Here is a 72,089-nt window from a genome sequence, read left to right as displayed (position 1 = left end):
ATATATAGTTATAGACACACATAGATACAAATAGTCTCAAGGTCTGGATTGGAGGGGCCAGTCTCTTGTAGATACAAATTGCTTGCGACTCTCAATATACGAAACGCATTTAGTAATTAAAATACACACAGTTCTACATAACCTAAAAAGAAAAACAAACAAACAATCATTCGTTTTTATTTCACCGACTATAGAAATAGTTATCTTCAGCGTTTCTTCAACCAATATTTGATTCTTCCATTGTTAATCGATTTGCCAATATTTTAATTGCGTTGGTGTGTGTCTAATATAGAATTATAGATGGATATTGGGTAAAGTTATTGGAGAAGAAAGGAACAGTGAGACAGGATCTGCGGACATTCACCGTTTTGAGGGGAAGCCGACCATTGATGCACACACCACTGCAATTGCCTCCCCCTTCTTTCTGAAGGTATTTTGTTCTTTTTGGTTTTATCAGATCATATCTCCCAAAATAAAATTGTATTAGTAATAACACAAGCAAATATATATATACATATATATATATATATATATATATATGGTTTTATCAGATTAAGCATGCATGTACATAGAATAACAGTAGACAATCACAACCCCAAAAGCTTAATTACTACAATTAAATTTGAGTTTCTCTAGGGTCCTCGTACTTAATTGATTAGCAATTTTTAATTTTTTTTGTCGAATTCCCAAGTGTGTTTTCGATTTTGTTTCCTTTTTTTTTTTGGTAAACAAAAAGGTGTTTTCACCTCTTTGCCGGGAACCCAAACATTGTAAATAGTCTCTCCCACCGTGAGTTGAACCCAAGTGGCGGAAGTTACAGCCGCAATCCCTTTACCACTAGGCCAACTCAACGTTGGTCTTTGTTTCCCTTTTTATATTATGATTATGAGATCTATGATGAGGACAGCCATTTGTGAAAATGTATAGGCTAAAACAGATCTCAAAACTAGCAAAAATGTGGGATAATAGCTCCATTTTAGCACAAAATCATAAACACTTAAAAATCTATGGTATTAGTATCGTATTAGGCAATTAAAATGCAAATATTTCTCATCAGTATCTTTTATCATTTCTTTTCTTGTATTTTATACAATTCAAATATTAAAATCGATTGTACCCTTGGTTTAGATTTCTAAATCATTTTAAGAATCAATCTGTTGAGATAAGTCATTACTGAATACTAAATAATAAAAATAAACAATTTGATATTTTGTATGCCTTTTATTTTTGTTTCTTTTGTAAAACTGTTCATTATAGTGATATATATATATATATGTCCTCTTAAACTAAATGTTGGGGGTAAAACAAGATTTTATCTTAAACTTTGATGTAATATATTCGTTTATCTATAAATAAGTATCAATGTGATTAGACGTCAAAAAAAAAAAAGTATCAATGTGATTAAAATGGCCTTCTGTTTTTTTTTTTTTTTTTTGCTCGGAGGAAAGGTGTTTAAGATAAGAAATTTTGTTTGGGATGAGAGCCAATCTCCAGAAAGCAGTGGCACTATCTTTGTGTGATGTATCTGCACCTCAGATGCTTTATTATCATTTTTTTTTCATTTTTTCCAAATACGTACTTTATGTTTCTTTTTATATATAAACAATTCTGTTTCACTCATATTAGATATAATTAATTCCAATTATTTCATACAGCCAATGTATTAAGATGGAGTATCTTTTTTATGTCATACTGGCTAAAACTTAGTGTCTTGGGTGCTTGATTTTCTTTCGCGTGATAATAATATATACTCTTCAACCTAGCTAGCCCTAATCTCAATGGGTATTCATTTAATCTTCACTTACATTTTAACCTAGTTTTTCTTACTAATACATTTTAACCTAGTTGTATGGTGTTAATCCATTGTTTTAAGTATATATATAACCCATAGAAGTGAAGTACGTATACTTGCATGATTTTAATATGGTAAATTAGTAATTCAAAACCCCTATAACACAATGGACATAATATTGGCACCTGTTCTATAGACCTGACGTAACCATATCTATAATTAATTAATTATTAATCAAACTAGCTAGATTTGTAATTAGAAATAAATAATTAAAATTTTATAATTTTGCTTCGTTTTAGTCTAAAAGATTACGTCAACAAATTTTCATATCCAAACATAGTTTTTTTTTGTAAATCATAATTCCACATTAAAGTACGTGACTTTAGATTTGAATATGGCATATGAGCAAAACTTTATTACTATCATTAAATGGTATTGCATTGCCTCTGTTATGATCAATGTATAATTAGATTGGTTAAGGATCAAAAGTTCGAATTAATTTTTACAGTTTAACGGAAAAAATGAAATCAAATGGTAAACAGAAGTTCCACTTAATAATTGTAAGTTGAACAAAGAATAAGGACCTACATATAATTACTTTGCGAAGACTAATTAATATACATTCGTATTTGACTTGCTCATATATTTTTTTGGGTTGAAGTCTGTTTTAGTTCCACTCCAGGTTGAACAAATAAATTCACTCCATAATTAATACTCTCTCTCCCCATCCCATCACAATCTCCATCTTCATCTCCACCCCTGTGTCTTATTGTATAAAGATAATCCCACAAGAGTAAAAACTATTCCTTTCTCTCTTCACCATGGCTGATCCTTATTCCAATTTCTTCAATGGCTGGTTCAAGCCCAACCCGTTTCACAATTATCTTAATTCATCCAGTAACCCTTCTTCTCCTCCTCCTCCTCCTCCTCCTCCTCCTTCTTCATTCTTCTTGATCCCTCACCCCGGAGACCTTCGCCGTCCACCACCAACTCGTCCTCCTTCCCCTCCTCTCCGTGAAGCCCTCCCTCTCCTCAGCCTCAGCCCCGTCAACAAACAACAAAATTACCACCATGACCTAATTCAAGAACCACCTTCAACCTCCATGGATGTTGACTACGGTCATCAGCACCATCAAGTTGATCATAATCTCGATGAAGATGATCATGACGTCACCGTTGCTCTTAGCATAGGCCTTCCAAGCCCTAGTACTCGAGATATGGCCTCTTTGCTCATGTTGTCTTCTTCCTCCTCTTCCTCCAGGACCACTAATCATCATGAGAACATTAACGACAAGAAAGATCCTGACAACGACTACCATCACGGAAGCGCCGGAGGAGGAGAAGATGACGATGAAGATTCAGCCGGCGGAGACGGCGGATGTAGAATCAGTAGACTCAACAAGGGTCAATATTGGATACCTACACCTTCTCAGATTCTCATTGGCCCTACTCAGTTCTCTTGTCCTGTTTGCTTCAAAACTTTCAACAGATACAACAACATGCAGGTTCTTAAAATAAAAGCTCACTCTAATATATCGTTGTCTATTTATGTATGCGTATGTTTTGAAAAAATCGTTTTCTTTTCCATTTGTAAATCAATTTTATTTCTTCATTTCGACTAAAACCAAAAATTAAAACAAAATAATTCGTTTGCTTACCAGTTTTCTCGGGAAAAAAAACAGTTGACACCTTTAATCGGTAGATGTATATACATAATGTTTTATATGCATGAATAATTCATTGCATTACTTCTTTTTTTTAAAAAAAGTTTAAAAGAATTCATTGCATTACGAAGAACCGAGAAGCTTGAGACTGTGAAAACTGAGACTGAGATTTAACAATACAGTAAATGTTCTTTATGTCTTTAGTACTTTCAGAGTCTCTGTGGCTTTACTGCTTCTCTCTACAGTATTGGCAAGTGTGTCATCCTCATTTTGTATGAGAGTCTGCTAATGTCTAACGTGTAAAATAACAGTACGCATATAATTTGACATACTGTATCAATAACATACGCAAGGCTTTATTTGCTCATATAAGCTTCATAAGATTTGATTAAAAAAAAAAGCATAAGATCTTGTATTGAACATATGAACTAATCATCTTGCTTCTTAGTCTACCTTGAATTATTTTGTTTACCCTAAGCATGCAATTATACATCTTGTTATTGATTCTTTTTAGTTTATGAAATATATTTCTATAGTTTCTTACATTTCAGCATTTGTGTAACATCTTTGTTGGATAAATTCTTTTCTTATCTCTTAACATGTATATGCTTCAAGGTTGATATGCCAGTGAATCTATATATGCTGGTTAGGGTAATTGTAAAATCTTATATTTGATACATATAACGATTAACTCATTCGTCAACTGAAGTTTCAAAACTCATACTTTATGATTTTTTTTTCTTTACTATATGAGTTTATTCAAACCCTACTACATATACACGATTTTGTTTGCAGATGCATATGTGGGGGCATGGATCACAATACAGAAAAGGACCCGAATCTCTAAGGGGAACGCAGCCAACTGGAATGCTGAGGCTTCCCTGCTACTGCTGCTCACCTGGCTGTCGCAACAACATTGACCATCCAAGGGCAAAGCCTCTCAAAGACTTCAGAACACTTCAAACACATTACAAGAGGAAGCATGGAATCAAACCCTTCATGTGTAGGAAATGTGGAAAGGCTTTCGCTGTCCGAGGGGACTGGAGAACACATGAGAAGAACTGTGGCAAGCTTTGGTATTGCATTTGTGGATCTGATTTCAAGCACAAGCGATCTCTGAAAGATCACATCAAGGCTTTTGGAAATGGCCACGGAGCTTATGGTATTGATGGATTTGATGAAGAAGATGAGCCTGCCTCTGAGGTAGAACAATTAGACAATGATCAATGAGTCAAAATAGCTTATATACATTAGTATAAGTACGTACTACGTAGTAAATTAGTATATATATATAAATCCCAAGAATACTTAAATTTATGGACCAAGTTTTGCTGGAGGTAGGGCTTCTCTGAGTAAGAGCTGTATCATCTAATTGATCATAGATAAAAATAAATAAAGCGTTATATCACTTGGAATTTTTTTAAATAGTATCTCTAGTTTCCTACTTAAATTTATTACAAGGCAATGTATAAATTAACTAATGAGGTTTCTTCACGATATCTATTTGTTTATATAATTTTTGTGTTAATTTACTTTTGTTTCTAACGAAATAAATAATAAATGTTTGTTATATTTGCTACAGAATAGTAAAATACCAGAAAAGAAGATACTATATATTCGTGCGTGCATGCATTGTTAGTAATTTTCACTAAATATACTATATTCTAGAGCATAATGAATATTTCCAGAATTTAATTCGAGCAAATATATGATAGATTCTATATTTTTTTTTGCTTTTTCAAAGATAGTTGTTTTCTGGTGGAGTTATCTTTGATATTATTTTATAATAGTACTCAAATAATGCTACTTGATTGTCTAGTGACATCATGGAGAATAATGAGAGAATGGACACTAGAGAATATGACTACTCAAGTGCTGAACTTTCTTAGGATGATCATCAAGTTATACGTTATCATACTTCATTTATTTAAAAATGATGTAATGATGCAATACGTACGTATATCATATGGTTGAAATGGTTGGTAATAGAATTAAAGATTCAATTTGGTTTTCTTCCTGCAAAGAGCTTTTAATTTTCAACAAGCTCTTTTTTTTTTTTTTTTTCCTTTTTTGTTAGTGGAGAGTCATATTTGCTCGTTGAAGTAACATTACACCTCTTTATCTATACATGATTATCTCTCGATTGTGGCTTGTAGATACACACATAGATAATAATCTAATTTTCATTACGTAGAAAGGTACGCGTATTCGTGGAATCACCGTAGCCTACTCGTTAAGGTTTAAAGGTTTCTACATCCAGGTCTGGGGTTCGAATTCCAGACCATGCATTTTTTCGGAGATTACAGGAAATCCAAGTTTCAAGTCCCGGAGAGAGCGATTTATTAATGAAGACTACAAACGAAAAACTTACAAGAGATCTTCAACATGGTGCAAGTAAATCTGGTCAGGAGTGGATCTTCATAGGACGGTTCAGATGATGCAGTTAGGCGTAGATCTTCGTAAGGCAGGTAGTATTGTCGGTTGTTGAATCGTCTATGTAATATTTCTCATAAATGTAATGTCATAATAAATCAGCGTTATAAAAAAAAAAGGTAAGCAATTTTTTTTTTTTGAAAAAGTATAAAGGAATGCGTAAACAGTAAATATCTCAACAAAGAAAAACAGTGAATATCTCTTTAGTGCTGTATATGCATACGTGTGCAAGCAGTCATGTATGTACGAATGTATAAATAGGTGAAGAAGAGGCAAAAAGTAATGTGAATGAGAGTTGATAAAACAAAGGAGAAGAGAGTGGAGGGTGTGATGGGTTGGGGAGATTTGGGAGCAAAGATTGATGGTATATCAACAGTTTTTTTTTTCCTCTCTCTCACTCACTGTTATTTGATTTGATATCTCATTTTTTCTTTGGCCATATCTCTCTATCTATACCTCTGTTCTAAAACGCGCCGCTGAGGGCCGTAAAGTCGCCGGAAAAACGTTAACCGGCCATCAACCGTGGTGAGTTGAAGAAAATCGGTGGAAAATCAGATCTCTAAAAAAATCTTAAGTTATTGCTTGTTTTTCCCAATCAATCGACTAATATTCATAAGATTTATGATATTTGCAAGAAAACATCAGAAAAATAAAGAAACTTGGTCTAAAACTCAACAAAAAAGAGGAGCCGTCCAATGTAAATTTGCAGAAAACCTAAAACTGTAAAGAGGAAGACAACGAGTAAATGACCAAATTACCCTTCATTTAAGTTAAACATTAAAAAACATCCAAAAATCCCTTCTCCTTATTTCGAACTCGGGTTGTTATCAAGATAGGGGAACTCCAAACCGCTAAACTATATAATCGTGGTTGTATTTTTTTACAAATGTATTATATATAACCAAAAAAAATCGCCGATTAATCCCTGTAAAATCTCTGATTTTTACATTCGGCGCTAGGCGTAACCCAAGCGTACGAGGAACATCTAGCGAGTTTCCGAACATGAATCTATACACACACACTATCTCTCTCACGCAGATGACATAACTTTCATAAGTACTCTAATTAAAACCCACATCCTTGCTTCTTTTGTATTCATTAATATTCAAGGTTACACCTCTTTTTTTGAAACACATTTCGATTAGATAAAGAGGGAGCTAGTTGGAAGCAATGAAAGCATCACCAACAACCAGGATCCCAGATACAACCAATGCATCTTTTGCCAACCTATCTACAATTACATTCTTCTCACGAGAAATCCAAGAAAATGAAAGATAATCAAAAGTTGAGACATAAGATAGAATATCAGCGATCACACAATAGAGCTCCATAATGCAGGTTTCAAAGTTTGCTGCCTTAACGAGCTGTACAGAGTCAGATTCGAAGGACACCGCACGGAGGCCCATGTTTACACCTGAAAGGACCGCTTTACGAAGAGCAAGCCCTTCTGCTATTAATGGCGAGGCAACACAGCTGGTTGGCTTTTTGAAGGAGAGGTTGCAGGGATTCGAGAGGATGAACCATCCCAATCCCGCACCATTTCAAACTGAAGACCATGCAGAATCAGATCGAATTGTTAAAACAATATATGTGTCTAGATCTAAACGTTCGTACGAAAGTGTGTTCGAGTGTGTTCATATGCAAGTATATATGAGCATAAAGTAAAGAACGCATAGACATTTGTTAACGGGGTTTGTTTCCTACATTCCCGGGACCACGTCCAGAACTCATTTACTAGAAAAAAACACAAACAACATTGCTCTATATGGTACAAGCACACACCCGTGCCAGCCATTCTTAACTAGATTTACAATGAAGAGAAACTACTACCCATTGTCTTCTCTGACGAGTATAGTTCTCTATAACAAAACTACCAGATCTCTTAACTGGTAGGACGATGTCACACACATCCATGTGCATCTTCAATAAACCCTAGACGCGTCACCTTTTCCTGTCACCGTCTCGTTCTCTTTATACTCCAATAACATTTCTTGTTGTATCTTAGCTCATGTCTGAGCTCGTGCTCCATGAATCTTCCCATCTCAGAAAGTCTCATCTCTTGTCTTATGAATTCTGATCAATTCATAATTACACGTCCACTTCTTAATTCCCACAACATACCACTTCTCGTAATTTGTATCATTACGTTCATGATGTCCATGTATCTTGAGTTCATTGATCACTTGAGCTCTAATCCATCTTGTTCCAGCATGTTCTAATCCATCTTCTTCCAGCATGTTCTCATACTCAGTCAACAATGCTTCTTCATTCTCCTCCTTGATGATCGAGTGTTAGAATCCGAGAACACTCTTTAGCTTCATGTCAACTCTTGAGTTACTTTATTCTCCCCCTTTTTATTTGAGTGGGTCAACTCAAGCTCATCCTTGGATTATAATTAGCGCTCCCCCTGCTTCGTTGAATCCCATTCTCCCCCTGCTTGAGTTCACTCTCACATAAAAACCACAAACTCCTTGTAGAAACACTTCTGCCTCATTTCAAAATCTCTGTGACATCTGAATTTCTCCGACGCCATCTCTTCAAAAACCATACCAAGTAGAAAACCTAGGCTGAACAGCTTTATCCACCACGAAATATGCGATAACATGAAATCTTAGATGTCAATCACCTAGAATCAGCTGTCCTAACATCAAATAGACATCGCTGTCACCAATAGAACATGATCTAAGTATGTCGTACGCACATAACAGCCTCTTTCTGATGATGTAGCAGTTCTGAGCAAAACATCTTTGTCCTTTCAGATTTTGCAGCAGAAACTTTTAATACCCTCCTTGAATAAAGCGTGAAAACTTCTGGTTAATTCCTGTAACACTTATAGAAATGCTACTTTTGTGATGATATGTATCAAACACGAAACTCAAGGCCAGACTGGAGGACCTTAACTCACAAGATTATGTTTCACTACCATCATAGTTTAAGAGTTGGGTCTTTTCCACTATGAGAACAACACCAGCACAACCAAAAACTTCTGAACTGTCCTTTGATTTTTTGTATGATCTCACTTCATGTAAGAATAAATTCCACAAAATAAATCCTTGAGCCATCTCTTTGCCAACAAGTTTCCATGCTGCATGTAAACAATTCCATCTTCTAGAAAATCTCTGGCTGATCAGTGTCATGTGCGTTTCTTCAACTTAGCCACCAGAATGCAATAACATCACAAACTCAAATAGATCTTACCTTCTGAATTTTAAGAACCATGCAACTAATATTATATCAATAATTCTTGAGGTCATTGCACGCACATGCTTCCACACTAACTCCACAAGATAAACCAAGCTCTAACGGCAGCCCTGTCCAGTTCTTCTTTGTCTTAGACCTCTTAGCTTGATCATTATTATTAAAGGTGAAGGTGTCAACAAAAATAATATCCCCATGAGCAAAGATCTCTCTGGATTTTTCTCAATGTAATGTCTCGAACGTCTGCATAGGTTCCCACTGATTATTCACTGAGTCTCTGTCTTCCATTTATTTTCATGAAACCATTTAGGGGTTCCACTGCAATCACTTTATTAAACTTCTGGAGCACTACACCTCAAGTTTCAACATCAATAACCACATCATAGACTTCTTCTCATAGCTCCCTTGGACAGCATGCATTCTTCAGATTGATTTCTGTTATGCAGGATTCTGACACCCAACTTTCAAATCTCTGTTACTAGAAAGCATAAATATCTTCCTTGGAAAGCTCTCGGCGGCATACCTCTGTGCCTTCTCAGTTTTACAATACCATTGATCTTTAACCAGAATTAGCTGAAAAGAAACATGACAGATAATAACTCCTGATTTAGAACACACTACTGTAGCATCCAAATTCTGATTTTCATTTTCATCTATGACCTGTACTCACATAGGCCAAGAGTATTCACCCTTGAAACCATCTTCAAGCCTTGACTCGATCTTCTCACTTCGAGAACAACAACGTCTTCTTTTATCCCAACAGTCTCTACTACTGTTAGCCTTAAATATTTGATCAAACATCGAGGACTTGTAGACTTATGACCACGGAAATCAAGCCTCAGTGAAGCCGGAACAACATCACACATATTTGGATCTCTCCTTCTCTTTCTAGCTTTTAAATTGACCCCAAGCTCAAGCTAGATTGTCTTTTTCTCTTTAATCAATCTTTGATGACATCTCTGCATTTTCCGGTAAATATTTTCTCTGGCCTCTGAAATACCCACATGCACTCCAAAAAATTTCCACATCTTTCTATAAGATGAATCCAAAAACATTGCCAACTTCGCATAATGAGATTGTTGAGTCAACTCTGAATTAACACCAGAAGCCTTATCTTAATCTCGGAAATACTCTTATGAATGATCTGCCTTGAGAAACAAACGTCTTCATCTTCTATGCAACTAACTTTGAGGCTTTCCTACGAGTCGTTTCAATGGTCTTTGGTAGATCAGAGCATGAAGTTGTATTATAAATCATTTGAACACACTCTATAAGTTGTTCAATCAAGTTTATGAGACTGCAACCACCCGTATATCTCAACTGACCAATTTCTAACCATCGTTAAGACTCAAGCCAACACACACATTGCTTGATCTTCAAGTTACACACTTGTAACCACCCAAAAACCCTTTTTCAACTTTTGACGGCTAGCCTTTTCTTGCTTAGAAAACCTTGCCTCATTTCAACAACATGTCATCCCAACTTCTTCTTCGATGATTTCTTTTGATTCACAGAAGCAGAAAGTCATCGTAAAACTCTTCGATAAAAGAAATCTCCATAGCAACCAGAAACACCAGATATATAATATTGTCAAGAACAACTTCTATAGAACTGAGAAAAGTCATAACACGTGAACAATAATCACCCATGATCCTGAGAATACCATCTTTGACTCTAAGACTCATAATTGTTCCCTCTAGAGCACTCCAATCGCAATTAAATCAGGAGCCCATGAGCATAGTATAAGCCAAAAAGAACACGAAACCAAAATATGTCACATTCTATCAACTTTCATCTCTTACGCCATTGACACTCAACCATGACATAAACCGTATGCGCTCGCAAAATTTCCAATCACCTTTGCATTAACGTTTCTTAAATAACCAAGTAAACTTCAGTCTTGGCATAATCATATCATCAGACACATATCCAGGAACATACCCGAAACATGAGTGTGTCATATCATCAGACTCAAGCCAACACACACGTTGCTTGATCTCCAAGTTAAAACAATATATGTGTCCAGATCTAAACGTTCGTATGTGAGTGTGTTCAAGTGTGTTCATATGCAAGTATATATGAGCACAGAGTAAAGAACACAAACAATGTTGCTCTATGGTACCAGCACACACCGTGCCAACCATTCTTAATTAGATTTGCAATGAAGAGAAACTACTACTCATTGTCTTTTCTGATGAGTATAGTTTTCTATAACAAAACTACCAGATCTCTTAACTGGAAGGACGACGTCACACACATCCATGTGCATCTTCAATAAACCTTAAACGTCACCTTTTCCTGTCACTGTCTCGTTTTCTTTATACTCCAACCGAGTAAACCCTAGATCTCCAAGCCCACTAATCTTCAAGTCTTCTTATTAGTTGGGCTTACATTAAGAAACCAAAGTCCATGTGGTTCTACTTGTTCCTGAAGTCCACGTAACTCTTTTATCTTAATAAACATCCCAAGCGAAACCAGCACACGAGACGACTGCACAACATTCTTGTTGTATCTTAGCTCGTGTATGAGCTCGTGCTTCATGCATCTTCCCATCTCAGCAAGTCTCATCTCCTGCCTTATGAGTTCTGATCAATTCATAATTACATGTCCACTTCCTAATTCCCACAACATACCACTTCTCGTAAGTTGTATCATTACATTCATGATGTCCATGTATCTTGAGTTCATTGCTCACTTAAGCTCTAATCTATCTTGTTCCCACAGGTTCTCAAACTCAGTCAACAATGATTCTTCACGAATCACCACTGCATCTGATGGAATCGGAGAGGGCAGAGGAGGCTGTTTTATTCCGGTGGGAGGATTTGTTAAGGATAAATTTTATTTCATCAAATATTTAAGAACATATTTGGGCTAGAAAACCTTTAAGAACATACATATTATATAATAAGATGCCCACTACGAAAATATCTCACAAAGCCTGTTTTGTAGTGAGTGATATGCATATATAAATATAGTCTATGTATTGTTGTTACTTTGGTCACAAGCTGCAATTAAACAGTTGAAAAACTGAAAAAGTTATAAACACATGCACATCTTTAAATTATGTAGGACTCAGACAAAATTTATTATCAATCAATTACATACTCATTTGTTGGGCGAAAAATGCCATCCGTATCTCTCCCTCCTGTGGCGCCTCTCATCTTCTCAATACTTCTCCACATTTCCCCACCGATATAAATTTATATTGGTGTATAAATAAAAACTTAAGTGGCTCCCATTAAATACTTGGATTTAGAGTATTTTCAAGATCAACCATATATTTAAAGTTTACTGAACATTGTATTTAAAATTTGCTGAACCTTATATCTGAAATTTGAAACTATTTTTCTCCAATGGTAAACCTTAAAGTTCACCTTAAAAGTTTTATATTTTTACATTATAACTCTTACTTTAGACAAAAAAATCAAAAAAAACATATAACTTTTATAACAACTAAAAACATACAATAAAACATTATAAAGAATATTTATTAATAAAATACTACATTCTAATAGTAGATTACATATAGATAAAAATTTACAAACAAAATCATATTTTAAAAAATATTGATTATTATTATTATTTTCATAATGCTCTCATATATGATCAGTTAGTGCATTTAGAAATGATGAATGAACTTCTTTCTTTTTATTTGTAGAATCCTGAGTATTTTCGTTTACTTTCATTTCAACTTGTAGTACTGGCACTACTTATGCATCCTTAATCGGTGCATTTATACCTCGTTTATTTTCAATTATCATGTTATATATTATAATGCAAGATGTCCTTTCTCTGCCATTTTTCATTTAAACATTAATATTATTAAAATACACTATTGCTTTATTTTTTGTTTGAAAATTTATATATTTATTTAAATATGTAAAAGTAAAATTTATAAGAACATATGTAAAATATATAAGAAATATAAAACTGTAAAAACTAAAATGATAAATAAGAAAATTATCAAGATTTTTTAAAAGATAAATAAATACAAATACCAAAATACACGAAACCTCAATATAAGGTTTTGAACAGTGAAACCTCAAATATAAAGTTTTACTGTTTAAAACCTTATAATTTGAAGTTTAGAAGTTGAAATACATAAAATTTTATATTTGAGGTTTTAAAGCTGCTCTTGAATAATGCAATGAGATGTATAAAAAATAACATTTAGTCGAGGAGTAGAAGTCTTAGTTGTTAACCACACATATGTGATTTAATGGGAGGCGAACTTCAGTGAGCTAAATAACTTGGGTTGGAAGCAACCCCACAATATTAAACATATGTGATCAGATTACATGGATTTTTAACTTCCATTATGAACAACCATATCTGTCTGATGCCGATTGATAGACGTCTATGGAATTAATCGGTTCGGATTAGATCCGCACAGGCCCGGGTTTAACCCCATACATGTGATACATTAGTATGGGGCCTATTATTTATTTAAACATTTTAGGGCCTAATTATTCAATGTTGTTATTTGTTAACATATCAATATGTTATGTGTTAATGTGTTCGATAAGTTAATAAGGTGATGAACCAGCTCTAAATAAAAGACAACTAAGTTTTATATAGTCTTTCGTGTTATTTAATATGAGTGGATTAAAAGGAATATAATAATTTAACATAATTGTCTTCATTGTTATCGATTAAAAAAGATAGATCAAAGATCAAAGCATTTGATTATGAAAGTTTGATAGATGATTTTGTAAGAAAAAATGTAAAAAACCAATATTTAAGAATTGATAAAAAAATTTACTAGTTTTAAAGATATTGTAATTTTTAATCATAAATTTGACTTTTTTTATCGACAAATTTTTTTATGTATTATCTAAAGGCCTCATTTTTATATTTCGTATTGGACCATAAATATCTCAGGACCGGACTGGATCCGCCAAATATTTCCCAAATATCAAAAAAAAAGTTTTTAGTCGCTTAAAATAAATCAAGTTTCGGAAAAATGTTGACCTAAGATTTTAATGTACGATCAGTAGAAAACCTATACCTCTAAATTAAACTTTGTCACTTTAGAGTTTTTCGGAGTCTGTGTATTACTATAGTTTCATACTAAAATAAGTACTATAGTTTGTAAACAACTTCGTTGAACAAAAATTAAAATTGATTAAAACCAAAAAAATATTTTCTAGACCAAAAAATGTTTTTATTTAAAAATAAGCCATATATTAGTAACGACATTTGAAAAATAAAAAAATTAAGACTTTGAATTTAAATTTTAAAATTTTAGAATTCTTAGAAACATATATCCAGTTAAAGGTTTACATACATATTATATACTACTAGGTGAAGACCCGTGCCTTGCTTGGAATGAAAGTGTAAAATGAATATTTTATATAAAAATTACTTTTAAATACTATTATTTTGAACAAAAAAAAAATACTATTATTTATTTTGTGTTCATTTTCGTATTATAAAATAATAAATATATTGAATAATTGAAAAGCGAATAACTATTATATATATAATTAAATTGGAGTAAGCAAATAAATCAAAACAATGTTTTTGTTTATTTACAATAATTTTTATTGGTAAATAAATAAAAAAAATTATTTATTTTATATGTTATATAATTAAATTTAAATGATATTGATATAGATATATAGTATATTTTAATATGAATATTTATTAATTGATGACTTCCTACTCATATAATTTTATTAACATTGTATATTTGTTATACCAAAAAATTAAACCATTAATCGCAAAAATTTCAATGTGAGATTTTAATAATTTTATCTATTTATAAATTATTTTAAAATTTAAATGCAAATTTCAAAATTAGAATATTAAGGTCACAATTCGTTTTCAATGCTAAATTTGAAATTAGCAGATTTATGTATTTCTATATGGTATATAGTTTAATTTTAATATATATATATTTAACCTGAATATCTATCAAATAAAACTTTTTATTCACATGATTTTATGATCATTTGTGTCTGTTATAACAAAAAAGTTAAACCTTTAATTCTAATTTTTTTAATGTGAGACTTTTAACAGTATGAGTAACTAATAGCCGTTTTAAAAAATTTAAAATATATTATATAAGAAAAAATATATTTTTTTCTTAGATGATTAGTGTGATTGTTTAATTTCTCTTAAGAATATAAAATTAAAAAAGAATGATTGAAGATACAAAATTATTATCATATATTTATAATTAAAAATCATTAATTGTCATATATATGTTAATCAGATTAGGTAATTTTGTAACATTTATTTAAGGAAATGAAAAAATATTCTTTTGTATACTACTAATCAATTTGATATTTAGTCTAGTAAAAAGTATAATATATGCTTAGATGAACCAACTAATTTTTCTAAGGTTTCTAAAAATCATTTTAATAATGACATGTGGGTATAAACCAATTTTGTAATGTTACTCAATTAATATATAAGAGATATTTAATAGATAAATACAACACATAAACATAAAATTAAATGGAAAGTAGTGAAATGTTAGCACTCCTCTAGATTAAAAAGATTGATGTTTCAGAATTTGCATGCATATTTATAATAAATACATATTTTGATTTATTAATTTTTGTTAGTTTTATTTGCTTTCCAATAAACTTTTGATATTTATATTTTCAGATTTAATTTGTGTTTTAGTTTTCAAATAAATTGTATTAATTAAAACTAGAACATGTATGTTTGTAGACAGAACGAGTACTAGTTAAGAGTTTTCGAGTCTCGTAACTGAATTGTTCTCTATGAATGAGTATATACGTAAAAGACATTTTCAAATCCGAGCAATATATAGCGTACTCCAGTATTTGACTTTTACTGTTGCCGGCAAGAATCCGAACATTGGACTTCACATTGGTTGTTTTTTTTTTTTTTTTTGTCGACGCCCATCTTCTAAAATCAAGTGGTAGTCGGGCACGAGTCGTTCCGAAGAGACGCTCTGTCCGGCTGGGTCTGATCTATATGGGAAAAGAGTACACCACTATTTCTCGCCTCTTTCGCAAGAGAATCCGCACACAAGTTCCTGGATCTGGATATGTGGTCAATTCTAAAAACTGAGAATTCGGCCTGTAGTCGTTTAAAGGAGACTAGCTCGGAGGCAAACGCTGGCCAGTCGGTAGGATTTGCAATCATGTCTACCAAGTCGGAACAGTCCGTCTCTATATGAATCAAGGTGCAAGGTAGGTCTCGCAAACATGTCATCGCCCATATGAGTCCTTCCATCTCAGCATGGAGAGGCGATAGGTTTTTCCGGCATCCTTGGAGGCCAAATCTCTGGACTCCCATTTGATCCTTGTAAAACCACCCTAAACCACTAACCGTTCCATTCTCAGTCCATGATGCATCGATTTGACAGGTCGGGCGTTGAGGGTCCGTAGGGAGAGTCGAGCTAGACGAAGGGACAGTCTGTGGCTCCTCTTCCTCGCTCTCCTCAAGAAGGTTGGCTTTTCTCCAGCATTTCGCTTCAATGGAAGCTAGCTGGAGAGTATCCACTGGTGATATCTCCTTTCCATTAAAAAACTTGTCATTGCGTGCCTTCCAAATGTACCATAAGATCCATGGGAATGTTTCGATAAGTGGTTCCATATAGGCCACGTTTTTCTTCTTCCAAAAAAGGAAGTTCATGTTTTGATAAATAGAGGTACCCGAGTAACCCGGAAGGGACGGGTAGTCCAATAAAGCCCACACCTGAAAGGGCGGGGGGGGGGGGCATTTAAGATGGTTAATGGTTTCCTTAGGGTCACCACATCTAGGATAGCTCCTATCAGTGCCCAGGTGTCTATAAGCAAGTCTTTCCGTCGTCGCAATGCATCCTGTCAAAGCTTGCCACATAAAGTGCTTCCATCTTCCCAGGAGCATGGATGCTCCACACATGGCTCTGTAAACCAGTGATACTAAGTTGTACAACCTGAACTTCAGCGTCACACGCTTTGGTCTTTTGTAGCCGGTTATATCCTGATTTAACTGAGTAGACGCCCGATTTTGTGTAGTTCCATGCATACCCATCCATGGACCACGTGTTACTCGGTCGCATTTTTAGGATAAGCAGGATATTTTCGGGGTGAAAATATTCTAATAAAAGATTAGTATCCTAGTCCCTTATATCACGCCTAATAAAGGAATGAACAAGGAGTTTTGGGTGTCTATAAGTAACACGATCAGACGTAGGCATTTTCATTGTCTGAAATAAACTTCAATAAAAGCCTTAAATCCTGCGCATTTTATAATCCCGAAGCTATACTAAATTCATTAAACGAGATTTTAATTACTTTACAATTTCCTATGATCATGTCGAGAAATGCAAATGTTTAAATTAGTAACTCGAAATTTAGTTATGTATTTTTACTGTTCATATTCCAAGGCTGGTCTGACGGAGACAGCTTGGTCTGCCGTGACTCAAATCTCTGCCTTCCAAATTTAATGTAATATAATGGGCACACACATACGTACACTGTTATATATTTTAAATTTTACTCCATCCATTTTAGGTTAAAATTTGTTTCATTTTAAACTTTCAATATATTTATTTGTATTATGAATCATCAAGTGGATAGTCCATAACCTAGACCATACAAGTTCAAGACTAGAATCCATTATAGGTTTACATCCAGCCACATGGAAGACCCATTCAACTTTAGTCTTTATGAGTTTGACAATGTCATTATGTAGAGTATCTTTGTAATCAATTCTACCTTTGACTCTACCTTGTATGAACCACTATATATATAGTGGTGTAAGCAATAAGAAATATACAACACATCTCTCACAAATCTTCTCTCAAATCTTAACACGTTATCAACACGAGACTCTCTCCACCTGAGCAATCCCATCCGCCGGCGATCATCTCTTTTCCGCCCATCTCTTCCGGCCCTCAGCCTTGCTCCGCCGGCCAAGTCTATACTCTCACGGTTTTCCGGCCAGCTCCTCCACCTCTCTCTCAACCAGCTCATCCGCGGATCAGCTCTCTCTCACGGTGGTCCATTCAGATCAATTTGGTGTTTTCTAAAAGGTAAACTAATCTATCCATAAAATCTAAGAACACCACATATCTGAATCCTGATTATTAGATCTATTTGAATCATAAAACTTATAAAAATCTATAGATCTAAAATTATCACAAATATTAATCTTGAATCTAAGATCTATATGAATCTTGATTCTAAAATTATTTGAATCTCTAAAGATCTAAGAATCTCTAAAAACTTATAAAACTTATTAATAATCTAAGATCTATATGAATCTTGTTTCTAAGAACTATTTGAAATTATAAAAGATATTAGAGAAAATCATAAACCCCTTTTAGCTAGCAAGCCTTAAAATCAGTTTCCCTTTCTCCTATTTTGATCCGGCCTTAAATCCGGATTGACTAAAGGATTGAAACTCATAATCTTTGTTTGGCCGTATTACCGGCTGTATAGTCGGATGAATAAGCTGGCCATCAAAATCTTAATCCCATTCGATGTGCTTACCGATCCAAATCGGCCCTTATCCACATCAAAATCTCAAATCCCCTTGTTTGTTTTATAACCGGATATGTATCTTGATGGCCATTATACATATCAATTCCCTAAATCCTTTTTGCTTGATTTTTATCAATCCCCTAAACTCTAAGCAATAATCGGCTGAACCCCTAAATCCAAATCCCCCCATGATTTTTTTTCCGGCCATGACCTTTTCCGGCCACAATCTTTTCAGCCATAATCTTTCAGTCAAACCCAAAGATATCAAAACTTAAATCCTAATCAATGCATATCTTTGACCATTGATGTTTTATATTGTTACTGATCAAAATTTAAAACTTTTGTGATTGTTTTAAATGCATATCTTTCACTAGGTAGTATTTATCAAAATATTATAACATATAGTCTTGATTTAAATAGTTATGACATAGGCTAAAATAAATACTAAGTTGAAATCATTTGATCACGTAGTTGTTTGTCAAAATTTATCTAAATCTAAACCGGCCTTGAAATCGGTTCATTATAGTTTGAACAAATGATATAAATTTATCTTGATCTAAAAACCAACCTTGAAAACTGATTTTGTGATGATTGAATTATATACTGATCATATATACATACCTGATAGCATCTATTAGATCAAACATGGATTAGTAAATTGTTAGATCATACACATATCATGAACTGATCATTTCCATGCATCCGCTTGTCATATAGTTTTATTAAAACTGAGCATGCATACATATAATAGATCATTCTAATCATGGGGCATTTAAAATAAAATCTAAATTGGTTCATATTGCTTGCATCTAATTAGATTAAATCGGTTATTTTTAAAGTTAAGCATGTTTGTTTAATTTGAAAACATAAACCAGCTTTGAAACCGATTGATTGAAAATCTAATTGAATTTGTTCTAGACATATCCTGAAAATTATAAAATTTTCTTGTCTTGGTTTACCCTGTAAAAGGGGGAAGGAATCGGTTTTTGCTTTATGATCTTTGAAAACCAAATATCCTCATGCATTAGGAATCACATATAGATTGTTTAAGTCCAATGCTTAGTTCTGAACATGCATTCAGCTATTTCTTGATCCATGCATTTGCTTGATTTCATCCATCTTGCTTGATCTCATTTAATAAAATGATGATTGATCCTTATTCAAATTCTAAAGGGCCTTAATACCCTATATATATAATCAATCCAATTTGAATTATAATTAAAAGGATTACTAGATGCAATGATCAATTGATCATTCTCATACTAAGATTGCTTAAGCAAATAGATTATATGATTTGGGGGAAAGCCTTATTGAAATCATATACATTGATTTATTCTATTGCTTACATAGAATTCTGAGTGCTTGAATTACTCGTTAAATATTCAGATGTCGAGATTTGAACCCTCAGATTACTCTGCCCTAAATCTCTCTGGAGATAATTACCTAGAATGGGTAAAGAATACTCTTGTTGTACTGAGATCTAGAGGACTCGGACAATGCATCAATGAGTACAATGATATCATTGACAGTGAAAGGCATAGAGCTATAACGATTATTCGTTATCATCTCACTGAGGAATTAAGAGACCTGTATCTCCATGTTGAGGATCCTTGTGACCTTTGGTTACAGTTAAGGAAAAGATTCAAACCGGTATCGTTGCAAAAGACCAACCATGAATGGGAGATCCTCAATTTCCAGGATTTTGAATCTGTGGACAAATATAATTCTGCTCTGATGGATATTGCTTATAGTCTTGAGCTATGTGGTGAAAGGATAACACATTATTCTTTATTATATAAGACCTACTCCACATTCCATCCAAAGGATGTGCTGTTGCTACACACGGCTAAGAAGTTCACCACTTATAATGACCTTTTGTCATATCTTTTGGCTTCTGAACAAAGAAAGCAGAAAATCAAAGATACCATCAACAGATTTGACAAGCTTCAGAAAAGATACATTGAGCTAAAGAATAATGAGATGAGGCCTCCTATAGCTGATGAAGCTGAAGTTGAGCGCCATATGGCAACACATGCATTGTGAAGGCCATATTATATAATTGTCTTTTGACATTCTCATTTTCATGTTTCCTGAGTTTATGTTTCATGAATTGCTTTGATACTTTGCTTTATACACGACTTCATTAATAAAATGAATTACTTTGAGTTCATCATTATCTTATTCAAACTGTTGTTTGATAAGAAACTATATCTATATGCCTTTATTGTGCCAAGATAAATATGATTGAGGATTAATACCCCAACTCACTTTTCCAAAGAGTTCAAAGAAGCTTTTGACAAATGGCACGACATGCTCTGCCATCCAGGCTCAGTTATAAAATACTCTTGAACTCAACTGGACATTCCTTGAAAGAAAGGAAAAGAAGCTCGACCAAGGCTTTGCCTAAATGGCATTATATTCACCCTATAAGGTCCATTGAATTAAGAAGAAAAAATGGTTTCCAACAATGGACAAAAGGGAATAAGAGTACCTAAATTAAAATCGCCTAAGTGGTCGAGACTACATTCTCTATTGATCTAGTGATCAATATGATATTAGGCAAATAGCCAGGGCAATCATGTTTGATTAACCCACAAAATTTATCACTTAGATGGCATTACCATACTTAGCCATTCGGATTATGATGCAAATATTTAAAAGGGCACAAATGTTATCCCATAAGATCTCACGTGTGTGCAATATATCTATGCACAAGGGAATTTATTGTCCCAAGCACCACGAATTTGAGTATGTTCATGAGGGGGAGTGAGGACAAATCCCATGATACATGACCATACTAAAATCCGTGAAACATGGTCCACAACCATATTACATATTGGTTGAATTTGATATAAAGACCATTACCTATAAGGTTCAAATTCTAAAAGTCCATATGCTTGGGGACACCATGAGTTATAAAAGAATGAACCTGCATCAGGCCATAGTAATTATATCAGGCCATATAAGTGATCATAGATATTCCCACCTCAGACTGATACGGGTCATGAGTCCAGACATATATCATCTTAAGATATTATGAAAGAATCCACCACAAATATATGTGCCATCTAAGATCATGTGATCTTAGAATCTCATAAAGAGGATTGAGAATATATGTTGGATATATATTATGAATATACTTTCTCCATAAGTTTAAAAGAATCCTTGAGCCAAAATGGGTGATCTAATTATAGACCAAGGAACAAGGATTACATAAGGTTTATGAATCCGAATATCCAACAATGAAAGGAGAAAAGTAATAAGCTGGTATAAAGAATGATAAAGAATGGTATCTACCATCTGGTATCAACCATCAATGTCTTGGCAAAGATCCTCGGACTAGAAAATAATTTATAGACGTCCAGATGCTACAATGATAGCAAAATAAAATGCCACACATTGACCCAAGAGAAAGAATGACTATGTCATCCCAGCTTAGCACCACACGGTTTTGATGTCTTAAAGACACAACCAAGTTGCTACAAAGTCTATATAAGATAGACCAAATAAATGTTCCAAATAAAGTTCCATAAATTCTAAGGAACCTCGGAAAGAAAGAAAAGTGCATGAGATAAAATCCGAGTTTTATTAAAGGAAATCATTCCAGACATTGAGATATAAGGCTGGCCAGCTGAACAACTAGATACCATACCATATAGCTTGGGACGCCAAGTTATAAGGTTATTAAGGTCCTAGATAATGAAATCTCAAATTGATTTATACCATGTCTGGAATTAAAAGGAACTATATAAGTGTGTCGACACATACATTCATAGAAAATGCGCAAGTATGTAGCACATGAATACAAAGATATGTATCGAGGATCATAAACCCACACAAGAGTACTCATAATGAATAATGAAAGAAACGTGGGGTTTAAAGTGATATATAAAAGGCGTATTGTATTGGCCATGAATATGTAAACGCCATATGATGTCCAGTGAATATATAAATCCTGAAAGAAGGATATATCGTGAGACAGACCGGGAAAGGTCTATATAATCCAATGTGGTGGATACTACTACATATTTCACTAAATATGATGTCTGGAAGAAATTCAAAAGATGTAGTATGCTATATATGACTCACTGGATGATGATGATAATATTATTGGTACCAAAAGGTTTACCAAACGGTATTGAGCTCAGAATCAAAAGATGAGAAAAGAAGTTCTCTTGAACAGCATTTTCCTAAAGTTGTTCATGGACTGAATTAAATTACTACATGTAAGCAAGTGAAGAGTTCTATAAGAACAATTCAAATCAGTCCATAGAGGAATTTTAAATTCCTTGTGTTTTATACTAACCAGCCTAAGATAGGTTAAATGGTTATTCATTAAACCTTAGAAAAGGTTATAGACCATCACCACAAATTAGCCAAATTTTGGTAATACTTATGGTTGGTCGAATTCTCAGCATGAACCAACCAAGTTGTGGTATGAATGAATAAGCTATCATAAAGATAAGCTATAAGATCGAAGTTCATCTTTGAACAAAAGGTATAGGACCACATTATGCGTCCATATGCGACCCAACGGGTCCGACCATCATATATGAAGATAATGCAGCTTGCATTGCTCAACTCAAAGACGGGTATATCAAAGGTGACCGAACCAAACATATTCTACCCAAGTTCTTCTTTACCCATGAGTTGCAGAAAGCTGGAGAGGTCAACGTCCTTCAGATCCGGTCTAGTGAAAACTCAGCCGACCTCTTCACCAAATCATTGCCCTCTTGCACATTCAGGAAGTTCACGCAACAAGATTGGCACGCGTAGACTCAAGGACCTTCAGTGATGTCCAAATCAGGGGGAGTACTGTGTGTTGTACTCTTTTTCCTTTCTCTGGTTTCTCTTTTTACCACATTGAGTTTTGGATTTTCCGGGAGAGGTTTTAATGAAGCAACATTAGCATGTTACAAACCCTATATGGCTATGGCATCCAAGGGGGAGTGTTATGAATCATGAAGTGTATGGTCCATAACATAGACCATACAAGTTCAAGACTAGAGTCCATTGGGCATTTACATCTAGCCACATGGAAGATCCATTCAACCTTAGTCTTTATGAGTTTGACCATGTCATTATGTAGAGTATCTTTGTAATCAATTCTCCCTTTGACTCCACCTTGTATGAACCACTATATATAGTGGTGTAAGCAATAAGAAATATACAACACATTTCTCACAAATCTTCTCTCAAATCTTAACAATTTGTGAGTTTTCCCAATTTTATTCTTATTCTTCTGGTTCATAAATTAACATAGTTAGATAAAACAATGTATTGATTATGGGCAAAACATGAAATTTAATGATTTTCTGAATCTATCTAAAAAGCCCAAAAACGACAATTAATGTATCAGGTAAGAAAAATATTTCTTTAGCGTATTCGTTTTGTCTATACTTATGCGTATTGTTCTAAAGAAATCGCCAATAAAACTAAGTAGTACATAAAGAAGATAAATGTTGCTATGCATGATTTTCGACAACTTTGTTTGAAGGAAGCCCGAACATGCAAAAAGAAAAGGGAAAAGAAGCCAAAATGAGTTTGACTCATGATTTATCACGGCTACCTCAAAAGAGCAAACAAAAAAAGGAATACATTAATTTCATCTTCATTTTCAGAATAGTTGTAAATTTTTTTATTTTTTTTTGGAACACAACAGAACAGTTGTATAAACAACATATATCGTAGTAGAAAAACAAAGAGATCTAAATATTTTATTATTTATAAAAAAAGTATATTACATTTGAATAAGTATAATACAATATCTCTGTACTCACACCCACACAATGTAAAAATAAAAAATGGGGGTCTGTAATATGTAGGCCTGAAATTTTTATCCGAGATCCGGATTCGATCCGAGATTCGATCCGGATCCGATCCGAAAATCAGGATATCCGGAGGGGCCGAATCCGGATCCGGATAGTAAAATGTTGGATCCGTCAAAGCCGGATCCGGATCCGGATATTTTAATTTTTTAGTCCGGATATCCGGATCCGTAAGTTTTATTAATAACTATTTCAAAAATAGTAATATCTATATATAAAAATTAATTTTATTTAATATACTTTCATTTTTATAATAATATATATAAATTTTATGTAAATTTTGTAATATTATACAAAGAAATAATTAAAAACATTATATATATTTTTATTTTTAAATTATTGTTAATATTTTATATATATTGATATTATTATTTTTTTTATTTTAAGGATCCAAATCTGGATCCGGATATCCACCTGATATTACAATTTTTAGAAGGATATCCGACATCCGGATATCCGAAAACCCCGGATCCGGATAAGGATAGTAAAATTATGGATCCGCCGGATAAGGATCCGGATCCGGATACCTTAAATTTACCCGGATACCCGATCTGTCCCATGCCTAGTAATATGTAGGTATTATTATGTGTCTTTGAATTCAGCCCTAAACACCATATTGGCGAAGAGTGTAAAATTGAGATTCAAAATATCGTCAAAAGTTTTCATTCGCCTAAACCTTCTACATATAATTATTGACATGTAGTTGGATCATTACTATATTATGTAAAAAAAAATGTGATCCGATCGTAGTTAGAAAATTCGAAGTTGTATAATTTCTTGGGACATTTTTGTGTGTTTTAAATATCATTTTAACAACTAACACGAAAATCAGCTTGATCTTTTAAAAACCATATGTTAGCCTCCATTATTAGACAAGCGGTATTGAACATATGATGGTTTTAGCAATAGTATGATCACTACAAGAAAACATAATCTTAACGAGGGCGGTTTTCCTCGTTATTTCGTCGTAAAAGAGGTTTTACGACGAATTAGCGAGGAAACGCGTTTGCTCGTTACACGTCTGTCGTAACACATATTTCCTCGCTAATTCGTCGTAACTTAGCGAGGAATATATTTCGTCGTAAAGACGAAGTAGGGCGATTCGTCGTAAAGACCACGTCAATATTCCACGTAAGGACGTCGCTATAATTCCTCGTAAATACCTCGAAAATAGTTCCTCGTAATCTACACGTAAATACCTTGAAAGAGTTTCCTCGCAAAATACACGTAACAACCACGAAATGATTTCCTCGTAAAATGGTCGTAAACTTTTCCTCGTTATTTCCTCGTAAATGGTTCCTCGTAAAATACTCGTTAAATGTTTCTCGTCATTTCCTCGTAAGGTTTCCACGTAAAAAGGTCGTACATTGGCTACGAATTTACTTCGTTTTTATTATTTTACAGAATTTAAAAATATAATTAAAAAATAATTAAAATTATTTAATTTAATAATAAATTAAAATTCAAAATAAAAATAAATCAATATGAAAATATTTTATATATAAATAAGTTTTGAATTTATATAATACAACAACCAAAAAAAAACTAAGGGTCGTTCATCGCTCGGTAGAATTCATCACTCCTCGTAACATCCGCCTCGTTATGTACGTCGGATGACTCGCCTTGAATGGGATGTTGTTGTCGCATGTTCCTCAACATGGACTCCCATTCCGGATTTGTGGCCGCAATAACGTCCAAGAAGCCCTCGACTCCACCCATACGAGATTTTGTCGCGGTCAACTCGTTACGCAGCTGAGCGGACTCTCTACGCAGCTCCGTGACTTCATCATCCCGTCGCTGACCATAAGACGATGTCGCTCTCGGAACATCGTTGACAGAACCAATACCCAACGTCCGTCCCTTTTTTTTAGGGACAACCTTAAAAACAAAAAATAAATATTGTAAGTAAAAATTTAAAGTTAAATTAAATGAATAATTAAAAATTAATTTTTTTGAAAATTTACCTCCTCGTAAATCTTATCCACTTCAAGTGTGGATAAGGTGACGGGTAATCCGTCGGTAGACTGCTGGGTCAGCTGAGTCTGGCGGTCTTCAACCCGAGCAACTACGTCGTTGTAGATTTGCTCGGACTTGCCATCTACAAATACGCCTGCCTTGTTCTTGTGGGTCCTCTCGTAAAGTTCCATAAGAGACGGGAGATGTCCCGTCTCTTTGGCCTAAAAAACAGTTAAGAAAGTTAGAATAAATTAATATATATATTAAAAAATTATTTAATAAAATATTTAATTACCATTTCCAAACGGACACCGGCGTGGGGTTTTTGGCCCGTAGTGTGAAGCATCGGCCCGTTCCCATGCTCATCAACCGTGTTACGGGAGTTAGAGCAAGCCTGGGCGATTCTAATGGAATCAGGAAGGCGCCAATAACGGATGAGATCATCCCACACATCCGTGGTGAGCTCAGCGGGTTTGCCACGCTCATACCCCTTCACGATCCAGTCACCCTTCCAGTTGGAGACCGTGTCCAACAAGCGAACTTTCGCTTTCGCGTTAAACTTCTTCCTCACCCTCTCAGTGATCCCCAAGGCCCAATTATATTTTTGCTGTTGGAAAAAATAAATTAACAATTAGTTTTTTAGAAAGTATATATATAAATCATGAAAAAATTAAAATATATATAATTAATTAATAGAAACTTACAGCGTAAATTTTGAACCACGTCTTTCTGACGTAGTGAGGCGTCTTACTCCAGTTTGGATGTGCCATGGAGAAGTAACCCTTGATCTTGTTGGTTACGTCCGATGCAAGACATCCGTCAACCCGCCACCTGGAAAATACAAATTTAAAATATAAATTATTTTTTAATGTTATAAAAGAAATTTAAACGAATTAAAAAAAAATTAATGCAACATACCACAACGTTCCGTCCGGTCGGTCTGGGTCGATGAATGGTAAATCTTCTCTGCCTGGCAGACTGAGAATGTCCTATACAGTGTACTGCGAGTAAGGAGCACTCGGAGGCACCATCAGATCAGGATGAATATCGGCGGCCATCGGAGGTGCCATCGGAGGAGGCACAGGAGGAGGCATCGGAGGAGGCACATGAGGAGCCGATGGTGCACTAGAAGAAGTAGACCCAGAGACTCTCTGAGTGTACTGAGTCTCGGGGACAGTCTCCTGGCCCGAAGAACTGGGAGCGGAAGAAGAGGCCGGGTCTAAACGACTACCCGGCTCACCGAAGATCTCTGTGTAATGGGCAGTAAGTCTTCATTTTCGAACCTGGGAAAAAAATGAAATTTTTAAAATTAACATCAACAATATATTTCCCAACATTATCCACCTAATCAACACTAAATAACATAAAATCCGCAAACCTATCTAAATTTCCTATATTAACCACCTAATCTATCCTAAACTAACCAAATTAGAGAGGAATCTGAGAGGCTTACCATTGCTACGAAATGGAGAGGAAGTAGAGAGGAAGTAGAGAGGAAAGAAAGAGTGAGCGCTCGGGTGTATATATAAGATTACATATCGTCGCAAATTCGTCGTAAGTTTACGACGAAATAGCGAGCAGTTACAAAGGCCCGTGTTTTTTTTACGAGGAAATTGAGAGGAATCACAAAGGCCCGTGTTTTTGTTTACGAGGTATTAACGACGATTTTGCCTACGTGGAATTAACGAGGCTTGCTTTCCTATAAATATACTCACAACTCTCATTCTCAAACCACACATAAACTCCCAAATCACACACCTATCTGAAATCACATTCCTCAGCAAAATCATATTCAAATTATAAATATTTGAAAAAAATAGGAAAAGGATAAGATATTAGAATTCATGTGGGCGAGACTTAAGTATTATAATTGCTGGAAGTCTTGCCACATGTTATTCTGGTATTTTGATCCTTTTCCCTTTTTTCTAGTTTTTACACTACGAGGTATTTATGACGATTTATGCTTACGTGGAATTAACGTGTTTTATGTTTAAATATTTTTACGTGGTCTTTACGACGATTTCTGCTTACGTGGTCTTTACGACGATTTCTGGTTACGTGGTCTTTACGACGATTTATGCTTACGTGGTATTTACGACGATTTCATCCTTCGACTTCAATAATCTCCGTCAAGATCCCGTAGAAATCTGTTTCCCCTTTCACACATATTCCATAGTTACTGGTCGCCCGCTGTCTACCATAGTCATATGTATGAAAAGTATAGCCTTGTGTGAAATACATCTGTGATGTGGTGACCTTTACAAGTGGAGATTGAATTACTTCGTGTAACCACTTAGGATAATCTGCATCGTCGTCGTCATAATCAACCTGCAAAAATAAAGAGAATGTTAATGAAATACATATAATGTATGAAAAAAAAGTTTTAGTTAATACCTGATTCCGCAACCACTTAATGAAGTGTTGATCTTTCCTTTTGTCTACGTCACTTGTGGATATACCAGGAAATGTTTCTTCGACTTGAGAAACAAATAGGCTGTAAAATCACATTTTATAGGAATGAATCTCTCGCAATTATACAATTAATTATACTTATATGTGTTTCGAAGTGTCAATATATGTTACTTTTCAAACTAACGCATCAATGGATCTTCGCAATTGAGTAGAATATAGGTGTGTGCACTATGAGCGTCTTCTTCACTCGACCACCAAACCTCTTTAGACTTCCCACCGAGTCGCCCAATCTGGCTAAAGATGTCTGGAACACCAGCAACTGCATATGTTGGCGCAACACCACCATCATCATATCTTCTTGGAGCTCTTCTCCGTGTACGTACTTTTGACGCAAAGTAGTACGATGTGAAGTGAGAAACTTCTTCCGTCAAACTTCCAGCAATTATAGAACCTTCAATTTTGGCGAGGTTCTTTGCTTTTCCCTTCAAATATTTCATGGCTCGCTCATACTGATACATCCATCCGTAATGTACAGGTCCACGAAGCAATGCCTCATATGGGAGGTGGACAGCTAGATGCTCCATGACGTCAAAAAATCCGGGAGGAAATATCTTCTCCAAGTTGCACAATAAGATGGGAATGTTCTCCTGAAGCTGTTCCACAACTTCTTCTTTAAGAGTGCGTGTGCTCAGATCCCTGAAAAATGCTCCAATGCCTTTTATATTCAAAAAAAATTAAACACATTGTTAGTCATATATTATTTTGTAAATTATTGTGATATAATACACTACGTACCTGCAAGTGCTTCATGTACGTTTGTTGGAAGTAGCTCCGCAAATGCAAAGGGCAGTAGTTGTTGCATAAATACATGACAATCATGACTCTTCATCCCGGAGAACTTTTGACCCTTTTCAACACATCTAGAGAGATTCGAAACATACCCATCGGGGAACTTCACTTCTGATGCCACCCAGTTGAACAACACCGACTTTTTTTCTGAAGATAATCTGAATATCGGAACGGGAACTTGTCCATTGCTTTTAATATGTAACTCGCTTCTTGAGCAAATATCCGGCAAGTCCAACCTCGATTTTATGTTGTCTTTTGTCTTCCCTGGGACATTCAATATTGTATTCATGATGTTCTCAAAGAAATTCTTCTCTATATGCATCACATCGAGGTTGTGGCGCGGAAGAAGATCCTTCCAATATGGCAACTCCCAAAATATACTCTTCTTGTGCCAGTTGTGATGAACACCGTAAGAATCTGGCATATTACGAGGGACATGCCAATTACCACCCCAACGAACTGTTTCGTTAGCTCCGTAGTAGTCGATTTGCGCTTCAATTTGTTCTCCAGTTAGATATGGAGGAGGAGTGTCTCTCACAACCCTTTTGTGCCTAAACAAATTCTTGTTTCTTCGGTAAGGATGGCCAATGGGAAGAAATCGACGGTGACAATCAAACCAACTTGTCTTCCTACCATTCTTCAGTTGAAACGCATCTGTCGTTCCATTACAATATGGAAAAGCTAATCTCCCATGTGTAGTCCATCCAGACAACATCCCATAGGCAGGGAAATCACTTATGGTCCACAAAAGCATCGCTCGCATCGTAAAATTCGTCTTCGTTGAACAGTCATACGTCCTCACCCCTGTTGACAACAAATCCTTCAACTCTTTTATCAGTGGTTGTAGGAAAACATCCAGGGACCTTTTTGGATGGTTCGGACCAGGTATTAATATGGTCAAGAATAGTAACTCCCGTTGCATGCACATCTCCGGTGGCAGGTTGTATGGAGTAAGAAAGACTGGCCACAATGAATATTGTCTCCCTGACATTCCGAACGGACTAAATCCATCTGTGCATAATCCGAGATACACATTCCGGATATTGCTAGCGAAATCTGGATGTACTTTGTTGAAATGTTTCCAGGCTCTTGCATCTGATGGATGAGTCATTTCACCATCCGTCTGAGTATGCTCGGCATGCCATCTCATCTTTCCAGCAGTCTGCTCTGATTGATACAATCTTTTCAATCTGTCTGTAATTGGTAGGTACCACATCCTTTGGTACGGTACCCTATTACGTCTCCGTCCTTGCGGCTTGAATCGTGGCTTCTTGCAGAATCGACATTCTTCTAGCTTCTCATCATCTCCCCAATAGATCATGCAGTTGTAGATGCAAACATCTATCATCTCCGAAGGCAACCCAAGACTATAAACCAGTTTCTGAATCTCATAATAAGAATCAGCAGACACATTGTCTTCCGGCAAATACTGTTTAAACAAGTCCGCCCATTCGTTCATGCAACTTTCAGGTAGATTGTGATCAGTTTTAATATTCATCATTCTAGCAGCTAACGACAATTTAGAGAGACCTTCTCTACAACCACTGTAAAGTGGTTGATTCGCCGCGTTTAACATTTCGTAAAACTTTTTTGCATCTATATTAGGTTCTTCATCTTCATCATGAGCTACGAATACATCAGCTACCATATCATGAATCCTATCATAATCTACCATCTCCTCCTGATGGTAACTATGTTCATTATGCAAATGATGATCAACCGGTTCTTTTTCCTGAAAATTGCTATTACTACTACTAGCTTCATTCTGATCATAATTAAAACCTTCTCCATGTTGAAACCAGATATAGTAATTTGCCGTGAAACCTCTATTTATTAAATGCTTCCAAACATTTTCACGATTTGCCAGTTTCGAATTGTTGCATTTCCGACAAGGACAGAACATCTTACCACTTTCTTGGGCGAGCGGTGTTGAATCTGCTTGATGCATAAATGTCTCCAGACCCGCAAGGTATTCTTTCGTCACTCTCCCGTTAGCATCTCTATGCATATACATCCACTTCCGCAACTCGTAAATAGTCCCGGAGGCAGCCATTTTTTTTCTTTCACGTTTTTTGTTGTTGGTGTGTTTAAAATGATGTTCAAACATCCATATTTATAGGAAAATTCGAATCTGGTAGTTGTAATTTTGCTATGAATTTACGACGAAAATTAATTAGGTGGGCAAAAAAAACGTGTAACACCTATAAAGTTGGTGGATTCAAAAATTTCCTCGCTAAATACACGTAAACTATTCCCTCGTAAATACCACGCAAAGTTTACGTCGTATTTACGAGGAAATAGTTTTTTCTCGTAAAATACTCGTAAAATTACATCCACTTTACGACAAAACAGTTTTGTCGTTACGTTACGAGGAAATAACGATGACTTTAGTTTTTCACGTAAATTCGTCGTAAACTCGACGCAAATTTACGAAGATTGTTTTTCCTCATTAATTTTCGTCGTTAAGCATGTGTTTTCTTGTAGTGGATCCATTTGGCAAAGAAATGATGATAATAATCTTAAACCATTTATTTCTTGTTACGAGATTATATATTTACATAATCGTTAGAGATATATGGTCTCGTTGGCTCGTGATCATTGTCCGAGTGTGTTCTTTTGTCCATATTCTTTATTTGATCAACTTTATTTTACTCCTGTTAAAGCTATTTAATCATCATGCTTTGTAGATTCTCCAAGTTGTATGTAGTATTGGGTTTCTTTCACGAGCGAATAATATTCCTAAGGAAAAATGACAGTTCAATAAAACAATATCATGAAACACTTTTTCTGTTTTCGTTTTCAAAGAACCACTTTTCTGTCAAGTTTTATATTTAGTACTATTAACCATTTAAACAAAAACAAACACATTGAAATTGAAACATCATTAAGGGAAACCTTACACAACTAAGCTTCCATACATGGTATGATAAAACAATTAATTGTAGTGAAAATGATAGATACACAAAGATCACATGGACTTGGTTAACAAATCTCTGTGACATGGCTGTATGTTCACTTATCATCGTTTAACTTAATTACTAGACCCTGACCCGCGCGCCAGCGCGGATATGAATTTTCAGTTTCTAATTATTTATTTTATTAAATGATGTATTTGTAATATTCGTTCATATTATATTCATTAAGTAAATATTTTTTTTTGCATCTTAAACTATCTATTTTTTTACGAAAGTGTGATATCATATAAAAAATATAAAAAAAATGAGTATAGAGTTAATTAGATAATTTTAAAAACAGAATTTTTTTTCCGTGTGCGATATCATATAAATAATGATCCGCCAAGTTAACAAAAATCATGATTATTTTATGTATAATTTTTTTTTTTTTGACCATTTCCTTAAAACTATATTAAATTTTACATATTTTAATTAGAATATTTTTAATATCTTTACCTTTTTATTTGAAATGCAACTCAATATTTTTTTAACAATTATAACAAAATATTTAAAAAATATTCTTTAGAATTTGTTTGAAAAATATGAAAATTACATTTTAAATTAAAATTATCCTAAAATATGATAAGTTTTGATGTAAACGAAAACTCAAATTATGTCAAAAATAATGATATTCAATGATAATAACAATTTTAATTGATTATTTTTAAAAAAATACATTTACAAAAATATTTTTTGAAAGAAAATTCATTTATCTTTCAAATATAAAATGAAAATATTATAATTAAATAATAAAAAATATAAATAAAGACCATAAATTTAGCAAATGACAACTGAGTTATATTATGCTAAAATTTTCTTTCTAACAATTTATCAAATGACAAATAAGTTATGAGCAAATAATAAAATATAATTTTTAAAAACATAGCCATTCTTAAATATTTTTTGAATAAATAATTATTTTTAAATTTAATCAACTGAAAATAATATCCGTACAATTGTGTGAGTCAAATTCTAGTTTTATTGATGAATGTTATATATTAGTGCTACATGTTTTAGGTAACATTTTAATGATGCACGTTTTTAAAAATCTCCATTATTAAAATTATGCACGTAAGGATAAATTATGAGTTTTTTTGGTTGATTAAATGACATTATGTCCAAATTTATTTAAGGATAGTTCATTAAGGTAACTGAAAAAGACAAACAATAAAATAGGAAGTTTAAATTCATTTAAGCATATTTCATTAATGTAACTGAAAAGACAAGTAATAAATTAGGCAGTTTTATTCGTTTTAGGATATTTCATAAATGCAACTGAAAAAGACAAGAAAAAAGGAGTTTAATTAATGAAGTAAGAACATTTTCAAATGGGTACTTCTCTTTTGATAATATAGATATGTATTCTATAATTCTCAGCGACACTAATTTTTAATAGACAATTAACAAGTGAGTTGGAAGAATTGGTTGGCGAAACTGAAGAAAATGCAAGTAAATGTTCATTGAGCAACTCTTTATCAATTTTCATATTAAAAGGTTTGATATGTACTCCCTCTGTTTCATAATAATTGTCATTCTAACTTTTTTTCTTGTTACACAAAAAATGTCACTTTACAATTCTAATGCAAATTATACTTACTTTCAGCTGAAAATTAATTGTAAACTGCATTGGTTTTATAAATAATTTTATTTATTTCAAATACTATTGGTCTGAAAGATGTAATTAATAACAACTTACATATATTTCTGCTACTTTCTTAGTCTGTGTGAAAAATGTCAAAGTGATACTTGTTCATAAACGGAGGGAGTATTATCTTTACGAGTTGCTAAAAAAAATGTATTATCTTTACGCAAGCTGACAAACACACATACAACCACAGTGTATGTGAAGCACTGAAGCTAGAGGGTGTGAATGCATGATCCTCGCAGAACGGAGAAAAGAAATAGAAAAACAATAAATATCATATCTGATTTACCCGGTGCTTTTATATAAGCAAAAATAAATGTTTATGTTTATTTATATATATGATTGGACATGTCATCGACTTTTATCTTTCCAATTACTTTGAGGAGAGATTCTATTTTGAGGTTATCACCTCCTAAGAAATATCCACACTCTTTTCGCCATTTCCAATTTTACTAATCAACTTACCTACATTAGTTACCCCTAGGATTTTCTATATACACCTATATACAATATTTCCTAGACAATGTACTGAAATAATCTTTTTTTTTTTGAGCAAGTACTGAAATAATCTTTCTATCCTCAAATTATGATGAAAAATTAGCCACCATGCTAAAACAATAGAAGTATTAAAAATAAATAATCAACAGTTTACAATAGACAGTTTTGTATATTTTAGCTTAAACCCATTTGTAAACTGAGTAACTTTTTTTTTGAACCATTAAAATTATTAAAAACTGAGTAATTTTCATCTTTATAATATTTTTCTACGTTTTCCTAAAATGACACTTGCACTAATTAAATAATTCACCTGCAGAGTTAAATACATAATAGTAGTTTGATATCCTTAGACTCGATATAGTGCACATATTGCCGGACCGAATATAACTATTTTGCTTTGATCTAAACATCATAACGAGAAACCTGACAAATCTATCACACTTTAATTTTTTTATATGATCGATTGGATGATTGATATCAATTTCATCAAGTGGGGGATTTTTGGTCAACTTAGTAGTAACTACACATAGTAGTGTGTGTGCTTGCTTTGACAACAACAACAAAAGGACCACATAACATATGTAAATTGTCAGTGAAGGCATTTTCATTCAGGTAATCTTTCTTTCATGAACAGTGGACTTTGATATGATACGAGCAGGTCTCTCTCTATGCCTTGATTATTTTTCCTCTTTTTCTTTTCAATTTCTCGTTTATTTTTTTCCATCTTTTTGTCTTTTATTTTAAACCTTCTCTTTTTATCTGCAACAATGTGCTTTAAGTGAAATGTGTCTTTATCTCCCTTTTCCATACCTCCTTTGTTTTCTTTTTGTTCAATTTCTTTCCGGAAACCAACCAAATTTTAAAGATGAATTGCTTACTGTTATGAAAAAAGGAGAGTCAGTTGATCATATGTTTTTTTGTATCACGTTCGGTTAATGTAATACATCTTTTCATTATTTTAAGGACCAGGTGATTTCGGCTACGTAGGGATTAAAGTTAAAAAAGTTACGGAAATAAATTTTCCCTTTTAAAGGATACTTTTATTTAATATCAGCTCGTACTCCATTACTCAATACCCCTGTTCTAAAAATCGGCCGCCTAGCCGCCTAGGCGCTACGCGTCACTTTTCCGCCCCGATTTATGCCAAATCGGTTTAAAAAATCGGACATCCGTTTTTTTCCGCCTAGACCGCCTAAATGACCGCCTAGCCGCCTAAATGACTGCCTAGCCGCCTAGGCGGCCGCCTAATTTTTTTTTTTTTTAATTTTTTTTTAGTTTTAATAATATTTTTATTTGTTTATTTGATCTAAAATTTTATAAATATCATTTATATTTATAATTTTGATGAAAATTACACTATATTAAATTTATATATTCTATTTGTGTGTTTTATACAATCATAAACATGAAAATGTATTAATGTTATACACAACTAAAGATTAACATGTTTTATAACATAGTAAACCATATAAAAATTCTGCCCCGCATAATTTCTGATTAATCCCCGATTTTTTCTTTAGGCGCTAGGCCCAACCCGACCGCCCGACTAGCGCCTACCGCGTTCCAGAACAGGGCTCAATACATCAATATGCTTGTATGTGCTGGCTAGAGATTTTGGAGACAATAAACTATTTAGTAAAGATTTCAAAAGTTTGGGGCATAAAAATTTTTTTTTACAAATTTGAAAGACTATATATATAAAAATGTTTTCAAAAAATTTTGGGGGCCGAGGCGAATGTTTCATCATGCTTGGTTGTATTTCATTTTTTTTTATAGTTAAGAAGTTATTTACATTTTGAAAAGGGGTAGCACATATAGTTGGCTTCCATGAAAAGTTTCACATCTTATTTAATTTAGTTATAAGAAAATGTAGGTACCATATATATCTAGACATATGTGGTGATGAATACTATTAGTTTTTCTGTATCGATTATAAGATCATTTAAGTATGAATTCTGGTCTTGGAAATAATAAAAGTGTACGTTTGCGATGGGACTAATGTGAAAGAAAATAATAGAGGGATGGGTTTATGAATTACGAGGAACCCCATACTTTCAAGAATTACCATCCAAAGGGGAAGCAATCAACTTGGAGATGAAGCGAATGTCGATCTTCTTAACATTCCATCTCTAAAGTCAAAACCCGAAAATTTAGTTCCAGCATTGATCGTGTTTTCCGGTTGGATGCACATGCGACATTTTAATTACATTCACGTGTCATGTTGGTGATTATCTTGTATGTATGTCAAAAAGCAAGTAATTCACCACTCTTTCATTAAAAAAATAAAGGAAAAATTGTTTTTTACACCAAAAAAATGATAACGATTTCATTTTAAACTAATATCTATTTTGTGTCATTTTTACCTATAATACCCTTTAATATTTTTGAAAATAAATTTAATAAATAGTTTTACAAACAAAAAAAATTGGAAAAATAGTAACTATTGATAAAATACCTATATGAATTTAGTGGTATTTTTTCAGTTCTAAATATGTTTAAATCATAATTTTCAGATTCTGTTCTAAATAAAGTAGAAACGATTTTCTACGAAGTAGAAAACGAAATCTTTTTTTTTCATTGAATCTACATTGTTTAGAATACGTGATCTACGTAAATAAGAGTATTCTAAAAATATTTAGAATACACATTCCGGACTTAACCTACCGATCTAAAATATTTAGAAATCAAAATCTACACATTAATATAAATCTTAAACACGTAGGAACCGACTTCTACAGATTTACTTTTAATCTAAAACATGTAGAAATCAAAATCTACACATTACTATAATTCTAAAAACCTGTAGAAACCGATTTCTACAGATTAGCTGTATTCTACGGATAATAAATCAGTTCTTAAAAATATGGAAACAAAATATTTGGGAATATTCACTTTCATATTTTGAAAAATCGATTTAAAAAAACAAAAAAAATGAAAAAAAAACGTAGTAACTTTCTTCTCACGCCGTTTTCTATATTCCATTGATTGTTCACAAAATTTTCACAAAAATTTCACATTATTTCTACCAAACCAGTGTGAAATTGAGTGAGTTAGGGTTTATGAACTTGAGACTTTGATTTTCTCCCCTTTGTTCGTGAAGGAGATGCGAAATTAAGGTTTTCATCCCAAAGAAATCGAGTTTAAAGAGTTGAAATCGTGTTTGGTCGGTTTAAATCAAGTAGGAATCAAACCGGATATAACCGAAGAAAACAAGGAAATCGATTTGGAATACTTACCTGGGCACGAGATCGATCGGTCTATAATTCGAGATCGGTCAATCTGTATGAAATCGACCTTTGCCGATCGAGTGAAATGGACCAGGTCGATCAGTATATGCTCCGCATTTTTTTTGTTATGCATAATGATCAGGATCGATCGGCAAAGCTCGATCCCGCTTGATCGAACTCATTAGTTATTATATTTAAAAATTATAAATTTAAGGGCATTATTGCCGTTTTGAAAATAATTAGCCTAATAGGACATAAAATATATGAGATTAGTATAAAGGGACATAATTATCATTTTTTTGCTCAAAAAAAATAATTTTCCCTAAAACTTAAATAATAAACTTGCAACATGTTTGTTAATGATGAATGTTGATCAACTGTTTAAGAAATATATACCCATGAGATATTTGATATTGTTGTGTCTCCGATTAATTTTTGGTTACTAATTAACTTTTTCGTTTACTTCAAATTTATTAAATTACAAAAACAAAGTTCAAATTTATTTTATCTATTAAAAAAATCAAATTTATATCAAAGGTGAAATATATCTTTATCGCTTTGACAATATTATTCCAAGGTATATTATTCTAATTTGGGAACAGTTTCGTTATTGTCTCGTGAACTTATTAAAACATAAAAATCGAGTTTTACAGATCAGTTAATGGCTCAAAGGCCTTAACATATTTATCAAATTTTATTATTCAAAGAGATTTGCAATATTTTTCCTGCAAAGGTAACGTTATAAGATCTGTTTTGTTAGAATCCAAAAAACTATGACACAATTCCATTAAAGGTTCGACTGGTGACCATTCTGGAAACAATAGAAATAAATAGAAAAAGAACATAAAAAAATAAAATTGTATGAATGAAAATAAATGGTTGTTTTTTCTTAAATTTAACAAAAAATACTTTTGTTCTTTATTTCTCTACAAAAAAAGAATGGTAGGGAATGAGAAGAAAAAATTATTCCTTGTGAATGGTGATATTTTTTAGGAACGTTAGAGAATGCATTATTCCTCGCCGTTCCCTGGTCACCATTCATGAAACACCTGCCCCTTCCCCATTTCCAACCGGGGTTCCTGGGCGCGGGGTTTAGGACACACATGTCTACTTTCCCGACATCTCCATGTGCCCCGTTTCTGGTCCCATGAGTTCCAGGTGCGTTTCCTTTCTTACCATTGTCATTTCCACTTATAGTTCTGCAAAAAGGGAGAGGGAAAAAGAGGGGTGAGTATGAATACTCAGTGAAGCGATTCTAGACCAGTCTCCCCCATGAGCTTTTATACTGCTCAATGCAAAACGAGAACCGACTAGTCACTACACCCATTTCTTAACTAGCTATTAAGGTTTCATTTCACGAAAACAAGCAATGCAATGAACTCAGTCATCACTCAATTCACACAATTTGGTTTATTATTTAAGACTCTAGTCATCCTAGAACTCTAGGACCTACACAGCTCAAGCGGACCAACCCTCCCCTTTTCTTGCTGCATTCCTGTGGAGCCGCCTGCCCTGGTACACTCGGCATCCGGTTCCCTTGGATGTAGTCTATACCCTTTGCAGTGTATTACGGCCCCTTCCCGCCAAGACTCGGCGTGACTCAATCTTACTGGCGCCTCTATTCTTAACCTGCCGTTTTTGAACGCTACGGCCGCCGCGTTTTCCCATACTCCCCACCAGTCCCTCGGTGGTTCGTATTCCATTTCTATTCATTTCCCATACTCCCCACCAGTTCCTCGGTGGTTCGTATTTCAATCATTTAACTTTTCCTTTTTCCTTTATTTCCTTTTCCTTAAACCCTTAGACTCTTTCTTACTTTCCTTTTTAGACGCCACCCGTTCTCGGTGTCACACTCAATCCATTTAACAATCATTCATCTAACCAGACCGGTTAACATTTCTCTTATAATCCTACGTTCATTTCTTTCTAACCATCCTAGCTCTCAATCACAACCACAGATCTTCAACCAATCAAACAATCATCAACACACCGGTTTATTTAGAATCTTAAATCAGTATGAGGGTTCTAATGCAATATGGTCTATCATCCTAACCACAAACAGGATCTAATCAATCCTAGCAACCCATTCAACAATATAAAAGAGCATGAAAGAGATCTGGGTAGAACACCTCACCTTAGCCTAGATCTGGATCTGGATCTGAGTTGAGAGGCGAGGGAAACGGGATCTGAGGTCTAGGACACCGCGCGGCCACCACCACCACTCGCGGCTGTTCACGGCAAGGAGAGAGAGATGCGGCCGAGAGAGAGAGAAGGAGGCGCGGCGAAGAGAGAGAGAGAGGAGAGACGCGGCGGAGAGAGAGAAGGAGGAGAGAGACGGCGCGGGGAGAGAGAGAGAGTCGACGGCTAGGGTTTCTGATCTCCGGGGATTCTCTGCAGGGCCTCGCTTCTAGATTTCTGATGAGAGAAAAAGAAGTGGAGGCTTACTTTTATAATGTGGGGAAAGGGAGAACCCTAGGGTTTTTTAGTTGGGCTGTAGAGAACCCATTAGCCTTTAAAAATTTAATTGGGCTGGTTTTGGGGTGTTACAATTCATACCGAGTTAATTAATGTAATAAGATATGTTGTGTTGTATCCTTTGAGCATCATTTTCCTCTCTTTATTTTGTAGTCTGTTTATTTCTCAATAAAATTTCAAGTGTTATTCTTATTTTATATTCATTAATGCAAAATTTTGGTCGAAAAATTAGTAGTCCAAAGGCCTTAGCAAACGTGATACATACATATCGAATCTTTTATTCAAAGATCCTTTTGTAGCAAATAAAACTGATAATTTTACACAGAAGTTTACGTTTAATGGTCTATTTTATTAATTCAACTAATCTATGACATAACAAGTCCATTATGCAAAAAAAAAAAGAGGCACCGAAAAAAAGATTATACAGCATGAGACGAAAATATTATCAGAAAATTTTCAACTCCGTCCCAAGTCGAAACTAAAATGGGCCTTATAACTATTTTCAAGTAAAACATCTTTTGACTCTGTGGTCCGGTAATAGATCTGAGAGCACCGTTAACCCTAACAGCCAAAGTGGAGTGCTTAATTTTTTTTTTTTTTTGTTTTTACTCTGATTTAAAAAAAAAATTAAAACGAACCAATCATGGATCACCACGTGTCAGTGGGACCCGCGAAACAGCTCAAGCACCGACGCCAGATTTGGCATCTTTGGCGTCGCTTCTTCTCCTTTTGTGGTGGAACCCACCCCTAAACACTCCTTTTAGCTCTTGCATTAATCCTGCCCTTATGATATAACCCCTGTTCGAGAACGCGCTAGGCGCTAGTCGGGGGGTCGGGTTGGACCTAGCGTCTAAAGAGAAAATCGGGGATTAATCGGAAATTATGCGGGACGGAATTTTTATACTATTTACTATGTTATAAAATATGTTAATCTTTAATTGTGTATAACATTAATACATTTTCATGTTTAAAATTGTATAAAACACACAAATATAATATATAAACTTAATATAGTGTAATTTTCATCAAAGTTATGAATATAAATGATATTTATAAAATTTTAGATCAAATAAATAAATAAAAATATTAGTAAAAATAAAAAAAATAATAATTAAAAAAATAGATTAGGCGGCCGTCTAGGCGGTTAGGCGGCCGCCTAAGCGGCTAGGCGGTCATTTAGGCGGTCTAGGGGGAGAAATCGTATATCCGATTTTTTTAACTGATTTGGTATAAATCGGGGCGGAAGAGTGACGCGTAGCGCCCAGGCGGCCGCCTAGGCGGCTAGACGGCTAGACGGCCGATTTTTAGAACAGGGGATATAAACCATGTTCGAAAATTCGTCAGGCGCATGGTGTCGACCCGTGTCTAACGAATAAAAAACAAATCGGGAAAAACTGGGAGTAATCGGGATCTTTTAGGAACTATTATCGATTTTGTAGTTATATAAAATGTGGATTGGTAATCCAAACAATAAATGTATGGTCCAGTGGTTATTGTGTCTAGTTTGATAAATAGATTTTGGGTACAAAGTCCAAGTGATGCATTGTTCGTAGGGTTTTTCTGTTTTTATTAATGAAGAACAAAAATATCATTTTTTCTTCTTTTTCCTCACTAGACCTGCAACCCTAGTTACGACATTTCAGATTCTTTTCTCCAAGGTTCTTCAGTCTTTTAGTGATTTGCGTCGTTGAATATCTATTTCTTTGTTATTGATGATAAAACATGATAGATTCACGATAAAATATCAATTTTAAGCTTGAAAAACCTATATTTTTCTTTTCCCGATTTTTTGCCCTAATAAGGGTGAAACGCTATGGTTCTAGAGAGCTTATCGCGGAGGAATCGGCCCGCTCGTTTTAAAACATGGCATATCACTGACGTAATGTAAGTACACAAACACGTGTACTTGTTGATTCCAATCCTAAAACTGGACAAAATATTTGTAAATTTTAATACAATTAATTCGTTAACCATTTTGGTTCGAACTGATAATCTTGATCTTCATAATTTTATGAAACAAAATAAATATTAATATGCGATATTTATAAAAACAAGTAAATCACAAAAACTAATATTTTTAGAAACATATATCCGAGCTATCTTTTATATGCATATATATACATATATTTAAAGAATAATATACATTAGATACACTACAAGAAAACATAAGTTTAACGAGGACGGTGTTCCTCGTGAGTTCGTCGTAAAAGAGGCTTTACGAGGAATTAGCGAGGAAACACGTTTTCTCGTTACTCGTCCGTCGTAACACATATTTTCTCGCCAATTCGTCGTAACTTAGCGAGGAAAATATTTCGTCGTAAAGATGAAGTACATCATTTCGTCGTAAAGAAAACGTAAATATTCCACGTAAGGAGGTCGTTATATTTCCTCGTAAATACTTCGAAACGTGTTCCTCGTAAACTACACGTAAATACCTTGAAAGTGTTTCCTCGCAAAATACACGTAACTACCACGAAAATATTTTCTCGTAAAATACTCGTTTATCTTTCCTCGTCATTTCCTCGTAAATGTTTCCTCGTAAAGTACTCGTTTATTTTTTTCTCGTCATTTCCTCGTAAAGTTTCCACGTAAATAGGTCGTAAATTTGCTACGAATTTACTTCGTTTTTTTTATTTTACATAATTTAAAAATATAATTAAAAAAATAATTAAAATTATTTAATTTACTAATAAAATTATAATTTAAAATAAAAATCAAATCAATACGAAAATATTTTATATATAAATAAGTTTTGAATTTATAATACAACAACCGGAAAAAAAGAACTAAGGATCGTTCATCGCCTGGTAGAATTCCTCACTCCTCCTCGCAACATCCGCCTCGTTATGTGTGTCGGATGACTCGCCTGGAATGACATGTTGTTGTCGCATGTTCCTCAACATGGACTCCCATTCCGGATTTGTGGCCGCTATAACGTCCAAGAAGCCCTCGACTCCACCCATACGAGCTTTTGTCGAGGCCAAGTTGTTACGCAGCTCAGTGACTTCATCATCCCGTCGCTCTCGGAACATCGTTGACGGAACCAATCCCCAACGTCCGTCCCTTTTTTTTAGGGATAATCTTAAAAACAAAAAAATAAATATTGTTAGTAAAAATTTAAAGTTAAATTAAATGAATAATAAAAAATTAAAATTTTAGAAAATTTACCTCCTCATAAATCTTATCCACTTCAAGTGTGGATAAGGTGACGGGTAATCCGTCGGTAGACTGCTGGGTCAGCTGGGTCTGACGGTCTTCAACCCGAGCAACCACGTCGTTGTAGATTTGCTCGGACTTGCCATCTACAAATACGCCCACCTTGTTCTTGTGTATCCTCTCGTAAAGTTCCATAAGAGACGGGAGATGTCCCGTATCTTTGGCCTAAATTTTTTTTAACAAAGTTAGAATAAAAATATATATGTTAAAAAATTTATTTAATAAAATATTTAATTACCATTTCCATACGGACACCGGCGTGGGGTTTTTGGCCCGTAGTGTGAAGCATCGGCCCGTTCTCGTGCTCATCGACCATGTTACGGGAGTTAGAGTAAGACTGGGCAATTCTAATAGAATCAGGAAGACGCCAATAACGGATGAGGCCATCCCACACATCCTTGGTGAGCTCAGCGGGTTTGCCACGCTCATACCCCTTCACGATCCAGTCACCCTTCCAGTTGGAGACCGTGTCCAACAAGCGAACTTTCGCCTTCGCGTAAAACGCTTTCCTCACCCTCTCAGTGACCCCTAAGGCCCAATGATATTTTTGTTGTGGAAAAAATTAAATAAATAATTATTTTTTTTAAAAGAAATATATATAAATCATGAAAAAATTAAATTATATATAATTAATTAATAGAAACTTACAACATAAATTTTGAACCACGTCTTTCTGACGTAGTGAGGCGTCTTACTCCAGTTCGGATGTGGCATGGAGAAGTAACCTTTGATCGTGTCGGTTACGTCCGATGCAAGACATCCGTCAACCCCCTACCTGGAAAAAAAAATTTAAAATATAAATTATTTTTTAATGTTATAAAAAAAATTTAAACGAAAAATGCTCCAATGCCTTTTATATTCCAAAAAAAATTAAACACATTTTTTGTCATATATTATTTTGCAAACAAAACCGTTATAAAATTATTGCGCTATAAAACACTACCTGCAAGTGCTTCATGTACGTTTGTTGGAAGTAGCTCCGCAAATGCAAAGGGCAGTAGTCGTTGCATAAAGACATGACAATCATGACTCTTCATCCCAGAGAACTTTTGACCCTTTTCAACACATCTAGAGAGATTTGAAACATACCCATTGAGGAACTTCACTTCTGATGCCACCCAGTTGAACAACACCGATTTTTTTTCCGAAGACAATCTGAATATCGGAACTGGAACTTGTCCATTGCTTTTTATATGTAACTCGTTTCTTGAGCAAATATCCGGCAAGTCCAACCTTGATTTTATGTTGTCTTTTGTATTCCCTGGGACATTCAATATTGTATTCATGATGTTCTCAAAGAAATTCTTCTCAATATGCATCACATCGAGGTTGTGGCGCAGAAGAAGATCCTTCCAATATGGCAACTCCCAAAATATACTCTTCTTGTGCCAGTTGTGATGAACACCGTAAGAATCAGGCATATTACGAGGGACATGTCAATTACCACCCCAACGAACTGTTTCGTTAGCTCCGTAGTAGTCGATTTGCGCTTCAATTTGTTCTCCAGTTAGATATGGAGGAGGAGTGTCTCTCACAACCCTATTGTGCCTAAACAAATTCTTGTTTCTTCGGTACGGATGGCCAATGGGAACAAATCGACGGTGACAATCAAACCAACTTGTCTTCCTACCATTCTTCAGTTGAAACGCATCTGTCATTCCATTACAATATGGACAAGCAAATCTCCCATGTGTAGTCCATCCAGACAACATCCCATAGGCAGGAAAGTCACTTATAGTCCACAAAAGCATCGCTCGCATCGTAAAATTCGTCTTCGTTGAACATTCATACGTCCTCACCCCTGTTGACCACAAATCCTTCAACTCTTTTATCAGTGGTTGTAGGAAAACATCCAGGGACCTTTTCGGATGGTTCGGACCAGGTAATAATATGGTCAAGAATAGCAACTCCCGTTGCATGCACATCTCCGGTGGCAGGTTGTATGGCGTAAGAAAGACTGGCCACAATGAATATTGTCTCCCTGACATTCCGAACGGACAAAATCCATCTGTGCATAATCCGAGATACACATTTCGGCTATTGCTAGCAAAATCCGGATGTACTTTGTTAAAATGTTTCCAGGCTCTTGCATCTGATGGATGAGTCATCTCACAATCCGTCTGAGTATGCTCGGCATGCCATCTCATCTTTCCAGCTGTCTGCTCTGATTGGTACAATCTTTTCAATCTGTCTGTAATTGGTAGGTACCACATCCTTTGGTACGGTACCCTATTACGTTCCCGTCCTTGCGGCTTGAATCGTTGCTTCTTGCAGAATCGACATTCTTCTAACTTCTCATCATCTCCCGAGTAGATCATGCAGTTGTCGATGCAAACATCTATCATCTCTGAAAGCAACCCAAGACTATAAACCAGTTTCTGAATCTCATAATAAGAATCAGCAGACACATTGTCTTCCGGCAAATAATCTTTAAACAAGTCGGCCCATTCGTTCATGCAACTTTCAAATAGATTGTGATCAGTTTTAATATTCATCATTCTAGCAGCCAACGACAAATTAGAGAGATCTTCTCTACAACCACTGTAAAGTGGTTGATTTACCGCGTTTAACATTTCATAAAACTTTTTTGCATCTATATTGGGTTATTCGTCTTCATCATGAGCTACAAATGCATCAGCTACCATATCATGAACCCTATCATAATCTACCATCTCCTCCTGATGGTAACTATGTTCATTATGCAAATGATGATCAACCGGTTCTTCCTGAAAATTGCTATTACTACTACTAGCTTCAGTCGGATCATAATTATAACCTTCTCCATGTTGAAACCAGATATAGTAATTTGGCGTGAAACCTCTATTTATTAAATGCTTCCAAACATTTTCACGGTTTGCAAATTTCGAATTGTTGCATTTCCGACAAGGACATAACATCTTACCACTTTCTTGGGCGAGCGGTGTTGAATCTGTTGATGCATAAATGTCTCCAGCCCCGGAAGGTATTCTTTCGTCACTCTCCCGTTAGCATCTCTATGCATATACATCCACTTCCGCAACTCGAAAATATTCCTGGAGCCAGCCATTTTTTTTTCTTTTACGTTTTTTTTGTTGATGTGTTTAAAATGATGTTCAAACATCCCTATTTATAGAAAATTTTCGAATCTGGTAGTTGTAATGTTTCTACGAATTTACGACGAAAATTAGTTAGCTGGCCGAAAAAAACGTGTGACAAACAAAGTTGGTGGATTCAAAATTTCGTCGCTAAGTAGACGTAAATTATTCTCTCGTAAAGACCACGCTAAGTTTACGTGAAATGTACGAGGATATACGATTTCCTCGTAAAAGCCACGTCACTTTACATCGACTTTACGACGAAACTGTTTCGTCGTTACTTTTCGAGGAAATTACGCTGATTTTATTTTTCCGCGTAATTTTCTCGTAAAGTCGACGTAAATTAACGAGAAAAAACATTCCTCGTTAATTTTCCTCGTTAAACTTTTGTTTTCTTGTAGTGATAAAATTATATTGTATGTAATTTTTACAATATTTTATTTATTCAATTTATTCTTTTATTCCTTTTAGTTGAAAAAATATATAAAATTTTATTTCCGTGATAATATATTATTATTTTATAATATTCTTGAATTTTTATTTATTTTTAATTTTAATTTTATTTATTTAGATCGAGTCGGATATCCGGTTTAAAATATATAATGTTTCGGATATGTGGACATCAAATTTCTTGGTAGCCACAAATCAAATTAGATAGAATAATTGATTATTCAGACAAAACATATAGGATCACAATACCTCCAAAAACCTGAATATTTGATTTGCGCCCACCCCTAATATAAGCAAAAGCAAAATCTAAGCTACAAAGTTTCAAGTAGACCACATAACAAATCGGTTTATTGGTAAATGAATTCTCATAAACTTTAAAAATTTTGAGATTTCATTGTTATTGGTTCTTGAATTTCAAAAATCTTAATAAAATTCATTGTTATTGGTTTAAAAAATGTAAAAATACATTCAAATCCCTTGTCATTCAAAAAGTTTAGTTATTACTGATTCTCTAATTTTAACTAAATCTAGTGTTATTGAAAGATAAATTCTATTTATTTTTACTCATAAGATTCAATTTTCAAAATATCATATGTATCCATGTGATAAAAAAATAGACAACAAAATAGTTATACTTACCAAATATCTATTACACTTTAAATCCAAATTATATGTCCAAAACTATAATTCTTTACATTTTATATACTTTTACATATTTGAATATATAATTATTTTTATATTTATTTTATCATTTTGAATATGTAATTATATTTATAAATATTAAAACATTTAAAATATATATTTTTTAAAAAATAGTTTCAAAAAGCATTTAAAAAAAAATACAAATTTGACATAAAATTGAAAAAATATTAAATTTTTTTTATAAAAGTTCGAATTTTAAAAAATATAATTCGAAATGAAAAATAAACTTTTTTTATTATTTTTCTTTTTATTATTTTATTATTTATATATCTATTAAATAATGGGTAAAATAGTCTTTTGCATTTTAATGAAACCTATTTTGATCATTTTCTTCTTTGAGTGCTCTTTTTATGACAAAAACTTAAAAGAAACTATTTTAGAGAATTACCAAATTTTGTATAAATCACTATTTTATTTTTTAATTTGAAAAATAAAATAAATAATCATGCTATATGGTTTAAAAAAATAAAATATATATGTACTTTACAAAAATAATGATAGAAAAGATGTAATACAAATTTATGAAAATCTATACCAGTGTAAGAAGTTATGATCAAATTTTATTAGTTATTGTATATAATTTTTCACAATCCACATAACTAGAGTCTATCAAATCTTAAAATTCACAAACTCTATACAAATTCATCTCCCAATAACCCTCTTAGACGGTCTGATTTAACTTGTCTTTAATTCTTAAACACGTCATTAGATTGGAGAGAATAAAATCTTTTGTCATAATTTTTTGCCAAACTGATTTATGTTTGATCTTAAAATTTCAAAATGGAGAATAGTATAACCCCGCAACTTGATTCCGTCTTTGATTAATCAGATACAAAACTATCAATACAATACTAAAAGGGCAATATAAGTCATAGGGAGAGTGTCCACGTCAGCCAATTAAATCGTCCAATGGAAAGTTGTGTTTTTGCCATGTCACGCGGGGATTGAGATGTTTTCTTTACTCGATCCGTGAGTTGTAAAATTTGGCCCAAAAGCCCAGTTCAAAAGAAACCCTACAAGGCTTCGATGGTCGGCGGGGTGACGCCTGAGATTCTCTACGCTGAGACTCCACTTACGCTTCATTACAATTGTTTCGTGTTCATTCATATTCTCCCCGTTTCAAAGCCACATTCTATGTTACTTTACCCTGCTCAAGGCGGTAATTTTAGAATTATAAATAGGTAGAATGGAAACTTCATATGTTCTTCTTCGTGATCTTAAGGCTGGCCGATGTCTTCGACAGTGGAGGTCTGATTGCTGAGATTCTGGGCGGCTCGAAATGTCAAGCGTTCTCCTCTTGATGCTCAGGTGTTTTTGATCTTAAATCTCAAAATCATAGTATTTTATCCATTCCGGTGACAAGTTATTACTTTTTATTAATCTGATAATCAAACTTTTTATTAATCTCATAATCAAACTTTTTATTCCGTTCTTTATTTAATATCTTTGAATTTTTATCCTGCTCTGTTTTTATTTTCTGCAGGAAGAATATTCGTCTCAACCATAAGGTAGATAAAAAATCCATATTCTCTTTTCTCTCAAGTCTCAAACGTCATGTTTCAAATTTGTAATACCTTTCATACCAATTAGTGGTTTGGTTTTCAAGTTTATGCATAAAATTTCTGTCCTTCACTGATTTAACTGAGAATTTATATGCTAATTGAATATGTTAATTAGCTTTTGAACTTCATGTTTCAGCTTTATGGTAACACCTTTAATTTGCTTAAACACTTTGTCTCACTGATCAACCCGAGATTTAGCTTTGAGTTGTGTGCATATATTGGTTTGAAGATGGTTTCTTCTAATGATGAAAGTTGACTTTGGAGGCGTTGAACATGTGAGTCAGTCTCCACGTCAATCTAACCGTAGCAATGAATATACGTGAACCTCAAATGCCCTTGCTCTTTTTATAAAATCAGTTACTTTTCTCATGTCTAAATTTCTATTAAGCTTTGTATTCTTATGGGTTTGGAAGGCTGCAATCACGCATTCGATGAATGATGCAGGTAGTCTTATGAGTGTGCAGTTTCCTTCGACGTGCAAAGATTATGGGGAAGAAAGTCATGGATGGTCTTATCTTTGCAAGCCTTCTAGATGCAACACTCAGGCGGCGGCGTTCAGACCGAGGTTAGCTCTAAAGCTTGGGATTCATTGCTTTTCTTTTTTTCTTCAAAAGGGATTCATTGCTCAAACGCAATTTCTATAGTCTTAAGTTGAGTGTTTTGTGTTTATAACCAGCTCCAGTAATGGGGGTCATTGTGAAAGTGCATTGTTTTAGTGTTGTTTTCTGCTGTCTACATACCTTACTTACATCTTACATAATCTTTGTTTCAAGGACAATGATGCACGTGGTGAAGATCTTGAGGCTGTTGGCGGCAGTCTCTACCTTCAAGATTGCTCTTTTTTTGGCTGCAGTTACTCTGCATGCTCATACATGGTTGGTGAGTAAACGACCCTGCTGATTTGTCATTTTTTTGCTACTTATTGTTCTCAACCAGCTAATATTTTTTAGATGTAACCATGTTTTGGTTTGCACCAGATACTGGTATGCTTTGTAGTGTCTACTAATGGTTGGAATCATGATAATGCAGTTTCCTACCTGTTCTCAAGAAGCTATTGTCTTGCAGCATGTACTTCACCACTCTCTTTCTTTCTTATGATAATGATGATTTTTTTACTAATCTGTTTTAGCTGTATTGCAGGTTATTGTAGAGTATTCAATCTTTCCATATTTGAATCATATAAATACACTTTCTTAAATTAAAAAACCAAATTCTTAATCAAAATCATCCTTGAATTATAATTTAAATGCAGTTCATGATTAGTTGTGTTTCTTATTCTAATTCTTACGTGATTTTTGCAAGAGCGTCAACTCTGCTTTCATATTATATGAGCAACATTATCAAAATATTATATATGTCATTGCTGGCACTTGCATTCTCAGTTTGTTCCCTCTGGTTTTATTTTCTGATTTTTTTTCACATGATTTTCAGAGAATCAAATTTGGTTTGGGACCAGACGGGAAGCTAAGATTTCCTTCTCATCAACAAGACACATGTTTTCCGCTCTTAGACAGTACGTATCCACAGGAAACCCTCTTTGGGGACTTCGTCCTCCGCACAACGCCCCTACCTACGACCAACAGCCTCATTCCACTTCTTTCTTCTCATACAAAGATCCTGGGAATCTCAGTATGGCGATTTTTTTCTTGAGTTGGCATTCGTCTATTCTCACCTCCTATGCAAGCCAAGTCCTCTCTGTTGCTTCCTCCACATTTAGCGGTGGGGTGTCTCTATTTGGGAAGTTGCCTCTCTTATACCCATGACCCAGGCTAAGATCATACCCTTATGAGTTAACAGCTGGGTTATACAGTTCTAATGGTCATGACATGTCGACTATACGAGGCAACCGTAGAGATCTTTGCAAATCAATAAAATTTCTCATTTTAGAAAACCTTCATTAACAAGTTAGGGTTTAGGATTGATTTAAATAAGATAATATATTTAAAGATTAGTGAATCATGAATATATTCAATTAGGGTTTAGAATATATTTCAATACTAAAAAATAAGATAAGTGAATAACTTAATCACAATTAATTTTTAATTAATTCTTTATTCAATATTTTCACCATTATTTATATTTATGTATTTATTAATATTAAAGATTCATCTCAAATATTTTAATTATTTTAAAATTAACATACAATATTTTAATATTTATTAAAGTATTACAAAATTCAACTAACATAAAGAAACAAATTAAATATTAAAAGTGTTAAAATTCTTAAAAATCATATATGTCAATATAAAATAGAAATAAGCTTTGATATATTTTAGTTACAAAATTATAAGATGAACATTATAAATTTATAAGCTGTTTAGAGCCTTTGATTACATCAGTAAATCACATTACAAAGACTTTTTAAAATTGTTACCTCAAGTCTATTAATAATTTAATATATCGTTCGATTTGTCCATCGTTTGTTTATAGTGTTATATGAAATAAATGTGTGTAAAGATCAAGGTTAGAGCATCACCAATCAATGCAATGAATTTTTTTTACAATTTGTTAAAAAAATTGTAATTTACATCTCGCTATTCCACCGTCTAAGGGTTAAGAATAGTGGAAATATGTTTCTACTTCAACATACAAAAGATATTCCAAGGTTGTAATCTTTTTACATATTACGAATGACTAATATATCTTCATGTGTGTAATGAAATCTATTCAAAGTACTTTTATGTAGTAACTAACTAAAAATGGAATCGTTCGTATTGAAATCTACTACAGATTTCACATTTTCATAATAAATAATTTCACAAATAATAAATGCCAAACAGTTTTAATATTAAAAATAAATGTTGGCTTCAAAACTTAAATAATTACTAAAGTATTTTCATTGGTCATCAATATTTACAGATTTCAATATTCAAAATTATTACACATTTATAAAATTATATATTTATCTGAAGCAAAGGTTATTTACCTGTACTTCAAATAATAATTTAAAAAATCAATCAGATGATCTATAAGAAAATATATAATATACATTAGATAATAGAAGACATTTATATTTTTTTAAATGTAGAGTATTTTAAATTTTAAGAAAGATTAAAATATGATTACTAAAATATAAATAGAAACATCTAATATGTTTAAGATAATATATATATAATGATATTTCAAAGAAAAAAATATAATCTTTCAAAAAAAAATGATATAATATAAACATAAAAAAAACTGTAAAAAAACTCTAAGGTTTAAGTTATATTTAATATTAAAATTATATATATTTTATAAACCAACAAACCACGCGTAGCGCGGTAAAATATCTAGTATATCTAATAGTTACATTTTGCTATTTTGGTGATAGATTTTGCCTAATTAATTAAACTCAAATTTTCATAAGATTAATCCATTAATGTTGTATAATTTTCTTTTGCATTTGATTAACTTATGTTACCATGAAAATTCTAAATTTTGTTTTTCCTTTGCCAAAATTGTAACTCATGTTAATGTCGCAAGAAAATATCAACCAAAATGCTAAAATGAATCTAAGCCACATATTGCAACTATTTTTAACGTAATTATAGCCATATTCATCGGTTAATTAGTTAACTTTGACTATCGTTTTAGAAAATTCCTGATTTAACTAAATAAAACACAAGTTCCATACATATAAATCCCCCATCAACACCATCCATTTTCCTCAGACCTGCAAGAACTTCAAAACACATAAAAAACTTAATAAAAAGAAGTAAAAATCCTTTCAGGTCTCAACAATGGAGATGAAGAAGATCGCTTGCGGTGTGCTTTTCGCTGCTGCCTCTATGACCGCCGTCATGGCTATTGAGGAAGCCGGAGCTCCTGCACCAGGACCCGCTTCCGCCGCCTCGGTTGCCCTCCCGGCTCTTGGCTCTTTGGTTGGGGCTTCCCTTGTGTCCCTCTTCAGCTACTACATGCACTAAGCTATATCTTCATTATGTAATAATACCATCTGCGTGATCCTTTTCATTTCTTACTTATTTCCATTTCACTTGTCAACTAATAAAACTGAGAAAGTAATTCAAGAATAAACTTTCTCTTCTTCGTTTTTTGTGTTCCTTTTTCAATTTTTGATATGTGGATGGTATCACGGGTTTTGAATCTGGTTTCCTTCCTGATAGGATTAAATTTGGCACATGCTGAAGCCTATATCGAAAATAAAACCCCAACAAATATGTCATATTAGCATTTTATGCGAAACATCTAATTTTCGTTTAGCATTTGATATTTACCAAGGACAAAGATGTAGTGCATATGTAGGTGGTAAATAGAAAAATACTTAAATTTACTGAAAAGTTAGTGATGGATAAATTAATTTTGGAACATCAACCAATGGCTAAGTACTAACATTTTATACGTCAGAAACTCTTACATTTACTAAACTGCTACCACGGGCCACACTTCCTTCACATCCTACACTTTAAAGCGCATGTTTAGGCTGGCCAACGCTTCGCAAACCCGTTTCGTGCGTGGAAGGCAAAGTTTGTTTACTAAGCTAGTATTAACTTTATCACCTGGGAATGTAATGATCTTCTAAGATTTATCTTCGATTTTTACAACGGTTATTCTAAAACTATAAGTAAAACCAAAAAGGGAAAAAAATATTTATAAGTATGAACACAGAATCTTTTTTTTTTTTTTGAAACACCCAAGGATTGGTTTAGGCAAGTTTTCCTTCAAAAAGAAAAGAACACAGTATGATGGTTATGCGGGAGGAAAACGGTTTATTCATGCTTGAACTAGGGGTTGATGAGAAAATACATACCCAAATTTTCACTGCATGCCAAAACATGCCTTAACTAATCAAAAATTTGAAATTCACGCCTGAACTAGGGGTCGATAAAAAAATACATACTCCAACTCCTATTGCATGCCAAAACATACCTTAACTAATTAAAAAATTGAAATTTATGTCTAGTCTTTAGAAGTCAACGCTAATCCCAATTTTGACTTAAACTCTGTTAATTAATTGTTAACGACGATGACTAGGATACTTAGTTGGCTAATGAGTCAGATTAATAATAATTGGGCCTAATCGAAAACCAAATTGAAATGAATCAAATCTGATAATAGTTGGGCCGAAGCCATAAAACAATGGACCATTATCAATACGATGTCGTATGTTCTGTGTTTTTATCTTCTCTTCTTTCTTTCTTCTTCTACGACAAAGTGAAAGATCTCGACAAGGCAGAGTGAAGAGACAAAATACAAAGCAAACGACGTCGTAGAGATAATGGTCCATTGTTTTAAGGTTCCGGTCCAACTATTATCAGATGTGACCCATTCCAATTTGATTTTCGATTAGACCCTAACTCATTAGCCAACTAAGTATCCTAGTTAGTCGTTAACAATTAATTAATAGAGTTTAAGTCAAAATTGGGATTAGCGTTGACTTCTAAAGATTGAGCATAAATTTCAAAAAAATTATTAGTTAAGGTATGTTTTAGCATGCAATAGGAGTTGAGTTATGTATTTTTTAAATGATCCCTAGTTCGGGCATGAATTTCAAAATTTTGATTAATCAAAGTATGTTTTGGCATGCAGTAGAAGTTGGGGTATGTATTTTCTCAGTGACCCCTAGTTCAGGTATGAATAAGCCGTTTTCCCATGCTTCATTGAGTAAGTTTTCCTGCAAAGAGAAGAAACAGCCAAAGATTGGTTTAGGTATATGGGCCTCCTAATGCAAACAAGGCCTACCTAAAAGAGATTTTGCGTCAAATATCAAGAGTATATTTAGTTGACTTGATGAGAAGGTCCTACCAAACCACAGCCGACCAAAGTTGACTTGGGTTGTTCTTGTCTCTCTCTCTTTCTTGCGTCTCCATTCCTTAGCAAGACGATCTTCAACCTCATATTCTGTGTTTAGAGTTAGAGATGTTGTGTTTGTTTAAGAGGAAGAAGAAAAAGAAAGAAGATGAGATTCATTTCCAGAAGAATGGGAGCTTGTTGTTGGAGGAACTCATTGCATCTTCCGGAGGTATCTACAACCCCATCCCTACATTTTCTTCTCACCAAATCCTTCAAGCCACAAACAACTTAGACTGGAACTCTATAATCTCTGAAGACAGATTCGTATGGTACAGAGGAATGATCCAAAACCGAGCCGTGCTGATCAAGAAATACCAAGACTGTTCCCTTTTCGACGCTGACAACTTCTACCGTGACATCACTGTCTCATCTTTGATGAGTAGCCATAAGAACGTTCTCAAGATCTTGGGATGCTGTCTAGAGTTTCAACATCCCGTTCTCGTGTGTGAATACCCGGAGAATGGAGCTTTAAACTGCATAAAACGTGCAAGGGATGGAGCCACAAGACCGTTTCCTTGGAACGCAAGCTGGAGGATCGCTAAGGAGATTGCAGAAGCTGTGACCTATCTTCATACCGAGTTCCCAAGAACTATAATCCATAGGGATTGAAAGCTTGCAAATATCTTGTTGGATGAGAATTTGACTGCTAAGCTCTCTTCTTTCAGTCTCAGTGTACTGATTCCAGAAGGAGAATCAAGCGTAAACGACATGGTTTGCAGGACATCAATGTAACGGCCCGGTTTCTGGCCCAAAAAGTTTCATAAAGGAATGGGCTTCTCTACGGCCCGTTTGACAAAAACCTAGGGTTCCTTTCTTCCTTCCTATAAAAAGAGCTGCAGCCCCTTCTTTTGTCTCATCACAAATCTGAAGCGAAGCTCTGCAGAGAATTCCCGGAGGCCGAAAACCCTAGCCGTCGACCTCTCTCCCTCCTGCGTCGTCTCTCTCTTCTTCTCTCTCTTCCCCTCGCCGGCGCCATATGGTGGTGGTGGGGTAGCAGCCGTGTGGTGGTGGTGACCAGATCTCTACCTTCTCTTATTCTTGTTTCCAGATCCAGATCTAGGTTAAGGTGGAGTGTCTTGAACCCATCTTGTTCCCGTGTACTGTATACTCCTTTATGTTGGAGTTAGGTTTGATTAGACCATGTTTGAGAGTTAGGATGATAGAACATGGTTATTACTAGGTTGATAGATGAATAGATCATGATGCATAAGAACCCTCATACTGTTAAATGGGACTTAATGAACTGTCTTGTGTTGTTGTGGTGATGATTGATTGGTAATTGATACTTGTATGTTTGGATGTGTAGTCCCTTGAGTGGTTTGTGATTAAAGCTAGGATGCTAGAAAGAAGTGAATGCTAAGATGATAGATGACTACTGATTGTTATTGATATTGTAAGTGAAACTTGAGTGTGATGTGTATTGTGTGTGACACCGATAACGGTGGCGTCTAGTGATTGAGTCCAAGAACAAGTCTAAATGAAAAAGGAAAGTAAATGAGAATGAGAAGGGATAAGTGAAAATGATAAGGATGTGAAAGGATAAGTAAAGGTATGAAAGAATGATGTTACGGTTAAGCATGGGTGGGGAAGCATATAGAGTCTAAGGAAAGTATGTGTGGCAGTAGTTCTCGCTAGGTATCCATAGGAGAGGTGACGAATCCACAAGAATATGGAAGCACCCATAGGAGATGTGGCCAATCCACAAGAATATGGGGTAGAAGCCTAGTAGGAGCTACCTACTGATGAAAAGAACGTGTGCCAACCGCGAGAGGCGGGATATAAAAACGTGCATCATGGTCGGGTAACGGGGAGTTAAAGGTGTCATAGGATCGAGTCGGTCTAGTATGAGGAGACGGTTCAGTCTAGGGTTTAACGTGTGTGGCAATGAGTGGGATCATTGTATTGATTGATCGCTAGGTTGCTAGAAATGTATGGAGTTGAATGTTTGGAAATAATGATGATGATATGAAATGATGAAAATACATTACCTGATTGTAGTGGCTAGTCAGTCCTAGTTCCCGCATAGAGTAGTATAGAGTGTCATGCGGGCAGGCTGGTCTAGAGCCACTTCACTGAGTAACTTGTTGCTCACTCCTCCATTTCCATTTCCCTGTGCGCAGGACTGTAAGTAGAAGTATATGGATGTGGGTGTGACGGTATTTCAAAGAAGGTTATGCGTCCGTCGACTCTTGGGACCAGTAACGGGACACGTATGGTTGTCTAAATGAGTAGACACGTGTCCATAACGCCCTTTCGATAACCCCGGTCGGACGCCGTGGGATCGGGCCGTTACAATTGGTATCTAAGCGGGTTAAGATCCCTTAGTTCTGTCCTAAGGGATCAGCATTTCCGACGTTTTCAAAAAAAAAAAAAAAAAAAAAAAATTTGTTTGTGAAAGTTACTATGTATTTTCGGATTGTGAAAGGAGTGTTTGAAACCACCCATTATATCCATACTTCAATTATGGTTCTGATCTGATTTCTACTCGAAGGATGTCTTCGACAATCAGTAACGACCAGAGTGACAATTTCGGGTATCGTGGACCTGCATGGTGGAACCTGATCTACACCCAGACTCAGCGCACCATAAAGGGAAAGGTGGTACCCCATCGGTGACCCCATTGACGAATTTTCATCGCAAGACACATGAGTTTGAGTGGTTGGAGGTAAAGCCAGATATGGAAACCCGACTAATGTAAGGGAATGCAATAAGGATGTAATCCCCTTAGGAGATTTGTCGGGCACTCTCTAAGGGGGGAGAACTGATTCACCGCTTCCTGAAGGAAATGAGAACCGATCTGAAGAATAGTTGTAACGTGCAAGATTACAGGGATCATGAGCTGATCTAGAAGGGTGCAGAGCTATAGTTTTGGTTGTAAGACGATCAGAGGCTAGCCAAGCATCACATACTTAGATCCCAATGAGAACTTGCGACATCACCATTGACACGAGGCGGTTTCGCTGTGACAAGAGTGGAAGTGCGAGAAGAACCAAGCTAGGATATAATGGATGGGAGCGTACTACCAGTACAACCAGTAGGGCCATGATAGGAGGTTCGTTCATCAAGGAAGACATGGTCTGACCGAAGGACTCCGGGGACGAGGATAGGTTCGGTGTTCAGTACCTAAACACCAGGACAGGGCTGCTGGACTCAACTATTAGGATCTACGGTTGAAGTGCTATCCTAACTACCGGTCCCGGCAAGGGCAACTTCAATCGGGGCTACCTGGGTTGGGATCGAGGGAGTACAGAGAATGACAACCATGGGAGTGTATGTGGTAATTTTAATATCTCTCGTCGGTGTGAACCTGCATGGAGACCTGATGGGGTGGGAGTTTGGAATAATATGAAGTGACAGAATTTTGGGATGCGTATTTAGAGGTAAACCAGTGTTCGGGGATATTGCAGTGTGTTAGTGATAGCATCAGGGCTTAGCGAGAATCTATACGGAAGTCAGAAATTAAGGAATAGGAAGAGATCTAGGAAGGCAGACCGGAGACCAAGTACGTGGAGTTAATGTATTGTATTGGCATGTACTCATAACCCTCGATAGGAGAGGAGAGGAGAGTAGTCCTTAATGGAATAAGGATTAGGATATGGATATAAGCTATCTTGATGTTGGAAGTTGAAGAGTTAGGTGGAAAGGATAATGATTTGTATTTGGAAGTGAAAGCTCTAAGTATTGGATACCATTGCTGCAGTAGCCAAGTATGCGGACGCTTTTGAGCATTTTTAAGGACCCACTGAACTGAGATAGTGCATTCACCATAGAGCGGAAATACAGAACATCATCTAGTCAAAGGAACCATATCTGTTAGCACCATGTAGTTCGTTGAGTTGTTGGAACCTACAACAAGTAGCTTTGGAGTTCACTGAGGGCGATTTGACATTACGGTATTGCCAGATTCTGATATCAAAGAAAAATATTCAGAAGATAATATTACAAGCTGGTAATGGAAATTACCAGTTGTAGAAGTGTGTCTCTGGATCAACTGATGCGCAACATGTTCCTGCAAAGTGGATGTACGATGCTTCAAGAGTATGAAGATAAGCACGCGGTAGTGATGATCGAAGACACAATATTCTATTCCACCAGAGGAGTGTGATGGTACTTGGGAGTAGCTTGTTAAGTTTCATGAGATGACGTGCTTGCTAAGTTAATCAACGGAGATGTGGTTGGGTACCACGCAACGGTGAAGGAAGAGATCATGGGACAAGTTTATTGGTCGCAATGGTCATTATAGTGGGCAGCAAACAGATTTATCAGAATTCGAAGAAGAACTGACATGGGTAAATGGAGTTTTGCAGTTGAGACTTGTTAGTTGAGAACAGTGGGGTGTGAGGTTGTATATGATTGATGCAAGAGTTGTATGTGTCAAAATGGAAATGGAATATGATAACAATAGATTTTTGTTGTTGGGTCGCCAAGGACATGGTAATCAACCTATGTGGTGTACATGTGTGTTGAGCTTAGAGAGGAAGTTGGTTAATGGATCTGATATTAGTTGAATCCATGCAAGACATTAGCTACGACTCGAGCAAATGGATATCCCCTATGAGAATTGTATGAGCAACCATCTTGAACCCCTTATGTTGGACCAAAGTGGGGGGGGGGGATCAGAATCTAGAGCCTGAGATGATCCAGGAAACCGCTTAGCAGATATAATTGTTGATGATGAGCTGCTTTATGAAAGGATAGAAGAGGGGTACATGACCTCAGAGAATTACGCCTACAAGAGTGGTGGGTTATGGAAATGCATATGAGATGAAAGGAATCTATGGGATGAGAACGCTGTTGGAGAATCAATTTTGGATTTAAGAGGACGTTGGATCTCCGTGAGGAATATGGAATCTGGTCTGTTGCATGTACCATTTGATTTCAAAAGACGAGTTGTTTACCCAATTGGGTTCGGGATGTTTAGAGTTGGAGTATCGACACACGGAATTCGGGGACGAATTCCATTCAAGTGGGGGAGAATTGTAACGGCCCAGTTTCTGGCCCAAAAAGTTTCATAAAGGAATGGGCTTCTCTACGGCCCGTTTGACAAAAATCTAGGGTTCCTTCCTTCCTTCCTATAAAAAGAGCTGCAGCCCCTTCTTTTGTCTCATCACAAATCTTAAGCGAGGCTCTGCAGAGAATTCCCGGAGGCCGAAAACCCTAGCCGTCGACCTCTCTCCCTCCTGTGCCGTCTCTCTCTTCTTCTCTCTCTTCCTCTCGCCGGCGCCGTATGGTGGTGGTGGGGTAGCAGCCGTGTGGTGGTGGTGACCAGATCTCTAGCTTCTCTTATTCTTGTTTCCAGATCCAGATCTAGGTTAAGGTGGAGTGTCTTGAACCCATCTTGTTCCCGTGTACTGTATACTCCTTTAAGTTGGAGTTAGGTTTGATTAGACCATGTTTGAGAGTTAGGATGATAGAACATGATTATTACTAGGTTGATAGATGAATGGATCATGATGCATAAGACCCCTCATACTGTTAAATGAGACTTAATGAACTGTCTTGTGTTGTTGTGGTGATGATTGATTGGTAATTGATACTTGTATGTTTGGATGTGTAGTCCCTTGAGTGGTTTGTGATTAAAGCTAGGATGCTAGAAAGAAGTGAATGCTAAGATGATAGATGACTACTGATTGTTATTGATATTGTAAGTGAAACTTGAGTGTGATGTGTACTATGTGTGACACCGATAACGGTGGCGTCTAGTGATTGAGTCCAAGTACAAGTCTAAATGAAAAAGGAAAGTAAAGGAGAATGGGAAGGGATAAGAGAAAATGATAAGGATGTGAAAGGATAAGTAAATGTATGAAAGAATGATGTTATGGTTAAACATGGGTGGGGAAGCATATAGAGTCTAAGGAAAGTATGTGTGGCAGTAGTTCTCGCTAGGTATCCATAGGAGAGGTGGCGAATCCACAAGAATATGGAAGCACCCATAGGAGATGTGGCCAATCCACAAGAATATGGGGTAGAAGCCTAGTAGGGGCTACCCACTGATGATAAGAATGTGTGCCAACCGCGAGAGGCGGGATATAAAAACGTGCATCATGGTCGGGTAACGGGGTGTTAAAGGTGTCATAGGATCGAGTCGGTCTAGTATGAGGAGACGGTTCAGTCTAGGGTTTAACGTGTGTGGCAATGAGTGGGATCATTGTATTGATTGATCGCTAGGTTGCTAGAAATGTATGGAGTTGAATGTTTGGAAATAATGATGATGATATGAAATGAGGAAAATACATTACCTGATTGTAGTGGCTAGTCAGTCCTAGTTCCCGCATAGAGTAGTATAGAGTGTCATGCGGGTAGGCTGGTCTAGAGCCACTTCACTGAGTAACTTGTTGCTCACTCCTCCATTTCCATTTCCCTGTGCGAAGGACTGTAAGTAGAAGTATATGGATGTGGGTGTGACGGTATTTCAAAGAAGGTTATGCGTCCGTCGACTCTTGGGACCAGTAACGGGACACGTATGGTTGTCTAAATGAGTACACACGTGTCCATAACGCCCTTTCGATAACCCCGGTCGGACGCCGTGGGATCGGGCCGTTACAATTGGTATCAGAGCGGGTTAAGATCCCTTAGTTCTGTCCTAAGGGATCAGCATTTCCGACGTTTTCAAAAAAAAAAAAAAAAAAAAAAAAAAATTTGTTTGTGAAAGGTACTATGTATTTTCGGATTGTGAAACGAGTGTTTGAAACCACCCATTATATCCATACTTCAATTATGGTTCTGATCGGATTTCTACTCGAAGTATGTCTTCGACAATCAGTAACGACCAGAGTGACAATTTCGGGTATCGTGGACCTGCATGGTGGAACCCGATCTACACCCAGACTCAGCGCACCATAAAGGGAAAGGTGGTACCCCATCGGTGACACCATTGACGAATTTTCATCGCCAGACACATGAGTTTGAGTGGTTGGAGGAAAAGCCAGATATGGAAACCCGACTAATGTAAGGGAATGCAATAAGGATGTAATCCCCTGAGGAGATTTGTCGGGCACTCTCTAAGGGGGGAGAACTGATTCACCGCTTCCTGAAGGAAATGAGAACCGATCTAAAGAATAGTTGTAACGTGCAAGATTACAGGGATCATGAGCTGATCTAGAAGGGTGCAGAGCTATAGTTTTGGTTGTAAGACGATCAGAGGCTAGCCAAGCATCACATACTTAGATCCCAATGAGAACTTGCGACATCACCATTGACACGAGGCGGTTTCGCTGTGACAAGAGTGGAAGTGCGAGAAGAACTACGCTAGGATATAATGGATGGGAGCGTACTACCAGTACAACCAGTAGGGCCATGATAGGAGGTTCGTTCATCAAGGAAGACATGGTCAGACCGAAGGACTCTGGGGACAAGGATAGGTTCGGTGTTGAGTACCTAAACACCAGGACGGGGCTGCTGGAGTCAACTAGTAGGATCTACGGTTGAAGTGCTATCCTAACTACCGGTCCCGGCAAGGGAAACTTCAATCGGGGCTACCTGGGTTGGGATCGAGGGAGTACAGAGAATGACAACCATGGGAGTGTATGTGGTAGTGTTAATATCTCTCGTCGGTGTGAACCTGCATGGAGACCTGATGGGGTGGGAGTTTGGAATAATATGAAGTGACAGAATTTTGGGATGCGTATTTAGAGGTAAACCAGTGTTCGGGGATATTGCAGTGTGTTAGTGATAGCATCAGGGCTTAGCGAGAATCTATACGGAAGTCAGAAATTAAGGAATAGGAAGAGATCTAGGAAGGCAGACCGGAGACCAAGTACGTGGAGTTAATGTATTGTATTGGCAAGTACTCATAACCCTCGATAGGAGAGGAGAGAAGAGTAGTCCTTAATGGAATAAGGATTAGGATATGGATATAAGCTATCTTGATGTTGGAAGTTGAAGAGTTAGGTGGAAAGGATAATGATTTGTATTTGGAAGTGAAAGCTCTAAGTATTGGATACCATTGCTGCAGTAGCCGAGTATGCGGACGCTTTTGAGCATTTTTAAAGACCCACTGAACTGAGATAGTGCATTCACCATAGAGCGGAAATACAGAACATCATCTAGTCAAAGGAACCATATCTGTTAGCACCATGTAGTTCGTTGAGTTGTTGGAACCTACAACAAGTAGCTTTGGAGTTCACTGAGGGCGATTTGACATTACGGTATTGCCAAATTCTGATATCAAAGAAAAATATTCAGAAGATAATATTACAAGCTGGTAATGGACATTACCAGTTGTAGAAGTGTGTCTCTGGATCAACCGATGCGCAACATGTTCCTGCAAAGTGGATGTACGATGCTTCAAGAGTATGAAGATAAGCACGCGGTAGTGATGATCGAAGACACAATATTCTATTCCACCAGAGGAGTGTGATGGTACTTGGGAGTAGCTTGTTAAGTTTCATGAGATGACGTGCTCGCTAAGTTAATCAACGGAGATGTGGTTGGGTACCACGCAACGGTGAAGGAAGAGATCATGGGACAAGTTTATTGGTCGCAATGGTCATTATAGTGGGCAGCAAACAGATTTATCAGAATTCGAAGAAGAACTGACATGGGTAAGGATAAAGAGGGTTTAAATGGAGTTTTGCAGTTGAGACTTGTTAGTTGAGAACAGTGGGGTGTGAGGCTGTATATGATTGATGCAAGAGTTGTATGTGTCAAAATGGAAATGGAATATGATAACAATAGATTTTTGTTGTTGGGTCGCCAAGGACATGGTAATCAACCTATGTGGTGTACATGTGTGTTGAGCTTAGAGAGGAAGTTGGTTAATGGATCTGATATTAGTTGAATCCATGCAAGACATTAGCTACGACTCGAGCAAATGGATATCCCCTATGAGAATTGTATGAGCAACCATGTTGAACCCCTTATGTTGGACCAAAGTGGGAGGGATCAGAATCTAGAGCCTGAGATGATCCAGGAAACCGCTTAGCAGATATAATTGTTGATGATGAGCTGCTTTATGAAAGGATAGAAGAGGGGTACGTGACATCAGAGAATTACGCCGACAAGAGTGGTGGGTTATGGAAATGCATATGAGATGAAAGGAATCTAGGGATGAGAACGCTGTTGGAGAATCAATTTGGGATTTAAGAGGACGTTGGATCTCCGTGAGGAATATAGAACCTGGTCTGTTGCATGTACCATTAGATTTCAAAGGACGAGTTGTTTACCCAATTGGGTTCGGGATGTTTAGAGTTGGAGTATCGACACACGGAATTCGGGGACGAATTCCATTCAAGTGGGGGAGAATTGTAACGACCCGGTTTCTGGCCCAAAAAGTTTCATAAAGGAATGGGCTTCTCTACGGCCCGTTTGACAAAAATCTAGGGTTCCTTCCTTCCTTCCTATAAAAAGAGCTGCAGCCCCTTCTTTTGTCTCATCACAAATCTGAAGCGAAGCTCTGCAGAGAATTCCCGGAGGCCAAAAACCCTAGCCGTCGACCTCTCTCCCTCCTGCGCCGTCTCTCTCTTCTTCTCTCTCTTCCTCTCGCCGGCGCCGTATGGTGGTGGTGGGGTAGCAGCCGTGTGGTGGTGGTGACCAGATCTCTAGATTCTCTTATTCTTGTTTCCAGATCCAGATCTAGGTTAAGGTGGAGTGTCTTGAACCCATCTTGTTCCCGTGTACTGTATACTCCTTTATGTTGGAGTTAGGTTTGATTAGACCATGTTTGAGAGTTAGGATGATAGAACATGGTTATTACTAGGTTGATAGATGAATGGATCATGATGCATAAGAACCCTCATACTGTTAAATGAGACTTAATGAACTGTCTTGTGTTGTTGTGGTGATGATTGATTGGTAATTGATACTTGTATGTTTGGATGTGTAGTCCCTTGAGTGGTTTGTGATTAAAGCTAGGATGCTAGAAAGAAGTGAATGCTAAGATGATAGATGAATACTGATTGTTATTGATATTGTAAGTGAAACTTGAGTGTGATGTGTACTGTGTGTGACACCGATAACGGTGGCGTCTAGTGATTGAGTCCAAGTACAAGTCTAAATGAAAAAGGAAAGTAAATGAGAATGGGAAGGGATAAGTGAAAATGATAAGGATGTGAAAGGATAAGTAAATGTATGAAAGAATGATGTTACGGTTAAACATGGGTGGGGAAGAATATAGAGTCTAAGGAAAGTATGTGTGGCAGTAGTTCTCACTAGGTATCCATAGGAGATGTGGCGAATCCACAAGAATATGGAAGCACCCATAGGTGATGTGGCCAATCCACAAGAATATAGGGTAGAAGCCTAGTAGGAGCTACCCACTGATGATAAAAACGTGTGCCAACCGCGAGAGGCGGGATATAAAAACGTGCATCATGGTCGGGTAACGGGGAGTTAAAGGTGTCATAGGATCGAGTCGATCTAGTATGAGGAGACGGTTCAGTCTAGGGTTTAACGTGTGTGGCAATGAGTGGGATCATTGTATTGATTGATCGCTAGGTTGCTAGAAATGTATGGAGTTGAATGTTTGGAAATAATGATGATGATATGAAATGATGAAAATACATTACCTGATTGTAGTGGCTAGTTAGTCCTAGTTCCCGCATAGAGTAGTATAGAGTGTCATGCGGGCAGGCTGGTCTAGAGCCACTTCACTGAGTAACTTGTTGCTCACTCCTCCATTTCGATTTCCCTGTGCGAAGGACTGTAAGTAGAAGTATATGAATGTGGGTGTGACGGTATTTCAAAGAAGGTTATGCGTCCGTCGACTCTTGGGACCAGTAACGGGACACGTATGGTTGTCTAAATGAGTAGACACGTGTCCATAACGCCCTTTCGATAACCCCGGTCGGACGCCGTGGGATCGGGCCGTTACAATTGGTATCAGAGCGGGTTAAGATCCCTTAGTTCTGTCCTAAGAGATCAGCATTTCCGACGTTTTCAAAAAAAAAAAAAAAAAAAAAAAAAAATTTGTTTGTGAAAGTTACTATGTATTTTCGGATTGTGAAAGGAGTGTTTGAAACCACCCATTATATCCATACTTCAATTATGGTTCTGATCGGATTTCTACTCGAAGTATGTCTTCGACAATCAGTAACGACCAGAGTGAGAATTTCGGGTATCGTGGACCTGCATGGTGGAACCCGATCAACACCCAGACTCAGCGCACCATAAAGGGAAAGGTGGTACCCCATCGGTGACCCCATTGACGAATTTTCATCGCCAGACACATGAGTTTGAGTGGTTGGAGGAAAAGCCAGATATGGAAACCCGACTAATGTAAGGGAATGCAATAAGGATGTAATCCCCTGAGGAGATTTGTCGGGCACTCTCTAAGGGGGGAGAACTGATTCACCGCTTCCTGAAGGAAATGAGAACTGATCTGAAGAATAGTTGTAACGTGCAAGATTACAGGGATCATGAGCTGATCTAGAAGGGTGCAGAGCTATAGTTTTGGTTGTAAGACGATCAGAGGCTAGCCAAGCATCACATACTTAGATCCCAATGAGAACTTGCGACATCACCATTGACACGAGGCGGTTTCGCTGTGACAAGAGTGGAAGTGCGAGAAGAACCACGCTAGGATATAATGGATGGGAGCGTACTACCAGTACAACCAGTAGGGCCATGATAGGAGGTTCGTTCATCAAGGAAGACATGGTCAGACCGAAGGACTCCGGGGACGAGGATAGGTTCGGTGTTGAGTACCTAAACACCAGGACAGGGCTGCTGGACTCAACTAGTAGGATCTACGGTTGAAGTGCTATCCTAACTACCGGTCCCGGCAAGGGCAACTTCAATCGGGGCTACCTGGGTTAGGATCGAGGGAGTACAGAGAAGGACAACCATGGGAGTGTATGTGGTAGTGTTAATATCTCTCGTCGGTGTGAACCTGCATGGAGACCTGATGGGGTGGGAGTTTGGAATAATATGAAGTGACAGAATTTTGGGATGCGTATTTAGAGGTAAACCAGTGTTCGGGGATATTGCAGTGTGTTAGTGATAGCATCAGGGCTTAGCGAGAATCTATACGGAAGTCAGAAATTAAGGAATAGGAAGAGATCTAGGAAGGCAGACCGGAGACCAAGTACGTGGAGTTAATGTATTGTATTGGCAAGTACTCATAACCCTCGATAGGAGAGGAGAGAAGAGTAGTCCTTAATGGAATAAGGATTAGGATATGGATATAAGCTATCTTGATGTTGGAAGTTGAAGAGTTAGGTGGAAAGGATAATGATTTGTATTTGGAAGTGAAAGCTCTAAGTATTGGATACCATTGCTGCAGTAGCCGAGTATGCGGACGCTTTTGAGCATTTTTAAAGACCCACTGAACTGAGATAGTGCATTCACCATAGAGCGGAAATACAGAACATCATCTAGTCAAAGGAACCATATCTGTTAGCACCATGTAGTTCGTTGAGTTGTTGGAACCTACAACAAGTAGCTTTGGAGTTCACTGAGGGCGATTTGACATTACGGTATTGCCAGATTCTGATATCAAAGAAAAATATTCAGAAGATAATATTACAAGCTGGTAATGGACATTACCAGTTGTAGAAGTGTGTCTCTGGATCAGCCGATGCGCAACATGTTCCTGCAAAGTGGATGTACGATGCTTCAAGAGTATGAAGATAAGCACGCGGTAGTGATGATCGAAGACACAATATTCTATTCCACCAGAGGAGTGTGATGGTACTTGGGAGTAGCTTGTTAAGTTTCATGAGATGACGTGCTCGCTAAGTTAATCAACGGAGATGTGGTTGGGTACCACGCAACGGTGAAGGAAGAGATCATGGGACAAGTTTATTGGTCGCAATGGTCATTATAGTGGGCAGCAAACAGATTTATCAGAATTCGAAGAAGAACTGACATGGGTAAGGATAAAGAGGGTTTAAATGGAGTTTTGCAGTTGAGACTTGTTAGTTGAGAACAGTGGGGTGTGAGGCTGTATATGATTGATGCAAGAGTTGTATGTGTCAAAATGGAAATGGAATATGATAACAATAGATTTTTGTTGTTGGGTCGCCAAGGACATGGTAATCAACCTATGTGGTGTACATGTGTGTTGAGCTTAGAGAGGAAGTTGGTTAATGGATCTGATATTAGTTGAATCCATGCAAGACATTAGCTACGACTCGAGCAAATGGATATCCCCTATGAGAATTGTATGAGCAACCATGTTGAACCCCTTATGTTGGACCAAAGTGGGAGGGATCAGAATCTAGAGCCTGAGATGATCCAGGAAACCGCTTAGCAGATATAATTGTTGATGATGAGCTGCTTTATGAAAGGATAGAAGAGGGGTACGTGACATCAGAGAATTACGCCGACAAGAGTGGTGGGTTATGGAAATGCATATGAGATGAAAGGAATCTAGGGATGAGAACGCTGTTGGAGAATCAATTTGGGATTTAAGAGGACGTTGGATCTCCGTGAGGAATATAGAACCTGGTCTGTTGCATGTACCATTAGATTTCAAAGGACGAGTTGTTTACCCAATTGGGTTCAGGATGTTTAGAGTTGGAGTATCGACACACGGAATTCGGGGACGAATTCCATTCAAGTGGGGGAGAATTGTAACGACCCGGTTTCTGGCCCAAAAAGTTTCATAAAGGAATGGGCTTCTCTACGGCCCGTTTGACAAAAATCTAGGGTTCCTTCCTTCCTTCCTATAAAAAGAGCTGCAGCCCCTTCTTTTGTCTCATCACAAATCTGAAGCGAAGCTCTGCAGAGAATTCCCGGAGGCCAAAAACCCTAGCCGTCGACCTCTCTCCCTCCTGCGCCGTCTCTCTCTTCTTCTCTCTCTTCCTCTCGCCGGCGCCGTATGGTGGTGGTGGGGTAGCAGCCGTGTGGTGGTGGTGACCAGATCTCTAGATTCTCTTATTCTTGTTTCCAGATCCAGATCTAGGTTAAGGTGGAGTGTCTTGAACCCATCTTGTTCCCGTGTACTGTATACTCCTTTATGTTGGAGTTAGGTTTGATTAGACCATGTTTGAGAGTTAGGATGATAGAACATGGTTATTACTAGGTTGATAGATGAATGGATCATGATGCATAAGAACCCTCATACTGTTAAATGAGACTTAATGAACTGTCTTGTGTTGTTGTGGTGATGATTGATTGGTAATTGATACTTGTATGTTTGGATGTGTAGTCCCTTGAGTGGTTTGTGATTAAAGCTAGGATGCTAGAAAGAAGTGAATGCTAAGATGATAGATGAATACTGATTGTTATTGATATTGTAAGTGAAACTTGAGTGTGATGTGTACTGTGTGTGACACCGATAACGGTGGCGTCTAGTGATTGAGTCCAAGTACAAGTCTAAATGAAAAAGGAAAGTAAATGAGAATGGGAAGGGATAAGTGAAAATGATAAGGATGTGAAAGGATAAGTAAATGTATGAAAGAATGATGTTACGGTTAAACATGGGTGGGGAAGAATATAGAGTCTAAGGAAAGTATGTGTGGCAGTAGTTCTCACTAGGTATCCATAGGAGATGTGGCGAATCCACAAGAATATGGAAGCACCCATAGGTGATGTGGCCAATCCACAAGAATATAGGGTAGAAGCCTAGTAGGAGCTACCCACTGATGATAAAAACGTGTGCCAACCGCGAGAGGCGGGATATAAAAACGTGCATCATGGTCGGGTAACGGGGAGTTAAAGGTGTCATAGGATCGAGTCGATCTAGTATGAGGAGACGGTTCAGTCTAGGGTTTAACGTGTGTGGCAATGAGTGGGATCATTGTATTGATTGATCGCTAGGTTGCTAGAAATGTATGGAGTTGAATGTTTGGAAATAATGATGATGATATGAAATGATGAAAATACATTACCTGATTGTAGTGGCTAGTTAGTCCTAGTTCCCGCATAGAGTAGTATAGAGTGTCATGCGGGCAGGCTGGTCTAGAGCCACTTCACTGAGTAACTTGTTGCTCACTCCTCCATTTCGATTTCCCTGTGCGAAGGACTGTAAGTAGAAGTATATGGATGTGGGTGTGACGGTATTTCAAAGAAGGTTATGCGTCCGTCGACTCTTGGGACCAGTAACGGGACACGTATGGTTGTCTAAATGAGTAGACACGTGTCCATAACGCCCTTTCGATAACCCCGGTCGGACGCCGTGGGATCGGGCCGTTACAATTGGTATCAGAGCGGGTTAAGATCCCTTAGTTCTGTCCTAAGAGATCAGCATTTCCGACGTTTTCAAAAAAAAAAAAATTTGTTTGTGAAAGTTACTATGTATTTTCGGATTGTGAAAGGAGTGTTTGAAACCACCCATTATATCCATACTTCAATTATGGTTCTGATCGGATTTCTACTCGAAGTATGTCTTCGACAATCAGTAACGACCAGAGTGAGAATTTCGGGTATCGTGGACCTGCATGGTGGAACCCGATCAACACCCAGACTCAGCGCACCATAAAGGGAAAGGTGGTACCCCATCGGTGACCCCATTGACGAATTTTCATCGCCAGACACATGAGTTTGAGTGGTTGGAGGAAAAGCCAGATATGGAAACCCGACTAATGTAAGGGAATGCAATAAGGATGTAATCCCCTGAGGAGATTTGTCGGGCACTCTCTAAGGGGGGAGAACTGATTCACCGCTTCCTGAAGGAAATGAGAACTGATCTGAAGAATAGTTGTAACGTGCAAGATTACAGGGATCATGAGCTGATCTAGAAGGGTGCAGAGCTATAGTTTTGGTTGTAAGACGATCAGAGGCTAGCCAAGCATCACATACTTAGATCCCAATGAGAACTTGCGACATCACCATTGACACGAGGCGGTTTCGCTGTGACAAGAGTGGAAGTGCGAGAAGAACCACGCTAGGATATAATGGATGGGAGCGTACTACCAGTACAACCAGTAGGGCCATGATAGGAGGTTCGTTCATCAAGGAAGACATGGTCAGACCGAAGGACTCCGGGGACGAGGATAGGTTCGGTGTTGAGTACCTAAACACCAGGACAGGGCTGCTGGACTCAACTAGTAGGATCTACGGTTGAAGTGCTATCCTAACTACCGGTCCCGGCAAGGGCAACTTCAATCGGGGCTACCTGGGTTAGGATCGAGGGAGTACAGAGAAGGACAACCATGGGAGTGTATGTGGTAGTGTTAATATCTCTCGTCGGTGTGAACCTGCATGGAGACCTGATGGGGTGGGAGTTTGGAATAATATGAAGTGACAGAATTTTGGGATGCGTATTTAGAGGTAAACCAGTGTTCGGGGATATTGCAGTGTGTTAGTGATAGCATCAGGGCTTAGCGAGAATCTATACGGAAGTCAGAAATTAAGGAATATGAAGAGATCTAGGAAGGTAGACCGGAGACCAAGTACGTGGAGCTAATGTATTGTATTGGCATGTACTCATAACCCTCAATAGGAGAGGAGAGAAGAGTAGTCCTTAATGGAATAAGGATTAGGATATGGATATAAGCTATCTTGATGTTGGAAGTTGAAGAGTTAGGTGGAAATGATAATGATTTGTATTTGGAAGTGAAAGCTCTAAGTATTGGATACCATTGCTGCAGTAGCCGAGTATGCGGACGCTTTTGAGCATTTTTAAAGACCCACTGAACTGAGATAGTGCATTCACCATAGAGCGGAAATACAGAACATCATCTAGTCAAAGGAACCATATCTGTTAGCACCATGTAGTTCGTTGAGTTGTTGGAACCTACAACAAGTAGCTTTGGAGTTCACTGAGGGCGATTTGACATTACGGTATTGCCAGATTCTGATATCAAAGAAAAATATTCAGAAGATAATATTACGAGCTGGTAATGGACATTACCAGTTGTAGAAGTGTGTCTCTGGATCAACTGATGCGCAATATGTTCCTGCAAAGTGGATGTACGATGCTTCAAGAGTATGAAGATAAGCACGCGGTAGTGATGATCGAAGACACAATATTCTATTCCTCCAGAGGAGTGTGATGGTACTTGGGAGTAGCTTGTTAAGTTTCATGAGA

The 72,089-nt window shown here is 36.2% G+C and overlaps 2 protein-coding genes and 1 pseudogene across 2 annotated transcripts; all 3 read left to right on the top strand.

Moving 5' to 3' along the window:
• The first annotated feature begins 1,453 nt into the window (after positions 1–1,453).
• LOC106395539 (zinc finger protein WIP2-like) lies at positions 1,454–4,972 on the top strand. The gene is made up of 2 exons (XM_013835964.3): positions 1,454–3,297; positions 4,252–4,972. Exons 1-2 carry the CDS (start codon positions 2,614–2,616, stop codon positions 4,684–4,686), a joined length of 1,119 nt encoding a protein of 372 aa, XP_013691418.1. The 5' UTR covers positions 1,454–2,613; the 3' UTR covers positions 4,687–4,972.
• Positions 4,973–53,017: 48,045 nt separating this feature from the next.
• On the top strand, positions 53,018–53,418 carry LOC106394974 (arabinogalactan protein 23). The gene has a single exon (XM_013835517.3). It carries the CDS (start codon positions 53,107–53,109, stop codon positions 53,290–53,292), a length of 186 nt encoding a protein of 61 aa, XP_013690971.1. The 5' UTR covers positions 53,018–53,106; the 3' UTR covers positions 53,293–53,418.
• A 1,205-nt stretch (positions 53,419–54,623) lies between these two features.
• LOC125585157 lies at positions 54,624–60,918 on the top strand (annotated as a pseudogene).
• The last annotated feature ends 11,171 nt before the right edge of the window (positions 60,919–72,089 follow it).

Source organism: Brassica napus, chromosome C4 (genome assembly GCF_020379485.1).
Source record: "Brassica napus cultivar Da-Ae chromosome C4, Da-Ae, whole genome shotgun sequence".
In the NCBI taxonomy this organism is placed as follows: domain Eukaryota; kingdom Viridiplantae; phylum Streptophyta; class Magnoliopsida; order Brassicales; family Brassicaceae; genus Brassica; species Brassica napus.
Note: the sequence above shows the minus strand (reverse complement) of the source record. Positions and strands in the feature narration are given on the sequence as shown.

Excerpts from the sequence above, each read along its gene's own strand:
- LOC106395539 (XM_013835964.3), top strand. The coding sequence starts at position 2,614 with ATGGCTGATCCTTATTCCAATTTCTTCAATGGCTGGTTCAAGCCCAAC. Across the intron at positions 3,298-4,251 it reads ACAGATACAACAACATGCAG|ATGCATATGTGGGGGCATGG; the intron begins GTTCTTAAAATA and ends TTTTGTTTGCAG.
- LOC106394974 (XM_013835517.3), top strand. The coding sequence starts at position 53,107 with ATGGAGATGAAGAAGATCGCTTGCGGTGTGCTTTTCGCTGCTGCCTCT.